At 42.8% G+C, this 60,948-nt stretch overlaps 1 protein-coding gene and 3 pseudogenes across 1 annotated transcript; all 4 read left to right on the top strand.

Annotated features, from left to right (window-relative positions):
• The first annotated feature begins 234 nt into the window (after positions 1-234).
• LOC143404395 (rho GTPase-activating protein 29-like) lies at positions 235-23,685 on the top strand. The gene is made up of 8 exons (XM_076862559.1): positions 235-547; positions 12,484-12,623; positions 13,353-13,541; positions 13,813-13,950; positions 17,013-17,245; positions 19,978-20,293; positions 20,420-20,528; positions 22,835-23,685. Exons 1-8 carry the CDS (start codon positions 235-237, stop codon positions 23,683-23,685), a joined length of 2,289 nt encoding a protein of 762 aa, XP_076718674.1.
• Positions 23,686-24,562: 877 nt separating this feature from the next.
• On the top strand, positions 24,563-26,670 carry LOC143403930 (endoplasmic reticulum chaperone BiP pseudogene; annotated as a pseudogene).
• Positions 26,671-38,629: 11,959 nt separating this feature from the next.
• Positions 38,630-39,236, top strand: LOC143404394 (COMM domain-containing protein 2 pseudogene; annotated as a pseudogene).
• An 11,989-nt stretch (positions 39,237-51,225) lies between these two features.
• Positions 51,226-60,948, top strand: part of LOC143404392 (endoplasmic reticulum chaperone BiP-like) — a 20,884-nt pseudogene continuing 11,161 nt past the window's right edge.

Below are 60,948 nucleotides of genomic sequence, written 5' to 3'. Positions count from 1 at the left end.
CTAAGATTGCACAGCCAATTGGGTTGGAAAGAAGCAGGACAAGAGTCCTTGCCATTGTGCTGAGCATACTCCTTTGCAAAATGCTTGAGCCTCAGTGGGTGTGGGGCGCCATCAGCCTTCCCCCTCTTCACATGCAGGAAGGCGGCCTTGCCCAGCTTCAGGCGCTGCCATGCAGACAGTGCCTCCATCCTCTTCTTCTGGGTCTCTATGGCCCTGTGCTTCTCCTCCAGCGTCATGTGCAGCTGCACCAGCTCAGATGCCAGGAGGCTGGCAGGATCCCAGCTGTGCCTACCTGGGCTCTGCTCTTACTTCTTCCACAGCGTCAGAGGGGCTGGGCAGATTTCCGATGCATCTGCTGTGGTCTTCTGGGAGCTGCTGGTACTGGACTTGCTTTCACAGCTGTTGAGCCTCTGGAGCTTCCTCTCAGCAAAACTGAGAGGAAATTCAGAGCTGACAGCCCATGATCCACAACAACCCTCATCTGCCACTGGCCCTGGTTCCACCCCCATGAGCACTGCGCAGTGGCTGGTCTTTGGGGGACTTGGCAGTGCATGGCGGGGAGGGGCTTCTGTGGCCAGGGTGGTCTTGGAGGTGGCTTGATAGGGCAACCAAGGGCAATGCATGGGGGATGGAGGCAGCTAGCTCTGGCCCTCTATTGCCATGCATTTGGCGGGAGTCTGAGTCCTGGACCCTGGAGGAAGCACAGGGATGAGTGTGGGATGGAGGTGGTCGCTCTGGCGCTGCACTGGGCTGGGGACTGCAGAGATGGCTGCTGACCAATTGCCATCCAGGGTCAGAGCAGCCACAGCATCACGGGGTGGTCCTGGAGGTGTGGCAGCTGGGGATGGGGCGGGACATGAATCAGAGTGCTTCACAGCTGACAGCCAGTGATCCACAACCGCCCTCATCTGCTGCTGGCCCTGGTTCCACCCCCATGAGCACTGCGCAGTGCCTGGTCTCTGGGGGACTTGGCAGTGCATGGTGGGGAGGGGCTTCTGTGGCCAGGGATTTCTTGGAGGTGGCTTGATAGGGCAACCAAGGGCAATGCATGGGGGATGGAGGCAGCTAGCTCTGGCCCTCGCTTGCCAAGCATTTGGCAGGAGTCTGAGTCCTGGATACTGGAGGAAGCACAGGGATGAGTGTGGGATGGAGGTGGTCGCTCTGGCGCTGCACTGCGCTGGGGATTGCAGAGATGGCTGCTGACCAATTGCATTCCAGGGTCAGAGCAGCCACAGAGTCCCATGGTGGTCCCAGAGGTGTGACAGCTGCGGGCGGGGCGGGGGGCGGGGCCTGAATCAGAGTGCTTCACAGCTGACAGCCTGTGATCCACAACCGCCCTCATCTGCTGCTGGCCCTGGTTCCACTCCCATGAGCGCTGCACAGTGCCTGGTCTCTGGGGGACTTGGCAGTGCATGGCGGGGAGGGGCTTCTGTGGCCAGGGTGGTCCTGGAGGTGGCTTGATAGGGCAACCAAGGGCAATGCGTGGGGGATGTAGGCAGCGAGCTCTGGCCCTCACTTGCCAAGCATTTGGCGGGAGTCTGAGTCCTGACACTGGAGGAAGCACGGGGATGAGTGTGGGATGGAGGTGGTCTCTCTGGCGTCGCGCGGTGGTCCGGGAGGTGCGGCAGCTGTGGGCGGGGCGGGGCCTGAATCAGAGTGCTTCACAGCTGACAGCCTGTGCTCCACAACCGCCCTCATCTGCTGCTGGCCCTGGTTCCACCCCCATGAGCGCTGCACAGTGCCTGGTCCATGGGGGACTTGCAGTGCATGGCGGGGAGGGGCTTCTGTGGCCAGGGTGGTCTTGGAGGTGGCTTGATAGGGCAACCAACTGCAATGCGTGGGGGATGGAGGCAGCGAGCTCTGGCCCTCTCTTGCCAAGCATTTGGCGGGAGTCTGAGTCCTGGACACTGGAGGAAGCATGGGGATGAGTGTGGGATGGAGGTGGTCGCTCTGGCATCGCGCGGTGGTCCGGGAGGTGTGGCAGCTGCGGGCGGGGCGGGGCCTGAATCAGAGTGCTTCACAGCTGACAGCCTGTGCTCCACAACCGCCCTCATCTGCCGCTGGCCCTGGTTCCACCCCCATGAGCGCTGCACAGTGCCTGGTCTCTGGGGGATTTGGCAGTGCATGGCGGGGAGGGGCTTCTGTGGCCAGGGTGGTCTTGGAGGTGGCTTGATAGGGCAACAAAGGGCAATGCGTGGGGGATGGAGGCAGCGAGCTCTGGCCCTCTCTTGCCAAGCATTTGGCGGGAGTCTGAGTCCTGGACACTGGAGGAAGCATGGGGATGAGTGTGGGATGGAGGTGGTCGCTCTGGCGTCGTGCGGTGGTCCGGGAGGTGTGGCAGTTGTGGGCGGGGCGGGGCCTGAATTAGAGTGCTTCACAGCTGACAGCCTGTGATCCACAACCGCTGTGTGGGATGGAGGTGGTCGCTCTGGCGCTGCACTGGGCTGGGGACTGCAGAGATGGCTCCTGACCAATTGCCATCCAGGGTCAGAGCAGCCACAGCTTAGCGCCCTGGTCCAGGAGGTGTGGCAGCTGCGGGTGGGGCGGGGCCTGAATCAGAGTGCTTCACAGCTGACAGCCTGTGATCCACAACTGCTGTGTGGGATGGAGGTGGTCGCTCTGGCGCTGCCCTGGGCTGGGGACTGCAGAGATGGCTGCTGACCAATTGCCATCCAGGGTCAGAGCAGCCACAGCTTAGCGCCCTGGTCCGGGAGGTGTGGCAGCTGCGGGCGGGGCGGGGCCTGAATCAGAGTGCTTCACAGCTGACAGCCTGTGATCCACAACCGCTGTGTGGGATGGAGGTGGTCGCTCTGGCGCTGCACTGGGCTGGGGACTGCAGAGATGGCTCCTGACCAATTGCCATCCAGGGTCAGAGCAGCCACAGCTTAGCGCCCTGGTCCAGGAGGTGTGGCAGCTGCGGGTGGGGCGGGGCCTGAATCTGAGTGCTTCACAGCTGACAGCCTGTGATCCACAACTGCTGTGTGGGATGGAGGTGGTCGCTCTGGCGCTGCACTGGGCTGGGGACTGCAGAGATGGCTGCTGACCAATTGCCATCCAGGGTCAGAGCAGCCACAGCTTAGCGCCCTGCTCAGGGAGGTGTGGCAGCTGCGGGCGGGGCGGGGCCTGAATCAGAGTGCTTCACAGCTGACAGGCTGTGCTCCACAACCGCCCTCATCTGCTGCTGGCCCTGGTTCCACCCCCATGAGCGCTGCACAGTGCCTGGTCTCTGGGGGACTCGGCAGTGCATGACGGGGAGGGGCTTCTGTGGCCAGGGTGGTCTTGGAGGTGGCTTGATTGGGCAACCAACTGCAATGCGTGGGGGATGGAGGCAGCGAGCTCTGGCCCTCTCTTGCCAAGCATTTGGCGGGAGTCTGAGTCCTGGACACTGGAGGAAGCATGGGGATGAGTGTGGGATGGAGGTGGTCGCTCTGGCATCTCGCGGTGGTCCGGGAGGTGTGGCAGCTGCGGGCGGGGCGGGGCCTGAATCAGAGTGCTTCACAGCTGACAGCCTGTGCTCCACAACCGCCCTCATCTGCTGCTGGCCCTGGTTCCACCCCCATGAGCGCTGCACAGTGCCTGCTCTCTGGGGGACTTGGCAGTGCATTGCGGGGTGGGGCTTCTGTGGCCAGGGTGGTCTTGGAGGTGGCTTGATAGGGCAACCAAGGGCAATGCGTGGGGGATGGATGCAGCGAGCTCTGGCCCTCTCTTGCCAAGCATTTGGCGGGAGTCTGAGTCCTGGACACTGGAGGAAGCATGGGGATGAGTGTGGGATGGAGGTGGTTGCTCTGGCATCTCCTGGTGGTCCGGGAGGTGTGGCAGCTGCGGGCGGGGCGGGGCCTGAATCAGAGTGCTTCACCCCTGACAGCCTGTGCTCCACAATGGCCCTCATCTGCTGCTGGCCCTGGTTCCACCCCCATGAGCGCTGCGCAGTGGCTGGTCTCTGGGGGATTTGGCAGTGCTTGGCGGGAGGGTCTTTTCTGGCCAGGGTGGTCTTGGAGGTGGCTTTATAGGGCAACCAACTGAAATGCATGGGGGATGGAGGCAGGGAGCTCTGGCCCTCTCTTGCCAAGCATTTGGCGGAGTCTGAGTCCTGACACTGGAGGAAGCACGGGGATGAGTGTGGGATGGAGGTGGTCTCTCTGGCTTTGCGCGGTGGTCCTGGAGGTGCGGCAGCTGTGGGCGGGCCGGGGCCTGAATCAGAGTGCTTCACAGCTGACAGCCTGTGATCCACAACCGCCATGTGGGATGGAGGTGGTCGCTCTGGCGCTGCACTGGGCAGGGGACTGCAGAGATGGCTGCTGATCAATTGCCATCCAGGGTCAGAGCAGCCACAGTGTCGCGTGGTGGTCTGGGAGGTGTGACAGCTGCGGGCGGGGCGGGGCCTGAATCAGAGTGCTTCACAGCTGACAGCCTGTGATCCACAACCGCCCTCATCTGCTGCTGGCCCTGGTTCCACTCCCATGAGCGCTGCACAGTGCCTGGTCTCTGGGGGACTTGGCAGTGCATGGGGGGGAGGGGCTTCTGTGGCCAGGGTTGTCTTGGAGGTGGCTTGATAGGGCAACCAAGGGCAATGCGTGGGGGATGGAGGCAGCGAGCTCTGGCCCTCTCTTGCCAAGCATATGGCGCGAGTCTGAGTCCTGGACACTGGAGGAAGCATGGGGATGAGTGTGGGATGGAGGTGGTCGCTCTGGCGTCCTGTGGTGGTCCGGGAGGTGTGGCAGCTGTGGGCGGGGCGGGGCCTGAATCAGAGAGCTTCACAGCTGACAGCCTGTGATCCACAACCGCTGTGTGGGAATGGAGGTGGTCGCTCTGGCGCTGCACTGGGCTGGGGACTGCAGAGTTGGCTGCTGACCAATTGCCATCCAGGGTCAGAGCAGCCACAGTGTCCAGCAGTGGTCCGGGAGGTGTGGCAGCTGCGGGTGGGGCGGGGCCTGAATCAGAGTGCTTCACAGCTGACAGCCTGTGATCCACAACCGCTGTGTGGGATGGAGGTGGTTGCTCTGGCGCTGCAGTGGGCTGGGGACTGCAGAGATGGCTGCTGACCAATTGCCATCCAGGGTCAGAGCAGCCACAGCTTAGTGCCCTGGTCCGGGAGGTGTGGCAGCTGCGGGCGGGGCGGGGCCTGAATCAGAGTGCTTCACAGCTGACAGCCTGTGATCCACAACCGCCCTCATCTGCTGCTGGCCCTGGTTTCACCCCCATGAGTGCTGCACAGTGCCTGGTCTCTGGGGGACTTGGCAGTGCATGGCGGGGAGGGGCTTCTGTGGCCAGGGTGGTCCTGGAGGTGGCTTGATAGGGCAACCAAGGGCAATGCGTGGGGGATGGAGGCAGCGAGCTCTGGCCCTCTCTTGCCATGCATTTCACGGGAGTCTGAGTCCTGGACTCTGGAGGAAGCAGGGGGATGAGTGTGGGATGGAGTTGGTCGCTCTGGCGCTGCACTGGGCTGGGGACTGCAGAGATGGCTGCTGACCAATTGCCTTTCAGGGTCAGAGCGGCCACAGTGGCTCGCGGTGGTCCTGGAGGGGAGGCAGCTGCAGGCGGGGCGGGGTCTTCCGCGAGGATGGAACGTTGAGATGGGCGCCCACGAGAGGTAGACGTCAGGAGTGGGCACTATGGGAACCGGAACACTGTGGTCCTTTGTGATCAGTTAGCAGTTGGAGCAGGATAACGACGCTGAGGCAGCTGAGGACCACAGCGATACTCACGGGTTAACTTAACTTTTCCTTCTTGCTTTTCGGGTCTTCACAATCGTCTTTCCCACTGGGATCTTTTTGTAAGTGTGGGTACATTTCCTGAAATTTCATTCTGATGAGTACCTAGGTAAAGAAACTAACAAGTGCTGTTCCCTTTTTACTTTTTCTTTACACACTTCACCTCATCTAGGCCTTTGTTGATGACTACTTTGAGCAGGGAAGGGGGCCTAAAGGTGCAGGGACTCCCTCTTTGCCTTTCTTTCTGACTGTATCTCTATCCTGTCTCTTTTCTGTCCTTCCCTTATTACTGTCCCTTCTGTTTCCATTCACCTTTTTTCAACCATGACCTCAGCACAGAAAGTTAGGGTCTAAATTGGAATTGATAAGCTGGGAGATCCCAACTGCTACAAGGAGGGTATGTCCCTGTGAGTATGTGTCCAGGATTCCCCAAGACCCTGTCGGTGATAAAAATCTGGTGTTCCAGAGGTGGCCCCCCTTCTGAGGAAACCAGTGGACCAGGACTGCCCTTTTCTTTGAGTCAGACAGGTGCTGGTTTATTTGACTTTTTCACTACTGTCCCTGTCTTACAGACCAAGGAGAGGGTTCCACACTGAGTCCTTTGGATCTTTGACATCCACTGAGTTCTTTGGATCTTTTGGGGGAAGGGAGGAGTGTTAGGTGTTTTGTGAATATTCCAAGGCTATTTCTAAACAGCAGGCAGCTTTTTGTTCTAAATCAGTTTTGTTCTTTTCCTCTTTGGGTTCACTTCACCTCCTTATTGAGTTTGGGTGTAGGGGTCTCCCTCTTCATGGAAAAGAATTCAAAATTAGATGTGGAGGTGAGTATTTAGGATGAGTAAATAAATCACAGCACATTATACATATATACATGTGTGTCTTTGAAATTTAGATCCTTTTCCCTGCAGTGAGTTCTTTAATCAGTTTGCCAGAAATGCCTACATAGAAATGCTAACCTATTGTAAGAGTTGTGAAAGTGAGGAATAGTGACACTTAAGCCTCATTAGGTTGACAATACCTATAGATCTGGTCTCATGCAGACTGAATTTGAAGAAAGCCCAATGGGCCCCGGTAGAAAAGTTTCAGCCCCCAAGTTGGCAGGATATTGAAGTTTGGCTGAGTTGAAGAATCACTATATTCAGTGAATGTAGGGTAACACCAGACCACTCCACCTCCCCAAAATAGAACAACCTCTCAATTATCATCCCCTTCACCTCCCACCTGTAAAAGCCCTTGACCTAGGAATGTGGGCATTTACAACTGCTCTTTGTCCCAGGGAGTTAGTACTACCATTGAACAAAGATGATTCCCAGAAGGGATTCTGGAAGGATTTTGATTCCTATGTATTTTAATTTATTCAGATTCTGAAAATTAATCAGAATCTCACTTTATGCTAGACAGACTCCCTGTAGAACCTTTCCATTTAATGAGTGGCAGAATACAATAACCAAAAACTAGAGCCAAAGGAATGATTATTTTCAATGGAGGGAATGAAGTGGTATTTTTGTGTGAGCTTGAAAGTAAAGGGTAATTTTAATAAGCACAGAAGGGGGGGGGTCTTCCTGCACAGAATTGCTGGTCATCTCTAATGTCTACCAGGATCTCACTGCTTTGACAGTGCAGCCATTTGCTCAGAGACACTGAGAAATCTGAAAGAGAGCTCTGTAGGTTGCCAGTATGTGCAGGTTCTCAAATCAAGCCAGAACCACTTGATCTGAGACAACAAGTCACAGACAATAGCTCTGCTTTGAAGATTTGAAGAGTAGTTGGTTTGCTGTTTCTTTTAAATTTCCCATTCATTTTCATCATGGTGATGAGACGCACACACAAAAATAATTCATATGTGTAAAGAATACAGGGGATTGATAAAGGTTGGGAGCATATTTTATTAATTGTCTTTATGATTACATGATAAGGAATTGAGCCACCTTGTTCATAGAGCAGATTTTCGGCAATAATGCCTCCCTTGATAAGAGTTTTATTTTTCTTGAAGAAAGTTTCAGGGTGTATTGCTGAGAAAGTTTTCAAATGTCACAGTCTTCCTTTTTATTTTATTTGTTGTGGTGTTGCATATTGAACCAGGGCTTCAGGCACACTAGGCAAGCACTCTACCACTGAACTACACTCTAGCCCCACAGTCTTCCTTTGAAAGGAAGAGGTCGGAGCTAATTAACATGTTTCTAGAAGTGTTAGGGAAGGGCAAGTTCAGTTTCAACTTCAGGGTGTATGCAGACAGAACCTTCCATAATTTTACTTATAATATATATTTTCTAATATTCATTGAGTACCACCATGATGTCACATTTGTGCTTAGCATGTTAGAATGAATGGCTGGCTTCCACAGGACATTCAGGGGACTTTAGGATTGGTTGAGCCTTGCTGGAGAGAAATGGGAAGGAGAGTGATGGAGCTTATGGGGATGATCTTGAGATAGCCCAGAGTAGATCTGAAGGTAGACTAAAAAAACAAAAACAAGTTTTCATAATGGGAAATTTCAAGCAGGCATCAAAGTAGGCCAAACAGTATACTCTGTGAATACAACCTCAGTTTCAAAAATTATCAACACCTGAACAGTTATTTATCTCTACTACCATTATATTTAATAATCCTTAAAAGCAATTATACACAATACATCAACATGGCTGTGTTCCCAAAACATCCTTTATTTATAAAAATAGACAGCTGCCCTTCATAACCCTGAATTCAAAGACGGATAGTGTTAGGTTGTATGTTTAGGTGTGTGGTTTCTGTTCATTTTAGAGTTGACTGAAATAAGGTTTGATGTTCATCCCTCGCATTATGGATATCTGTTATTTCAGCACCATTTATTGAAAGACCACGGAATTACTTTGGCATCTCTGACAGAAATCGGTTGACTGGGATCCAAGGTGGCAGAGTAGAGGAGATCCTGCTTCAAGCTGCTCTGTGCCTGAATCAGAGAAAGCTATCAGGTGGCTTCTCCTGCTCGGGGTCTTGCCTTGAGGGAACACAACATCTCAGTTCATGTGACAGGACCCCATCCAGCGGATTTTCACAGAATCCACCAGAGCTGCGAACACCAAGCAGAACTCAGAGCCTCTGTGTTCAGGTGAGACTCCAGGCTTCAGTCCCAAAGCCCACAGTTTGAGCACAGGCGCGACTCTCAAGTGGGGGAGCAGAGACACCAACTAAGCACCTCGGTGGAGTGGCAGAACTCCAGGGGATGCTCTGCTCCCACGCAGGTCCCCAGACCACGTTCTAGGCACAGCACAAGGACATCCCAGCTCCCCCCACCTCACCAGACACCCCGACTGGGAAAAGGACTGACTTGACCTTTCTCACCATCTTTGGTGGGTGTGGTTACCAGCTGGATCTGTGACTGAACAGGTACCTGGGTTCCAAATCCACTCCCCCAGCTGTAATAACTCGGTATAGAAACTATCAGCACAAAATCAGCTCTCAGTTGAACAGGAGTGCAGTGCCACCGGGACACTGCCCACTTGGTGCAATCCTAAGTTGGAGGGTGTGAGGTCCCCCAGATGAGACCTGATAAGCAAGAGAGGGGAGGGGGCTAAAACCTAGGAGCAACTCAGAGAGACCAAGATTAGGGAAGCCCAGACAAGAGAGGGAGAGCTTTAGTCTTCTCACACTGGTTACCTACACCACACTGAGGGCAGAGAACCAAGCTTGGAATAGACAACTCTACCTACTAAAAGAGAAGAAAAGGGAACTCTGAGAGTATTTTGTTGTTTGTTTGTTTTGTTTTTTGTTTTCTTCTCTTCCATATTATCCTCTTTCTTTCTCCTCTACCCCTCCTCCTCTGGTCCTCACAACCCCAACATATAACCAAGAACTTTGCATGAAATAGAACTGAGTCACCAGAATAATATAATATAAAGGAATTGCATAAGCCACCCCTCTTTTTTTTTTACTTCTCTCTCTCTCTCTTTTCTCTTTTTTACTTCCTTTTTATTTTTCTTCCTCCCTCTCTTTCTCTTTCAACCTCCTAATTTTTACTATTTTTACTTCTTGTAATTTTCTAAACACATATACATGTTTGTTTTTATGCATTCTACTGTCCTCCCACATACTTGTCTCCCCTAAATTACCTCCTGTCTATTCCCCTGCTACTAACTCTCTTGATTAGAGTTCTCCTCCAAATTTCTAAGTTTTATTAATCCATTGCCCTCACATCTTTTGCCCTTAACATAAAGTCAGATACCTGACCTCTAGTTCTCTGTCCACCACCAGAAGAAAGTGTACATCTTCTATGAAACTACTGATTATATTTTAAATTATAATTGAATCTAGAATAACTAGACATTGAGACTAACTATGAATGTCTTAATAGCAGTAATTTACACATAGGTGATGTACTGTTTATTTTGGGAATGTCAACATTGTCTCTCCCCACAAAGAAGGGATCTTGGAATATACAAGAGCACTACAAATCTATAGGGTAAAAAGAATAACACACCAGTCCCACAGAGCAGGAACGAAATACCAGCAACATGAAAAGACAAGGGAAGAAAATACCACAAACAATTGAAGACAATGCATCATTAGAAGAATAATTAGAAACAGCAGAAAAAGTGACAGAAAAAGATTTCAGGATTTACATTATTCAGATGTTTTGGAATCTCAAAAAAGACATTAGACAACAAATACAGATAGTGAAAGATCACTTTGACAATGAGCTACATAAACAAATCCAAGAAACAAAAGATGACCTCTACAGGGAGATTGAGGACTGAGGAGATATATATATAATTACTTGAAATGAAAGAAATATGAACCAAATTAAAAACACAAATGAGAGCATCACCAGCAGAAATACAACTTAGAAGATAGGACATCACGAAGACAAAGTATATTATCTTGAAAAGAATGTAGACAGCACAGCAAAAATGATAAGAAACCATGAGCAGAAAACCCAAGAAATATGGCATAGCATAAAAAGTCCAAATTTAAGAGTCATTGGGATAGAGGAAGGCACAGAGTTCAAAACCAAAGGAATGTGCAAGCTATTCAATGAAATAATATCAGAAATACTTCCAGACATGAAGGATGAAATGGAAATCCAAATCCAAGAAGCCTGCAGGACACTGAATGTGCAAAATCACAACAGACCCATACCAAGACACATTATAATGAAAATTCTCAATATACAGAAATAGGAGAGAATTTTAAGAGCCACAAGAGAAGTGAATCAGATTACACATAGAAGTAAACCAATTAGGTTAACAGCAGATTTTTCAACATATTCCCTGAGAACTAGAAGATCCTGGAACAACATATTTCAAACTGGAAAGATAATGGGTTCCAACCAAAAATCTTGTATCAGGGAGAGAAATGAATTACAGTAGATGGGGTTCGGAAGAGAAGATGGGAGCTAAACTGTGGAGCCAACCTAGATGTCCTTCAGTGGATGAATGGACAAAAAAATGTGGCATTTATACACAATGTAATACTACTCAGCATGATAAAAGAACAAAATCATGGCATTTGCAGGTAAATGGATGGTGTTGGAGAAGATAATGCTAAATGAAGTCAGCCAATTCCTAAAAAACAATGCCAAATATTTTCTCTGCTATAAGTGGGGTGACTTATAGTTGAGTTGGGAGGAACAGCATGGGAGGATGAGATTAATTCTAGGGAGGGGTGGGAGGGAAAGAGAGGAGGAAGGGGATTAGCAAGGATGGTGGAATGTGTTGGACATCATTTTACAAAGTACATATATGAAGATTTGAAATGGGTGTCAACATACCTTATATACAAACAGAGATATGAAAAATTGTGGCATATATGTGTATTAAGAATTGTAATGCAAAAAATAGAACATATATACTGGCATAAACTGAAGTGAACATACTTTATATCCAGAGATAAAAGAAATTGTGCTCTGTATGTGTAATAAGAATTGAAATGCAATCCAGTGTTGTCATGTATTTAAAAAAATTAAATGAATTTTTAAAAAAGAAATAGCTTCACTAAATACAAGAGAGTCTACTTTGGATTCTATTTTATTCTGTTGATTTGCATGTCTCTTCCTAGGCCAAAAGCACACTGGCTTGAATCCTGTAGCTCTACAGTGAGTTGTAAAGTCAAGCAGTCTAGATTCTCTAAAATTTCTTTGGCTCTCCAATATCTTTAACATTTTCATATAAACTTTAGAATCAACTTGTTAATTTCTGTATAAAAACATGCAGGGTTCTTCCAAAATCCTATGTACTCAGCAATAAAAGAGAATAAAATCATGGCATTTTCAGATAAATGCATGGTGTGGGAGAAGATAATGCTCTGTGAATCTAAGCAAGCCCAAAGAAACAAATGCCAAATGTTCTCTCTGATATAAGGAGGCTGACTCATAGTGGGGTAGGGAGGGGGAACAAGGGAGGACTCTGAAACAGAGGGATGCGAGGGGAAGGGAGAGAACATGGGGTTAGAAATGATGGTGGAATGAGAAGGTCATCATTATGCCAAATACATGTATGAAGACACGAATTGGTATGAATATACTTTGTATATGACCAGAGATGTGAACTATTGTGCTCTACATGTGTAATATGAATTGTAATACATTCCACTGTCATAAGTAAATAAAAAAAGAAAAAAAATGTGTGTTTTATAAGAGATCAATAAATGAGATGCTTTTTTATGTTAGAAATTCAAAATAATAGCTTTTTGTAATATATAAGTAATCTCAAAGTCTAAAAATTATTCCATGTACAATATCATGTGGTATATGTTTTTGTCATTTTACCCTTCTTACATACTAACATTTCTGTTGTAAGGACCCAGCTCCCTTGGAAGATTTCAGCAATCATTAATGGCAAAAGCAGCTGCCACCCATAAGTTCAAAAAATGGAGATATCCAGCAAGATGTAGATACTGTGAACACATTGTCATATTTCAAGGTCTTAAATGCCAAGAGGTAAGATCTTTTTGGAATCACAATTTTTTCTTTTGCTATATACTTTTTTGTTATGATTTTACTTATTTAGAGATGTGTGTGTCCACACACAAACACACATTTAAATATATATAAATTTGTTGTTTGTACTCCTGGGAACTAAATTTAGGGTCTTGCACATGCCATATTTTTAGAGAGAGAAAAGAGAAAGAGAGAGGAAGAGAGAGACACACACACACAGAGAGAGAGAGAGAGAGAGAGAGAGAGAGAGGAGAGAGAGAGAGAGATTTTTAATATTTATTTTTCAGTTTTCGGTGGACACAATATCTTTTTTTAAATTTTATTTTTATGTAGTGCTGAGGATCCAACCCAGCACCCTGCGCACACCAGGGGAGCGCATTACCGCTTGAGCCACATCCCCAGCCCATACACTCTTTCTTAAAATTGTGCTTTGAAATGGGCTCTTGCAAGATTGGTCTGGCCTTTAACTTGTGAAATTCCTGTTTCAACCCCTCAAGTAGCTGGAATCATGGGCATATGCCATCACACCTAGCTTGCCAGTACATGTTTAATAAAGTCCCACAGTTTATTTTTGTAGTTTTCTTATTTGTTTTCCTGTTAAATGTAATTCACAAACCACAAATAGTACTTTTTCACTTATTTTTGTCGTTATTAGTCGGCCTGTATTTTGCTTAGTTGTGAATAATTTTAAGGTGAGTCAATCAGTTTTCAAATATCATTTTCTTATAGTGTCTTCTTATCTGCCATAAAAAATGCATGGCAAACTTAACCATCGTTTGCGGACATCGTAAACTTCGGGGGAAAATACACCTATTTGGAGCAGAATTGTCCTGTGTTGCCAAAAAGGAGCCAGATGGCATTCCTTTCATAATCAAAATGTGTGCTTCAGAAATCGATAGGACTGCCTTGAGTTTACAAGTATGTTGTTTACTCTTAAAACTCTAAAAACATAAATGCCTTTGTGATTTGATTTAATGAAAAAGAGATTTTAAGAAAATCAGCACTCTCCATTTGTAATAACTAAATTTATTCACATTTATTTGGAAAATGTTAATTTATTTGACTTCAACTTGTATTTTTTAAATACTAATAAAAATTGAAGTAGATACATCAACTCTGTCTAGATGTCTGCATTTAGCCCATTGTACTAAAGTGAAATATTGCATTCTGTTTTCCTTTTCTCTTCAAGGGCATCTATAGAGTCAGTGGCAACAAGGCAAAAATCGCAATCCTGTGTCGAGCTCTGGAAAGTGGAAGGCATTTAGTAGATCTGTCCGAATTTTCTTCACACGATATATGTGAAGTGTTAAAATTTTACCTACAAAAGGTTAAAGTTTTATTCTAAACCTACCATCAAATGCAAAGAGCAAAAATATTTTATATTGAATATTTTTCATTAGTATAGACTATGTCATCACCCCCCTCATTATTCTAAGATTTTATAATGATGTACTTTGATGTGGATATATTTCCATCCAGTATTCTGGCCACTCCATGAGCTCCGTCAGTTGTGAGCACTTTAGTTCTTGGAACTTTTCTTGATTTTTATTGCCATTCTCCCACCCTTGTACTTGAAGCTCTTCTTTGGAGATGTGTGTGTGTACCATACACAAACACACATATAAATATTTATAAATTTGTTATTTGTACTCGTGGGGATTAAAAATTCAGGGTCTTGCACTTGCTTGGCAAGCATACTTGTTCTCCAGTTCCCTTACCTTTTCTTTATTGTTCTTTTTTTCTTCAAAAACTTTCTAAGACATTTCCTTGTCTTTTTCTTCTTGAATAAGTAAATTACTCCATTTGTGAGATCATGTTTTAATATTCAAGAAGTCTGATTTTCTATTCTTTTGATCACATTTTTTAAATGATTATATGATGCTCTTTTATTGTGGATGTTCATAGATTTTTCTCATTAAGGGTTCTTTTCTCTATTTGGCCTCTAACCTCTGTAGAAATACAATGTGACCCTCATATATAACATTAAATTTTCTATAGCAACATAAAAATTAAAAATAAAGTGAAGTGATTTTTAACATTTCATTTAACATTTTGAATATCTAGTTTTTCAAATTATGAGGTATTTTGTTTATTTATGTATTTGTATTGCAGCTCTTTTTCTTTGAAATCTGGTATCTATTTTTCATTTAGAACACATCTCAATTTAGATCAGTTGCATTTCCAGTACTCTTTCACCATATCTGACTAGTTGCCAGCATATTGACAGCATCATTTTAGAACTTCATTTTGTTCTTTTTCCATCCATTTTGATTTTTGTCTTTCATGGTGGCTAGTTACATGAGTTTGGACTTGAAATCACTTTGGAAGCACTTGAACACATCAAGGCTTTTTAAAAACTTTGAACTTTACTATAAAGTGGTCTAGGTGGACTGTTTGGTATATGCCTAACTACATGTCTCTAGTTCCCTGTTCTGGCACTGGTGTGATCCTCCTGGGAAGGCATTTTTTTCTAATTGTAGATGAACACAATACTTTTAATTAATTTATTTATTTTTATGTGGTGCTGAGGATCCAACCTAGTGCCTCACACATGCCAGATGAGTGCCCTACCATGAGGCACAACCCCAGTCCCCCAGGAAAGAGTTTTTTCCTTGCCTAGAGATGCAGTACCAATACTGTGGAAGCCAGGGTTACTAAGACTGTAGGATCTGTGCTTTCAGTGTGCATATAGCCAACATATCCCCGTTTGAAAACAGTTACCTCTGTGGTCCTTATGTTTGGCATTGCCTCGATTCAGAGAGCCTCTGTATCCCATTGCCCAGAGAAAAATTTTCCAGTTTTAGAAAGGAGATTGCCCTAGTACATGGAGTGGAGACAGGATTCTATAGAGAGCTAAGCTTTCTCCGCTGGCCCACCTGCAACCTAAGCCAAGATCAGAGGACCTGGTAGTGATTGTCCACATCCCTTTAGGATTCTGAAAATCATGTTGAGTGACAAAGAGTCAGTTCTCTTGGAAATGCTGCATCAGGACTTATTCATCTGCTCTTCTACTTGTGAATTGTTGCTTTTTGTTTTCTCTATTTTCCTAGTCCTTATGAGCCTACTGTATTTTAGTGGAATTGCAGGAGGGAAAGAAATTAAGTATAAATTGCTGGGTCTACAATGTTAGCCCAGGAAAGCATTGATAACCCTTTAATCACATTCTACAGATTCCTCAACTGAGAAATGGAGGTTGATACCTTTGAATGACTGGAAGTCTCATAATGTGTCATCCTTAACCTTGTTTAGTCAGTCAGGGAAAGGAGATGAATTGGGTCCAATACAATAAACTTGCATTCTGTTGAGGAATTTTATATGTCTAAGACTTTCATTTGGCAAAGTGTGCTCAATTCTTGCAATAGTGTTAGAGAGTAGCCTTTATCTGACTCATTGACCTAAAGCTCCAAGAGGTGATGTGACTTGCTTCAGATCCCAGAGTGGTTGAAGATAGAAACTGATCACAGGGCAACACCTTAACTTCCCACAGATATTATAGGACATCAGGTAGCCAACGATTCACTGAATTTTTTATTGTAGGTCAGTAGAAACATTGAAATTCATTTTGGCAGTGGATATTTGTTGTAAGAACTTCTTTTGACCTATTCATGGCAAATCAGCCTGTTTGAAAGTTTCATGAGATGTTGACAGTCTGTTTTTGTAGGTCATATTATCTTGTGCTGATCTTCATTCTTGCCTAAGTAAAATCTGTGCCCTTTAGCACTTTGATATTTTTACCCCTTACTCATAAAATCCATGGGTTTCTGATTCATTTTATAGATTCTGTTCACTATTCTATGTTTGTTCCAGTGAAACAGCTGAAGATTATATATTTGGGGGGCAGATGTGAATAGAAGAGTTTTAAAATCCCATAATGAAGCTTAAAGCTTAAACTTCATTTAAAGTTTAGAATTTCACTCATTTTCCATTAATTTGTTATTAACATAAATATAATTTATAGTCAAGATTTTGATTTGCTTTCTAAGTCACTTCTCTACCAAACATATATATTCTATTTTATGGGCAGGGATGAAGCTCAGTACTAGAGTGCTTGCATAGCATGCTTGAGGTCCTAGGTTCAATCCCCAATACTGAAAATGATATCAATAAATACAGATTGACTTTAGAAAATTTTGTTAATCTAAAGGGGACATGCTAAATTATTTGAGTAATTCTCACTTATAGTTGACTTTAACAAAAAAAACAGGCAGAAGATTTTTTCAAAATATTTATTTTTTGGTTGTAGCGGGATGCAATACCTTTATTTTATTTATTATTTTTTATGTAGTGCTGAGGATCAAACCCAGGCCCCTGCATGTGCTAGGCTAACACTCTACCTCTGAGCCACAACCTCAGCCCAAAGGTATTTTTAATATAATTTTGTTTCTTTAGCTACCAGAGCCATTGGTTTTATTCCAATGGTACCAGGAATTTATGCAGCTTGCAAATGTCATCCAACAAATTAACCAAGAACAGAACACCAAAAGGGACAACTCTGAAGACAACACATCTCCAAATATGTGTACAGATATCAACCAAATTTTTCTCAAAACCAAGGACCTTGTAAGAAAATTGCCACCGTTCAATTTTAACACTCTACATTACCTTATCATCCATCTTAAGAGGTAAGAATTTTTATACCATCTTAGCCATTTTTAATTCAACAGGGCAATAGTATTCAGTACATTTATATTGTTATGATTTTCAAAATGATTTTAGGATGTTTTTATTATGTGTTGGGAGAGGGAGACATTGAATACATGTTCATGCAGCAAACATGGTTCCCTCAGATGCTTCCTGTGTGCCAGGCTCTGGCTGGGGAAACTAGGGTGGAAATATAGAGTTTCTGCTATTTGTGGGTTTATCCTCTTGGGGTACAGGTCTGTATATAACCACAGTTCACCATCATTCTTTTTCTAGTAGCTGTGCACAGCTTGTAGGCATGCAGAGGAAGTTTTGGGGGTAGGAATAGAGCAGAAGAGGCAAAAGGCCTTGTGTCTGATTTTTAAGAACTGAGTGGTGATTTGGTATTGAATGTGCAGAAGAGCATATGAGGCAGAGAGAAATGACATGGAGACACAAGAAAGCATTTTGCATTTAGAATATTTGATTTTATTAGGCTACAATATAGCAAGCAGTAGCAGGAACTGTGCTACCCTTCCTAGAGACTTGATAAAAAATCTTACCTACCTGGCAGATTAGTTGACCAAGGTGTTTCTATGCCCACTAAAGAACTTGGAATCAGGAATTTCACATATTCAGATTTGCCTGTTAGACCTTTCTGACAGTAATTAAGATCTCCTTTTTAAATTTTTTTTAAATTTATTTTTTGTGGCTGGAATTGTGGCTCAGCAGTAGAGATTGTGCAAGGCCCTGGGTTCGAACCTCAGTCCCACATACAAATAAATAAATAAAATAAAAATTTAAAAAAATTTATTAGTTCAAATCAGTTATACATGACAGCAGAATGCTTTTCAATCCATTGTACACAAATGGAGCACAAATTTTCATTTCTCTGTACATGATGTAGAGTCATACCACATGTGCCGTCATACATGTACTTAGGGTAATGATGTTTGTCTCATTCCACCATCTTTCCTACCCCATACCCCTCCTCTTCCTTCCCTCTCCTGAGCCCAATCAATGTTCCTCCATCCCCAGGAACCCTATTATGTATCAACATTTATTTATCAGAGAGAATTTTGGCCTTTGATTTTGGGGGATTGGCTTACTTCATGATATTCACCAACTCCATCCATTTACCTATAAATGCCATTATTTTATTCCCTTGTAATGCTGAGTAATAGTCCATTGTGTATATATACCACAGTTTTTTTAACTATTCATATCTTGAAGGGCTTCAAATTATTCCATGAAATATAAAAGGAGGAAACCCTTCCAAACTCATTCTGTGAAGCTAGTATCATCCTGATACCCAAACCAGCCAGAGACACATCAAGGAAAGAAAATTTCAGACCCATATCTACACGATGAACATAGATGCAAAAATTCTCAATAAAATTCTGGCAAATCACATACAAAAACATATGAAAAAAAAACAATGCACCATGATCAAGTTGTGTATTCCAGGGATGCAAGGTTGGTTCAACATACAGAAATCAATGAATGTAATTCATCACATCAATAAACCTAAAGAGAAGAAACCTATGATTATATCAATTGATGCAGAGAAAGCATTTGACAAAATACAGTACCTTTTCATGTTCAAACTATTAGAAAAACTAGGGGTAGTAGGAATATACCTCAACATAGTAAAAGCTCTCTATTTTAAATCTAAGGCTAACATCATTCTAAATGAAGAAAAATTGGAAGCATTCCATTTAAAAATTGTTCAACATAATCCTTGCCACTCTAGCCAGAGCAATTAGGTGAAAGAAATTCAAGGGAATACAAATAGGAAAAGAAGTACTTAAATTACCATTTTTGCCAACGACATATTTTATACTTGGAGGATCCAAAAAACTCCACCAGAAAACTTCTAAAATAATAAATGAATTTGGCAAAGTAGCAGGATATAAAATTAATACCCATAAATCAAATGCATTTCTATACATCAGTGGTGAATCCTCTGAAAGACAAATAGCAAAGCTAACCCATTCACTAGATATATATATATATATCACAGCTACTTTACCCATAGATGAATCTAGTATCATCCTGATAGCTAAACCAGGCAGAGACAGATTTCTTTGGATAGTCATAGAAATATCAAGCTGAGAGTGCTTGAAGTAAAACCAGAACATTGATAGTGGCAATAGAACAGAGAGGTGTTCAGGAGAGAGAACCATCCAGGCTAGGAAACTAGCTGTGGGCAGCTGGGAGTGTGGCTAGTGATAGAACACTTGCCTAGCACATGTGAGACACTGGGTTTGATACTCAGCACTGCATAAAAATAAATAAATTAAATAAAGGTATTGTGTCCATCTCTAGGTAAAAATTATTTTTTAAAAAAAGAAAAATAACTGGGCAGTGAGAGAGAAATTGACAGTGCTGTTTCAGTTTCCAGTTCTTATACTGGAACGGGGAGTATATCCCACATACAATGATGGAGCAATTTTTTGAGGTGTTTTTCTTCCTTCTGCTACTGAGTTCAGTAGTTCCTTCTACTTACATGCATTTTATCCTAATATAGTACTCTGAAACTCAGTTTGGTGTGTGGTAAGTATCATAATGAAACAAAGGATTCTTTCCCTGGACCCACCAAACTTGACCCTTGACAAACGTTTTGTAGTCTTCTATAGCCCGAGTTTTCTCCAACCTTCTCAAGTCATAGTAAACTAACATTAAAGACATCTATTAGGCAAATCTCATACACTTTATGTGTTCTTCTTTTCAGGGTTGCAGACCATTCTGAAGAAAACCTGATGAACTCAAAAAACTTGGGGGTGGTATTTGGACCCTGTGTCATGAGGCCCAGGCCTACAACCACTCCTGGTACCATCTCCTCCTCTCTTGTTGCATATGCCAATCAGGCCCTGTTGGTCGAATTCCTCATTACCAATGCAGAGATGATCTTTGATGGGTCCCTAGACCCACAAAATGTTTCATCTAGTACTGACGTTGTTGCACCTCGGGTGGATAAAAGCCCTCCTTGCAAACCCGTAATATCAACAGAACATTCCACAAAGTCACAATATTTTTCTATGAAGCAAGTGAGTTTTGACCATTACAGAATTGCATTAAATTTGTGATGTTTATGTTAACAAGTTAATAGTCTTTGAACTGTTTGTTTTGAGATGTGTTTTGCTTTTAGTTTAAAACTTTTCTTGTTTCAATAGGATATTCACACTGCAGATATTGAAATTAAAAATTATGAATTGGCTACATCATTTGAGGAATCAGAACGCAAGCAAAATGCATTGGAAAAATGGGATGCATGTCTCATTGGTGAGTGGTCATGTAACATATATCCTTGCATATTTCAAACCTTGCCAAGAAGTCGTGATTAAAAACCAAGGTGAGGGCTGGGCTTGTAGCTCAGTGGTAAAACGCTTGCCTCGGCATGTGTGCGGCCATGAGTTGGATCCTCAGTACCATATAAAACAAATAAATAAAGACAAAAATATTGTGTCCATCTACAATACTCATCCTTTAAAAAAAAACAAGGGGTATTAAGTTGAGGTAAGTTCAAACTTCAAGGTTTTATTAGTTAACTTTTCTAGCCATTGAGAAAGTTTAGTGAATGTCATTTAAATGAATATCATGCTTTGTTTCTCTCTTGTAAAAAGATATCTTGAAATTCATAAATTATTTTTGTTCTCTTTCTGAGATTTGTTTTCACCTTCACTTCTTTGTCATCAATTAAAGTCAAAACAGAAAAAAGCTGGACTCCTGAAAATCAAAAAAAAAAAAAAAAAATAGACTCCTAAAGTTTTTTGATGTCCCTTTACCTGTGGCCTAACTTTAGCACATTAAGCACACATGTCTTCCATTTTCTTGGCTCCAGTCTTTTTGTTCACTGTTTTTAATCATTTTATTTCAGTGTATCATTTCTGGTAAGGGGGTTGAAAACCTTCCATTCCTTACTGCTCTAGTAGAGCTTAATCTGAATTTTTCAATATATAGTCATAAATGTTAAATTTGATATATAAAATTAATGAAATATCAATAAGTGTAGCCTGAGAAAGTCTGAAAACAAAGAGTCCATTTCCTCTCTGCAAAGAAAAACACTGGACTCACTGATTCCATTTATCTGATTTGATCTTATCAGCACTTCTGTGCTATGAACCTTGACCTCATTTAAGCCATAGTTAACAGTCTCAGGAAGGTAAATAATGCCAAGGGTCATGTCCTTAAATTATTGTTGATTCAGGATTTGAACCTCATCCTGTCTCATTCCTAAATGTAACCTTGTTTTGCTGTCCAATGAAATTGGATTCCCAGGTAGGTATAGTAATAACAATAAATAATTTTAAAATATTTGAAATTTTCATTACATACCAGGTAATTCTGAACCTTTTATTTAGAAGATCATTAATAACACATGCCAACATATCTCCACATAGGAGTTTGTCTTGACAGAAGAAGGCAGGTAGGGCTAGTGCATTAGGCTTGCCCAGGGCAGAACTGCAGCAGGAGCTGAGACAGCACCCAGGCAGCTAGAAGTGGTGCTAGAAGTTCTGCAGGACTGTAAATATGTTTTGGTGGTTGCCATCCAACCACAATGGCTCAGCTCCCTTCTATCAATGTGGAGAAGGGCCCAGGACAGCAAATCACATGAGCACTGCCTGAGAACCAGGGAAGAGAGGCCAGCAGCCTCAGGTGAGGAAGGAGGTCAGATGAGATGATGACCTGCGATCATCATCAAGTGATGCTGCTGTGCACCTGTCTTCAAACCACTGCCCAAGGATGTGGGAGAAGGACCAGGTGGCAGGGATGAGGACTGTGGGCTATGAACAGGGCTATTGGAAAGCCATCAGACCAGTGGCAAGGCACACAATTGTCTGATGTTTCTCAGCAGGGAGAAGAGGATCATGGCCAGAGGGCTGCACCTTTCTAGTAACAGGAGCTTCTAAGGCACATGCAGCAAAGACAGAGTGGGAGATGCTAGGGTTTTAGGTGAGAAAACAGGGACCTTGGGACCAGACTAGAGGAGAAAGAGAAGAAGGTAAGTCTGGAGTCTACAGAACCAGTAGCACAATGGCAATTCTGACAGCTCTTCAACCTTCCTTTGTGCAGAGGATGTTGCCATGTATTAGTGGATCAGCTGGGAGAGCATCCAAGTCCTCTCTGGTGTGTTGCCCTCAGTATGGACAGAATGTAGCTGGAGAGCAGATTAAGTGACAGGCAAAGTCCTTGGGATTCAGGACATGGAGTTTGTTGGTGTACAGAATAGTGTTACTGTTCTAGAGTTACCATTGTCTGCCTGTTGAAATCAGGAAAGTCTTAACACAGAAAATATTCATTCATGGGTAGTATATTAAAACAAGTAACTACAGGAAGTGTTTTTTTTTTAATTTTATGTGCTTTGTGACTATTTATACTATTAAGATAAATTTTAAAAAGTAATGCTTTAATTAAAAATGTGCCTTTAATATTGTATGGATTTTTAATTCCTCTGCATAGATGACTGAGAAAATAGTGTTGGAAAAATATGTAAGTCTCTGTTGTTTGAGAGAATGCCCATTCATAATAACCACACTTCCTTATTAACCAAGCTTCATGAAGTTAAAAAAAAATCTCTTCTTTTTCAGATCACAAAGAACTTGAATCATCATCACAAAAGATGGACAATATATGTAAAACCACGAAACCACTTAGTCTGAAATCTGATGTGACAACAAATGATATTCAGAGGCCTATGCCAAGCACCAAGATCAGATGTTGCTGTTTGCCTGTAGATAGATTCCATCTTGCAAGCTCTCCTAATGAGAAAAACAGGAGAAATGTGGGAAATGTCAATTCAGACAAGTTTTGCCAGAATCTTACCTTTGAAGGACTTAATATAAAAGATACCTCTACTACTGTTGGCTCCCAAATTAATGGTTTTGATCAGCAGATTTCAGAAAAAACTCAGGAACAAAAATGTGAACTAAAGAACTTAACTGGCATGAGTGCAGTGATTGTGCCAAGTGTACTCCAGGAAAAAGTGACAATGAGCATCAATGATAGTGGTGACCATTCCAATGGTGCCACACAGCCCAACACGCCAGCCAGTTCAGCAAGAGAGGCACCAGTGAGACTGTCTTCTCATTCTCACCGTCTTGCTCCTGCAAGAGCACCCAGAATAGTGCAGCCCCATCTCGGGACAACATTTTACAAACCACCTATCCTGACCAGCAAAGTCAGGGGGACTGAGGAGAGACCAGCTTCACCTTTAGCAACAGTGCCTCCTAGCACAGCTCTTACTCCCCTGAGTCATGTGGAGAAATCTGTTCCAGAGGCAGACAGCACATCAGCTTATGCTTTGAAACCAGCTGCTGAGCCTAAAGAGAACTGTGAGGAGGTTGGCCTGCCTGATATGAATCCAATGTGCCAGGGACTCAGGCTAAAACAAATGGAAGAGGTACAAGACCTTGAATTTGAAATGCCACAGTTTGTGTAGGTGGTCAAAATTCAGTTTTTTTTTTCTTGTTTCGTTTTTATGTATTGTGTTTATTTTATGAAAGAATGTTGTAACAGAACCACTTTTGTATAGGATTTTCAAAGTGTATATTTTGCCTCTTGGCCTTGTATTGTGTTTGCTAGTCATATAGAATGATAGAGTTTTAGTCATATAGAATGATAGTGCCTCACTGGTATTGTCTTTAAATTCTGTGTTTTTGAAGTTTTGCATAAAATAAGTACTATAATTTAAAACTTAAAATAATATTCTCTATAAAATGATTCATGTAAATGCATCTTTAATGTATAATATTGTTCTCAACAAATAGGGGCAGTAGGGAAAAATGAGCTTTATTTTGGAGCAAACCTGGTGCTGACTCATAAAATGCTTCTGAATGCAAGTGCCTGAAAAATCTTGATTGGGTATGAATATATTTTTTCCCACATAATGTTCTAGTACATCTTTGACCACTTGTGTTGTTATAGCATGTGTGGAATCATTGGCAATTCACTTAACTTTTTAAATATTTACATAGTGGCCTAAAAGCTTGCGAATCTGTGTGTACTAGAATTCTACTTGTCAGTTTTTACATATAGTAATTAATACAATTGTAGAAAGAAAATGCACTTCAATACTAAAAAGTTTGAGACATTGGCAGAGACAACACAGACGAACAGAGTTGAGGCATCTTGAGTTTAAGAGACCTGTAACCTCACTGCTGTCAGCTGCAGCCTATTGCTGGATTGCTGGCGACTTCTGGCTGTCTGCTGATGAGAGCAAGTGGCCAACAGCTAGGGCAAGATAAAGCTCTCTCTGGTGGCCGCGGTTCTGCTGCTGCTCTGCGCAGCATGGCTGAGCAGGATGACAAGAAAAGGACATGGGTACCATGGTCGTCATCGACCTGGGGACCACTTACTCCTGCTTCAGGGCGTTCAAGAATGGCCAGTGGAGATCATCTCCAATGATCAGGGAAAGTGCATCAGGCCGTATTATGTGGCCTTCACCCCTGAAGAAGAACATCTGATCCTCGATACAGTCAAGAATCAGCTCATCTCCAAACCTGAGAACACGGTCTTCGAAACCCAGCGGCTCATTGGCAGCACAGGGAATGACCCTTCTGTGTAGCAAGACATCAAGTTCTTGCCTTTCAAAGTGTTTGAAGAGAAACATAAACATAAACCATACATTCAGGTTGACATTGGAGGTGGGCAAACTAAGACATTTGCTCCAGAAGAAATCTCTGCTATGATTCTCACTAAAATGAAAGAGACTGCTGAGGCTTATTTGGGAAAGAAGGTCACCTATGCAGTTGTTACTCTATCAGCCTTTTTTAATGATGCCACTGGCAAGCAACCAAAGATGCTGGAACTATTGATGGCATGAATGTTATGAGGATCATCAATGAGCCTAGAGCAGCTGCTATTGCTTATGGTCTGGATAAGAGGGAGGGAGAGAACATCATTTTGGTGTTTGATCTGGGTGGTGGAACCTTCTATGTGTCTCTTCTCCCCATTGACATTTTGATGTCTTCGAAGTCATGGCCACCAATAGAGATACTCATCCAGGTGGAGAAGACTTTGACCAGCATGTTATGGAACATTTAGTCAGGCTGTACAAAAAGAAGACTGGCAAAGATGTTAGGAAAGAAAACAGAGCTGTGCAGAAACTCCAGCATGAAGTAGAAAAGGCCAACTGGACCCTGTCTGCTCAACATTAAGCAAGAATTAAAATCAAGTCCTTCTATGAAGAAGACTTTTCTGAAACCCCGACTCAGGAAAAATTTGAAGAGAAAACATGGACCTGTTCTGGTCTACCATGAAGCCTGTTCAGAAAGTACTGGAGGATTCTGCCTTGAAGAAGTCTGATATTGATGAGATTGTTCTTGTTGGTGGCTCTACTCAAATTGCAAAGATTCAACAACTTGTTAAAGAGTTCATCAATGGCAAAGATCCATCCTGTGGCATAAACCCAGATGAGGCTGTTGCATATGGTGACACTGTCCAGGCTGGTGTACTCTCTGATGATCAAGATACAGGTGACCTAGTACTGCTTGAAGTATGTCCCCTGACACTTGGTATTGAAACTGTGGGAGGTGTCATGAGCAAACTGATACCAAGGAACACTGTGGTACCCACCAAGAAGTCTCAGATCTTTTCCACAGCTTCTGATAATCAACCTACTGTTGCAATCAAGGTCTATGAAGGTAAAGGACCCCTGAAAAAAAGACAACCACCTTCTGGGTACATTTGATCTCACTGGAATTCCTCCTGTGGGGTCCCCCAGATTGAAGTCACTTTTGAGATAGATGTGAATGTTATTTTTGGGGGCGACAGCTGAAGACAAAGGTAAAGAGAACAAAAATAAGATTACAATTACCAATGACCAAAATTGCCTGACACCTGAGGAAATTGAAAAGATGGTTAATGATGTTGAGAAGTTTGCTGAGGAAGACAAAAGATGCAAGGAGTGCCTTGATACTAGGAATGACTTGGAAAGCTACGCCTACTCTCTAAAGTATCAGATTGGAGATAAAGAAAAGTTGGGAGGCAAACTTTCCTCTGAAAATAAGGAGACCATGGAAAAAGCTGTAGAGGAAAAGATTGAATGGCTGGAAAGCCACCAAGAAGCTGACATTGAAGACTTCAAAACTAAAAAGGATCTAGAAGAAATTGTTCAGCCAATTATCAGCAAATTCTATGGAAGTGTAGGCCCTCCCCCAACTGGTGAAGAGGCTACAGCAGAAAGAGACGAGTTGAAGACACTGATCTGCTAGTGCTGTAATATTGTAAATACTGGTCTCAGAACTTTCCTTAGGAGAAAACCAAGAGAACTTAAGTCTCAAATGTAATTGGAATCTTCACCTCAGAGTGGAGTTGAAAATGCTATAGCCCAAGTGGCTGTTTACTGCTTTCCATTAGCAGTTGCTCACATGTTTTGGGGAAGAGAGAGAGGAGGAATTGGCTATCTTAAAAAACTGGATATAAAAATGTGGGTCAGGATGTGTGTTCACCTCAGAAATGTTCTATTTAACGATTGGGTCATGCACATCTGGTGTAGGAACTTTTTTCTACCATAAGTGACACCAATAAATGTTATTTAAAAAAAAAAATACTAAAAGTTTGGAACTGTCATAAAATAAAAATTTGTACAGATAAAGCTAAGAGATAAATCACTATCAGAAGCATTAAAACCATCTAAAGCCAAATAACTAAACTATATAATTTAAATTATAATATATTTATATATTATATATTATGTATTATTTATTATATACTACATATAATAGATTTATATATATCTATATGATATAAGTTGTTTATATATAATTATAATATAATCCATGTTTTATATATCATATTAATATTAATTATACTAATATAATAATTGTATTATTATCTTATTAATAATAGAAATTATATTATTATATAATTACATTACAATGATATGCAATATAATATAAATTAATATAAATCTAAATATATTATATGATATATAATAAATATGTTATAGATAATAAAATAATATTTATATATTTAATTTATATTTTATTTTATTATATGTGTATATAATATACACATATTTCATATATTATGTATAATTCATATTAAATACATATGAATCATAAACATTTTGATATGTAATATATAATTTATATAATATACATACTTATATATTTATATATCAATATATATAATTTATATATAAATATATAAGTATGTATATTAAATAAATTATATATAATATATTATGAATATATATTTATATATTAATATACATAAAATTTATATATATATATTTTATATATTTTTATTATATGTATATATGATAAAATAAATGTATTATACATAATATAAATTAGAAGGTTATATAAATATATTGTATTTAATTTATATTATATATGTATTATATAACATGCAATATATTTATATGATATTATAATTTAAATTATATAGATAAATTATGTCTTATTTGACTTTAGATGATTTTAATACATTTGATAGTTTTTAACCCCTTAACTTTATCTGTATAAATTTTTATTTTATGACATTTTTAACCTTTTTTGTATTTTTTATAATGGTCTTAAAAAATGCGTGCTTCAGATATTTTTAATTTCAATGCATTTTCTCCTGACATTATGAGGGTTTGGTTAAAACCATTCCTTTGGATGTATGCCTGCAATCCCAGTAGCTTGGGAGGCTGAGACAGGTGGGATCTCAAGTAGAAAGTCAGCCTTAACAATGGCAAAAACTCTTAGCAATCCTGTCTTTAAATAAAGTTCATAAAAAGAGTGGGGATGCGGCTCAATGATTGAGTGTCCCTTACTTCAATTTTCAGTACCCACCCCCCAAAATCCTTTTGTATGAAATCTTTTGACTTATAAATCACTTTACATACTTTTTCTACCTGGACTATCAACTAGTGAAAATGCATATGTCATTAGAATTGAGCAATAATTTATTTAAGTTCATTTTGAGAGTATAGTAAGTCACATTGTTTGCAATTTCAGAGATGTAGATGACTGAATGTGTTTCACTTATAAAATACCCAGTTTTTATAAACTAGTCCATTCCTGTTATTTTCTGGGTTTCATCATCTTGCCTAAAATATGATGTAAAAGGGACAAAAATAAAATAGCATTCTTGGTATGTGTGAACTATATTGTGAGTCAATGTTTTTGTATGATCATATTATACTTGATAAAAATTATATGTATAGGTTTATACACACATTATTATATGTAAATTATTTCAAGTACAATAAGTTATTGTGGCTTCTCTGAAATTTTTGCCTCTTGGAGTATGATACTTTAAGATTATTAACTATTGACTCAGTGGTCAACACATGGGCTCACCACTTGACTATAATATGAAATGTGTTTTAGGGCATGTAATCTTATTATAGTTCTCCATAACATTAAGGACTAAGGAAAAATGAACAAATGGACTTTTTAATGCTAAAGCCAGTTTTTAGCCTTCTTTATACAAAGTACAAGAATCATATTGGTTTGAAAACTTAAAAATAAAATCAGAGTTAACATTTATTGAGCTTTGTGTATTTAGAGTTTACCAAGTTGAAATTTCACAGCAACTTCTAATGGGTAAGTAAGCATTTTATAATTCCTGTGTTACAGATGAGGAAACTGAGGCTTAGCTAAGTGACATGCTTTTAGTTTTCAGAGATGCAGCAAGCAGAATTGAATCTCAAATACAGGGTTGTGAAATTTTGATTAGTGCTTCTTTTTTTTTTTGGGTACCAGAGAGCCACATCCACAACCCTATTTTGTTTTTTATTTAGAGTAGGGTCTCACTGAATTTCTTAGCACCTTGCTTTTGCTTTTGCTGAGGCTGGCTTTGAACTTGCAATTCTCCTGCCTCAGCCTCCCAGTGGGATTACAGGCATGAGCCACTGTGCCTGGCTGCTTAGTACTCTTAATGAATGTGATTACTAAATAATAGCAGGAAACACTGAACAATAGAAAATGCATCTTTTGATGTTTTTATTGTAAAATACACTTACAATTTGCCATTTAGACCATTTTGAAGTGTACAGTTAAGTAACACTATGTATATTCACATTGTCCAAGGTGGCGTGTATTGCTGCGTCATCAGTTGACAGAAAGCAGAAGGGGGGAAAGGGATGTGAATGATGTGTGAAGCCTCTTATATAAGGGCATTCATTCTGTTAAAAAATATAGAGCTCCATGACCTAATCACACGTTTTGACTTATAAATCACATTACATACTTTTTCTACCTGTACTATCAACCAGTGAAAATGTATATGTCATTAGAATTGAGACATAATTTATTTAAGTTGATTTTGAGAGCATAGTAAGTCTCATTTTCCCTTTTGCTGCTGTCACAATAGTGATTGTCACAACATATACATTTGGGAAGAACATATTCAGACCATAGCAACCATGTTTAATACACTGTAAAGACAAATCCTTCTGGGGAAAGAATGTTGGTTTAAATCATGTGGAAAGTCCTTTCTAACTCTGAACCTAAGACTGTAGGGTAAATAGACCTTGATTCTAGTGGGCTGTTTCCAAATATGTGTCCATACATGCCAGTGCCCTGTGCTGATGCAGTTTGCATCCTGAGGTTTCAGCTACCAGCCAGGGATCACTGCACTGTGGCCCTGGTTCCCATCTCCATCTTGCTACTAACATGAACTGATGTCACTATTGGATTGTAGGATTTAAGGACTGTTGTGTAGTTTAAAGCTTTAGGTTGTTGATATTTAATTACAATAATTAAACAAACATTGAATGACAATTTACTATACACCATCACCATGCTAGATAACAGAGACAAGACAATCTTTAAAAACACTTTCTGGGCTGGAATAAAGCTCAGTTAAGTGCTTGCCTAACATGTGCAAGGCTCTGTGTTCAATTTCCAGTACTAAAAACAAACAAAAAACCTTTCTGTATTTGTGGAACTTACAACTAAATACTATCAGGAATTGGCAGCTAACTCTCAGTGGATTCTATTTTCACATTTGAAAAAGTCAGATTTGTTTAAGTACCATGTTTTCAAGAAAAAAAAATAGCAGAATGTCCTGTAAATAAAGTCTGAGAATAGGACTAAACTTTTAAATTGAAGCTAAAATATGTAACTTGTACTATTTCAAAAACATTATTTCCCATTTGTAAAATTCTTATCTTCCCCTTGGAACTGCAGAGTGAACCCTGGGGAGCTTAACCGCTGAGTCACATTCAGAGATCTTATTTTTTGAGACAGTATCTCACTAATTTATTGAGACTGGCTTTGAGCTAATGATCCTCCTGCCTCACACTCCCAAGCCACTGGAATTAAAAGCATGGATGGACCTCCCATTTCTAAAATTGTAATTATTATATTTGTACACCCAGTTTTCTTTCAGGAGACTTTAATTGAAAACTCTCCTGAAGGCTGGGATGTGTTTCAGTGGTAAAGCACTTTCCTTGCATGCTGAGGCCCTGGGATTGAGCTCCAGTGCTAGAGAGAAGGAAGGAAAGAAGGAAAGAAGGAAGGAAGGAAGGAAGGAAGGAAGGAAAAAAGGAAGGAAGGAATGGGGGAAGGAGAGAAAGGAGAAAAGGGAAAAGTGAGGGAGAGAGGGAGGAAAAAGGAATGGAAGGAAGGAAGGAACAAAGAAAGGAAGGCAGGCAAGGAAAAAGATCAGGAAAAGAAAATTATAATGAACACCAATTAAAAGGTCTTCTGCTAACCTACATATTAGTCATTCAATACAGGAACCAAAGCCCTTGTATGACTATTTAAATTAATTAAAATTCTACAAAATCAAATTTCACTATCTCAGTCCCACCACTTATTTCAAGAACTCAGTAACCACATGGGCTCATGGGCTGGTGGCTATTATACGTGACAGTGCAGTGCAGATACTGTACATTTCTGTCATGGCAGAAAGTTCTATTGGACAACACTGATAAAGAGGAAGCATCACATCAAGATACTGGTATTGTGGATGTGTTAAAGAATATTCAATAAAATTAGACACCATACATGTTAAAAAAAAAAACACTTAGCAAATTGTGACCTACAAGAAGAAATCCTGAAACTAAAAAAAAAAGGACCTTCTTAACAAACCAGTCAAATTGGCAGCATCTCATTCATGATGTTGGCAAAATAACATCATTTGGAAAATAGCCTCTTTGCTGTGTATATACAAAAAAGCATCGTAATGACTTTAAAAGTCCCAAATCTTGTAAACAAATCTGGGTTGATTATCAATTGAATGTTACAAATAGAAAACCAACCAGGAAAACTAGTTCATCTAATGCATAATAGCACAGCACTAAAATAACAGACTGGAAATTCTTCCATGAAACAAAGCCACTGAGGGGTGTGTTAACATAGTGAAAGTTCTTTCTTGACTAACTGCTCAACAGGGGTCAAACTAGACTTTTGAAATTCATAAGGAATTTTCTAACTCTTTTTTGACTGTGGTCTGCCTTTAGTGAATATACATATGTGAATATACTTTTTTAAAACTATATTTCACTCAATTTTTTTCTAGTATATTTTTGTTGTAAGAGTTCATACACACTGATTTAAAAAACTACTTCTTGCTACTGCAGCTCTAGATACTAGTAGAGCTAAATTCCAATTGACATATGAAAATAGGGTCCTATATGATATCTTTGATCTTAAATCTGGTATCAGTAATCATAAAGTCTAAAAACCACTGCACTGAAGTTTAGTAATTCCTATTTATTACATGCTAGGCATTATACAAAGTGCTTAATTCCATTTATTTTATTTACTTCTGAAATAACTGTGTGTTAGGAAGTAGGTAGTATTAATCCTATAGCCTAACAGGCTGATCTTAGTTTAATAATGTGCTCCAAATTGTGCTCCCAATGAGTCCTTCAGTCAGAATTTGAACCCAGCTAGCTTCCATTAATTTTACTATCCCAAGATCTAGAGCTCCTAATGAGGAATATTAAGAAAAGATAAGTTAAAATTTTTAATTTTGACTGCTTATTACATACCAAGTAATTCTAAGCCTCTTCCTTAGTAGATGATTAAGACCACATGCCAACATATCTCCACATAGGAGTCAGTCTTCACAGAGGAAGGCAGGTAGGGCTAGTGCAATGGACTTGTCCAGGGAAGAACTGGAGCAGGAGCTGAGCCAGCACCCAGGCACCTGGCTGCAGAGCCTGCACTCTTCATGGTGCTAGAAGTTCTGCAGGACTGTAAATATGTTCTGGTGTTTACCATCCAACCACAATGGCTCAGCTCCCTTCTATCAATGTGGAGAAGGGCCCAGGACAGCAAATCACATGAGCAGTGCCTGGGAACCAGGAAAGAGAGGCCAGCAGCCTCAGGTGAAGAAGGAGGTCAGATGAGATGATGACCTGCAAATGATCCTGGTGTGCACCTGTCTGCAAACCACTGCCCAAGGATGTGGGAGAAGGAGCAGGTGGCAGGGATGAGGACCATGGGCTATGAACAGGGCCATTGGAAAGCCATCAGACCACTGGCAAGGCACACAGTTCCACTATCTAAGGATATATAGTACACAATAAGAAATGTTGATCTTAACCAGGTGATGGTGAAGTGTACTGAGAATTTATTAGGTGAGTTACTGTTCTAAGCACTTTTCATCTCAACAAACTCAAAGGAACTCCTAGTTGATCTACATAAGAGTCGGCCCTTTCTCATTCTATGATTGCAAGAAGAGTTTGTGGTGCTATTTAGTCCAGGGCCAGTGCAGATGGTGTGAACAGTTTGGTCACGTGGGAAAATCCTCAGGGAGTTTAAATTAAAGACACAGACACCATTTTACCTTTAAACCAGCTCTGGGATGGCTTCTTGAACCCTCAGCCTCAAGCCCCCCAGGGAGGCAGTGAGGTTTAACTGAAGAGGAGAGACAGAGTGAGAGAGAGAGAGAGAGAGAGAGAGAGAGAGAGAGAGAGAGAGAGAGAGAACACTAGGGATAGGGCTTTTATTGGGGAACAAAAAATTCTGGGGAAAATTTTATCCAATGAAGGTCAAGCGGGGGGCAATGTGGCAAGGTCAGGTGCGATGATTGGGTCTTTGAGGCAGTGGTGAGACATGCCTCCACATCACACGGAAAAGCTCTCAAACCCAAAAAGGGTGGGGAGAGCTCTGCCACATTAAAAGTGTCTGAGCACCTCACACCTAGCCAGGGAGTAAACTCAGTCAGTTCAAGGATGGACTCCCACAGTGCTGCACTTTGAAGGGAAGGGAAACAAAAATATATAATGACTCCTCTCTAGGGAGCAGAGTGGCTCAGCAGCTCAGCAGCTTGGGGGTCACCCAGTTCCAGGAATGGGGGTGGGTCCAGAAAACTCACCCAGTTCCAGAACTGCAGGGTTCTGGGAGATCACTCCATTGTAGGGTCTAGGATTCCTATCCAGTTCCAGGACTGCAGAATCTTGGCAGGCCTGCCGCCCCCAGCAGCACAGGCATCCAAACTAAAGGTTACTCCAGTGAATTTCCTAGGATACCAAATAAAACACCCAGGACAGCTCCTCTGCCTCAAGCTCTCCAAATGGGAGAGCAAGGAATCTCACGAGGGGCTGGTGAGAGTGAGCATGTCCAAGGGTGGACTTTTACCAGGGAGACCCTCATTCTTTAGAAAATTTCATCCAAATAAGGTCAAGAGGGGCAGGGTTACAAGGACAAGTAAGGTAATTTGACCCCTGGGTTATAGGAAGGCATGCCTAAGCATGAAGACACATTCTGCTACTTCCAGGATCAGGGCAGCCATGTAGGGCCACTTTGAATGTGGCCAGATCACTGCAAGTGACTGACAGAGCTGCAACCAATCAGGGAAGGAAAATGCAACAGCCCCCCACAGAGGCCTATCCAGTTCTAGGAGTGGAAGGTCTAGGAAGATCACACAGTTCCAGCATTGCAGGGTCCTCGGTCTTACCCAGGGTTGTAGGGTTTTCTGACCTGTAGGTGAGGATGCAGCTCAGCCAGTGCTGTTTTCTGAACCCACGACACTACATTCATCTCAGTCCTTGCAAGTCTGGCTGCTCTGCTAGGTACCAAGAAGTGATGTGAAACTTCAGTCAGACGTAGGTTATGACTGCTGTGGGCACTCAGATGCCTCTTCCAGGAGGCAGCCTACAGTCCCAGTCCAGGCCCTGAGGGGCAGGATGCACCAGGGTCTGGGAGCACTGATGTGTGGCTTCACTGCAGGCTGGCCCCATGGGGTAGGCTATGACAGGGGCTGAGCTCAGGAGTGGCAGGCCACCAAGTGTGGGTGGTTTAGCAGTGCTAAGTCTCAGGGAAGGTGGGGTGCCATGGCTGTTTGTCACCTGAGCAAGACACAATCCAGCAGTATTTCCAGTCCCCAGGTGTCATGGTCTAATAGCTGTGCTGGCCACAGGAGTGGGGTACACCGTCACCTCCTTCTCTTCTGGGAGCTCAGATGTGTGGACTCCAGGCAGTCCCCTCAGGAGAGCTGAGTGGCATGAGAATACAAGAGTCCTAGTAGTGAGTATGGAAGGTGTCCAAGGTTTGGGTGGGAGCTGCTGGGGTCCTCTTGCTTGATTAGTCCACACAGGGAGGAAGCTCCCTTGTTCTGAGCTGCTCCTGGCTGTTGATGGTGTGTCAGAAACTAAGTGTGTCCTATACTCTGTGTGAACCTCCCAGGATCCCATGCTCTATCTGGCTTCTGGTGATCCTTAGATGTGCTCTGGGGCTCTCTTCACTTACCCTCACCAAAATGCATTGCTTATTTTGGGAGTTGTCTTTATGGGAGGAAGGATGGTAGGACTTCTAGTCAGACTTCTTGCTAGCATCTCTCCTCCCTAGAAATGTTTATTTAAAATCAGAATAATCATACCCGGTATCACCATGTTTAATCAAATTTGTATTGGAGATCCTCATGAGTAAAATATAATGAGAATAAAAGAAAGTAGAAGAATGGAATACTAAAATATAGAAAGCTTAAACTTGCATTATTTTCAAATGATGACGATTTTTTTAATATATTGTTTATTTTTTAAATAGAAATTGTCAAGGTTCCTGAATAAAAGCTTGAGATATAAAAGCAAAATTAAAGTTTTATATTCCAGTGGCAAATGATTAGAAATCGTGATTGAACAGGATATACTATTTACAATAGTATCAGAGACTGAAAATTCCTAAATAATCAAATAATAGACTTAAGACTTCTGTAGACAAATTATAAAATTTTATTAGGGGATATGCAAAAGAACATAAATACATAAAGGCATATACTACATTTGTCAACATAAGACTTTGTCTAGGTCATTTTTAAAAGTATTTTTAAGGTATCCAGGTGCAGTGGCACACACATGTAATGACAGCAGCTCAGGAGGCAGAGACAGGAGGATCATGAGTTCAAAGCTAGCCTCAGCAAAAACAGGCACTAAGCAATTCAGTGAGACCGTGTCTCTGAAATAAAATACAAAATAGGGCTGGGGATGTGTGGCTCCATGGTAGAGTGCCCCTAAATTCAATCCCCAGTACATCCTCCCTGCCAAAAAAAAAAAGTATTTTGAAGGCTAAAACACCATGAAATCTAAAGAGGAACCTGGAGTGGTTCTGGCCTATCAATTAACTATTAAGCTATTATTATTATAAATTAAGCTATTGTCATTATAAAGTTGTTCTGATTAAAATAGTAAAATGCTGGTGCAGATGTAGAAATTACATTAAGTGCAAAACTTTACTTTGATGTAACAGCAACCTCCTATCAATTAGACATTCCATTTTGCATGAAAACACAGAGGCTCACAAAACAACACAGCATTCTAGAATCACAGAGTCTTTGAAGAATTTAAAAATGTTCAGTAAAATGAAAGGAAATTCATTGCAAAATTACACACTAGGGTAGTGAGCAAGAAGAATGCAGAGTGGAAGCAATATACAATCTAAATGTTGGAATGTTCTATTCCTCATGACATACCCACTCCCATGCACACATTAGGCTTTCTTGGTAACAGTGTAAGAGGGTAGTTGTGAGGACCAGACTGAAGGGAAGCAAGGCTTCTCAGCAGAGGGAGTTTTCTGAGAGCCATGCACTCTTGCTCTTTTGGGAGATGCAGGGGCAACGCTATTGGTCAAAGCCACAATTCTCTCTTTTTTAATTTTTAATTTGTTTTAATTAGTTATACATGACAGTAGAATGCACTTTTATACTTTGATATATCATACGTAGATGGGATACAATTTCTCTTTTTCTGAGTGTACATATTGTAGATTCACATTGGTCAAACAGTCACATATATATAAAGTAATAATGTCTGTTTCATTCTACTATCTTTCTTATCCCCATATCCCCTGCCTTCCCCTCCTTTCACTTCCCTCTACCTAAGGTAATGCTATATTTTTTTTTTGTAGAATTACAATTCTTAATACACATATATACCACAATTTTTGTATTTCTTTTTGTATATAAAGTATGTTGACACCCAATTCAAGTCTTCATACATCACATTTCACCATCCTTGCTAATCCCCTGCCCCCTCCCTTTCTCTCCCACCCCTTTACCCTGTTTCCCCCATGCTCTCCCTCCCAACCCCACCATGAGTCAACCTTATTTTATCAGAGGAAACATTCAGTATTTGTTTCTGGGGGATTGACTAACTTCACTTAGTATTATCTTCTCCAGTGCCATCCATTTACATGCAAATGCCATGGTTTGTTCTTTTTTAATACTGAGTAAAATTCCATTGTGTATATATGCCACGTTTTTTTATCCATTCATCCACTGAAGGACATCTAGGTTGGCTCACATCTATTTCATTCTACTATATTTCTTAAACCCACTTCCCTGCATTTCCCTCCTTTAGCTATTGTGAATTGTGCTGCTATAAACATTGATGTAGTTGTGTCCCTGTAGTATGCTGTTTTTAAGTCCTTTGGATATAGTCTGAGGACAGGAATAGCTGGGTCAAATGGTGGTTCCATACCTCCATACTGTTTTCTATATTGGCTGCACCAATTTCCAGTCCCACCAGCAAGGTATGAGTGTACCTTTCCCCCCACATCCTCACAAACACTTATTGTTGTTTGTCTTCATAATAGCTGCCATTCTGACTGGAGTGAGATGATAACTTAGAGTGGTTTTGATTTGCATTTCTCTGATTGCTAGAGATGATGAGCATTTTTCTTATATTTATTGAATGATTGCAAATCCTCTTCTGAGAAGTGTCTGTTCAGGTCCTTAGCCCTTTTGTTGATTGGGTTATTTGTTTTTTTGGTGTTTAGCTTTTTGAGTTCTTTATGTACCCTAGAGATTTGTGCACTATCTGATATGTGAGGTGTAAAGATTTGCTCCCAGGATGTAGGCTCTCTGTTCACCTCACAGATTGTTTCTTTTACTGAAAAGAAACTTTTTAGTTTGATTCCATCCCTTTTACTGATTCTTGGTTTTAATTCCTGTACAGTAAGAGTCTTATTAAGGAAATTGGGGCCTAATCCCACATAATAAGATTAAGGCCTATTTTTTCTTCTATTAGACACAGAGTATCTCACAACTCTCTCTACAATACTGAGTAAGTGGCAATTATTTTACATGGAAGACTTTTCATATGGTAAGAATAGATGTCATGAAAGAAAGAGAGCTGTCCATTGGTAGGGGACAGGTCTCTGCTTCATGGCTACTTAGTGTTGAGTGGGTTCTATAAGCAGTGTTCTGATACTCCTACATTAAAAAAAATTATGTCCAAAATATATTCTTCCCAAGGAAAGCTATATCACACAGATTACTATTATTACCCTTCTATACAAGTGGATGTCTTATGATTATATTTTTTCTTTTTACTCTGTAGTGGAAGGAAACATTCTCAACCGATGTAGCAAGAATCATGTATCAATACAATAAAAACACAAGTTTATCAACACATTCTTAAGAATCCCAGAAACAGAACTGTCCACATGGACAACTTGGATTCATGATGGAGATGGCATCATAGAGAAGTAGGAAAAAAGAGAATTACTTAACAAAAGGGACTGGAGAACTGACATTCCACAAATAAAATACACACTTGCATTCCTACATCATTCCATATGTATTGTCAACTCTAGATATATTAACCATGTTAATATTTTAAAAGGAAATTTTAAAGTGATTAGTGGAAAATATTGTGGGTAGCTTTTAAAACTTGATCTTATAAAATATTTCCTAAGATTGCACACATAAAAACATATGATCACATGAGAAAAGATTAATAATTTGAGCACATAAAATTAAAAACATCTGGGGCTGGGGCTGGGGCTGGAGCTCAGCGGTGGAGTGCTTGCCTACCATGTGCAAGGTGCTGGGTTTGATTCTCAGTACCATATAAAAATAAATAAATAAAATAAAAGTATCGTGTCCAACTATAACTAAAAATATTTTTTTAAAAAATTAAAGACATCTGTATGTCCAAAGATGTCTTAAACAGGAAGACCAGGGTGCTGCTGGGTGGAAAAGGGTGCCCAGCGAAGATGCTGCTGGACTTGTCAGAAGAGCATAAGGAGCACCTGGCCTTCCTGCCAAAGTGGTGGTGGAGTTTGGGTGGATCAGGGTGGAGTTCCTGAGGCAAGGACCATCCCCAGGGTCTATGAGGGTGCCGCCAGGAAGCTCAACATGAGCAGTAACACTGTCCAGCATGGTGTGGAAGGGTTGACCTACCTGCTCACTGAGAGCTCCAAGCTCATGATTTCTGAAGTGGGTTTCCAAGACTCTGTTTTTGTTCTGGGATTCTCTGAAGAACTGAACAAATTATTGCTTCAGCTTTACCTGGACAACAGAAAAGAGATCAGGACTATTCTGGGTGAATTGGCACCCAGCCTTCCCAGTTATCACAGCCTTGAGTGGCGACTAGATGTACAGCCTGCAAGCAGAAGTCTCAGGCAACAGATAAAGCCAGCAGTGACTATAAAACTACACCTCAATCAGAATGGAGACCACAACAACAAAGTTCTGCAGACAGCCTCAGCCACCCTACTTCATCTAGTTCAGCAACTGTAACAATCCTTGGACGAGATGAAAACCAACCACTGTAGGAGAGTAGTTCACAACTTCAAGTGGTACCAAGTGTTAAGGTCCTAATGCCTTTGACTCATTTGTGAATGGATGACATTCAGGAATTACTTTTCAGAATTAACTTTTATTAATTGGTGTTGATAAATGCATCTAGATTCCATGAAATTCCTTTTCCTATTCCAGGATATTGAGGTCATGATCAGAAGCTAAAGTCAAGTTCCTTTTCTGATGCTAAATGTGGTCAGCTTCTTGACAGATTGAAATGTAATTTTGTATTTTAAATGTGTAAATAGGATTGAATCAACTAGAAATAAATCTATACTGTTCATATCTTCTGTATATATGAGCAATACCCTGTTTTTGGTACATTTTTGTCTGCTTAACTAGTATTTTCCTCTTTATTGATCAATTTTGAGAATAAAATTTACAGCTAATTTCTTTCCTATTCAGAGTATTTCTAAATAGTACAATATTTCTGACTTTTAAAAGCATCTCATGATGTTACTAGCTACAGAATAATGTAAAGTGAGTATGAGTTTTTTTTAAATTATATGCCCATATTGTTATAGGAAGTTCATGAATTTTTCTGTGAATGTAAAGGTCAGTAGTTTTTTACCATATTGCTGAAGTTTGACTTATGATTCATTGACTTAAGTAGTACTCAATTTTGTGTGATTGTTAATAATATTTTCACAAGGATTAATTTTTCCTATATACCAAAAGCAACTAAGAGACACACTGTCATTTACATTTATAAATAATGGATACAAGAATAATGTAATCAATGCTTGATTATCTGGGGTAGAAAGATGTCTTAAACTAAAAATGTTTTGAAATTTAAGAATATATTTTCAATATAACTGATAGAGGTTTCAATATAACTAACACACTTGAAAATTGAAAATATGTAAAGATAACCTACAAATTGGTAAGAAAAATATAATTAATCTAGTTAAAAATGACCAAAATATATGACCAGAAATTTTACAAAGGAAGACAAATGACTATCAAACACAGAAAAGGAATATAACATTATCAATGACAATAAATATAGACCTCATAATGAAATAGCTTCTGAAGGTTTTATTGCCAACAGCTAAGAGACCATGAGAAAGTGCCTGGACACCTCCAAGGAGACTAGACCAAGGGCATCTCACATGTGACCGACACTTGTGGCAACTGATGCTGCTTCTAGGAAGAGAGCTGGGTGTGATCCCTGGGCTCACCTCTCATATGCCCTGTGACCAGCAGCCACATTCCATGCACATATACCAGGTACAGTCCCACACAAGGGAGGCCTGTGCCTAAAGCTCGTAGCAATGAGGTTCAGAGCAGCAAAAACCTGGAGATCTCTCAAAAGTGCATAAGCAGGAGAGTGATCAATGCAACCAGGTACATCCACAGGCTGACTCCAGTCAAAACCAGTGAGCACAGTGGGTGAGTTTAAGGACCACCACTCTTTGATGCCTATTTTTATGTGTCCAGCTGGCAAGGTTATGGTCCCCAGTTGTTTGGTTAAGCATCAGTCTAGATGTGGAAAAATACTTCTTAGCTGTGATTGACATTGACTTTGAGTAACATAGGCCACCCTTTATAGTGTAGGTGGGCCTCATCTAATCAGTTGACGGCCTTAAGTGCAAGAACTGAGGTTCCTGAAGCAGAAAGGATTCTTCTCAAGGTAGCAAAATAGAAGACTCATCTGAGTTGTCAACCTGCTAACTTATGGAATTGACTCGAGATTGCAACATCTACTTTTTCCTAAATTTCCGGCCTGCTGACAAGTGCCATGGATTTCTGATTGTCTGTTCCCATAATATGAAACAACACATCAAAACTAATCTCTCTCCCATTCTCTCTCTCCTTATCTCTTCCCAGACTACACAGAATGTAGATACATTCAACAGAATATTTTTGTTAAATTAAAGGATCACTTATATGCTATACATTTATATGCATTTGTACACACAAACAAACACATACACATACACATATAATGTTAGGAATACTAGCAGCTTCCATAAAACTTCAAAGAATGTGAGAGAATAAGGACTCCTAAAGGTGGAAGGAGGCAGGGGAAAGTGTATACTTTCATGAAAGTTGTTACACTTGAATTTTCAAGGTAGGTTTATGGGAAATAACTAAAAACTTAATAAAAGCAGGCCAGTATGGACAATGTAAGTGTGTTATCAATGTGAGTTATGGGCAATTGAATCTTTGCCATCTGAGATCTTTTGAAACATGAGAAAATTAGTAATCAATGTTTCAATGATGTGCATGGATTTCTGGTGGCAGTGGATGGGGGTGGAAGAGGAAAACAAAGGCCACATGCTGAGGAGAGGCACATTCCCACACCTGTGCTCATTTTTCAGTCATCTGACCAGCAAACAGAACTGTGGAATCTTGGCTGTCCCTGGAGTCACCTGGGAAGTTCTTAGTGCCTGGATCTCACCCCCAGACATCCACATTTATTGGCCTTAGAATGAGTTTAGGAAAGGACATATCTGAAGGCTCACCAAGGGGTTCTCAGTGCAGGTCTGAGACTCCCTGCGGGACAGGATGCTCTCAGGCTGCAGGTGTCTGAGCTCTGATTTAAAGTTAGTTTCAAGCAGGTGAAGAGCACAACCAGATCTGCTTTGTACAAAGAGTACAGGGCAGAGGGTAGAGGACAGATGAGCAAGAGGACAGACTGGCAGTCGCAAGGCAGTTTGATGCCCTTCTTGGTGGCTTTGGAGAAAGGTGAGGCATTTGGAAGCAAATGTGCTGACTGTGATGTGTGGAGACCAAGAGGGGAAGCTGCTCAGTGGTGTCTGGTGGGACCCAGGATTTCAAGCTGGTGATTAGGTAGGTTGTGATAAGTAGTGATGGTGAGCAGACTGGAACCCCTGGTCCTTTGATGTGCCAGCTTTGCAGAGCCTGGGAACCCTTTGCTGCAGAAAAATCTTTGTTAATCATTGGATGGCTTGAGAGAAGGTTAAAATCAATGAGTGATTATGGGCATGGTGACATATTCCTGTAATCCCATCAGCTCAGGAGGTTGAGGCAGAAGGATCCTGAGTTCAAAGCCAACCTCAGCAAAAGTGAGATGCTAAGCAACTCAGTGAGACCCTGTCTCTAAATAAAATACAAAAAAGGACAGGAATGTGGCTCAGTGGTTGAGTGACCCTGATTTCAATCCCTGGTACCCTTACTCCAATTTTTTTTTTTTTTTACAATAAAAGCAATGGGTGATCTGTGCCTTTCCTCCCAGAGGACTGTTCAGGAAACTTTGCTTCTCATTCTCTGGTTCCTTGTGCCATGTCTGTTGGTGGCACAGCTTTTCTAGAGAGCAGGATTGATGGTTACTATGGAACCCACAGACTTCTCATGAGTTGTTCCATGGGGCCAGTTGCACTCACCTCTGTCTTCAAGTTTCCAAAATGCTGGTATAGTCCCATGAACATCTTCTTGGTTTTATTTCATCTGTTTTTAAACAAAAAGTGAGGATCTATTGAATTTCACCTAAAGTAATTAGCAAATAACATTTTTCCCCTTAGTTCACAGTGTCACAGCAAACCATCTAAAAGGTATTCATGAGCAGAGTAATGTTAATATTAATAAACCTAATGATGATTTAAAAGCAAATTGAAAATTTAATCTTTCATTAATTCATGACATAGTTATAGAAAGCCTAGTTATTATGACTTCAATAAAAGTTCTTTTGGAGATTATCACACTTTATTTGGAAAGAAACAGAAGGGCAAAAGTTTCTAAATCTAACTTGCAGTTCAAATCTTCCAATTCCTCCTCCTTTTCTGGAGGCAGGGTGAGGTTAAAGACTTCCTTTCACTCTTTTCTGCTTTCTTGTTATGGACTTCCCATCTCCTCCTGGCTGATGATTTATTTGAGTTTCTTAGGATGGAGGAGGCATAATCCAGGGGGTGGGAAACAACCTTCAAGAGCTGCAGCTTGACTAGACAGCACTGGACAGGTACCCAGGTGAAGAGCTGCAAGTGCTGGGTCAGGGGGCCCCCCGTAGCCCCAGACACAAATGTTTGCAAATTAAGCTCAGAAATACACCAGGAGTTTTTAAGGGAGTAAAAGCATCTCTGGTTTGTGAGATCACATGAGGAGAAGATGGTTGCCTGGGCCACTGCTCTGTCAGGTCACTGGCTCTGGAATAGAGCTCAGAACAGAAAAGGTCAGAGCCCAGTCAGAGGTTGCCCTGCCTCTCGCCTCCCTGTAACTGTGCTTTGGCAGCCTGCACCTTCTGATGGACTCAGCGCCAGTATCTGCAGCTGCTCAGTCTGCCAGAAGAGCTGTGTGAAGACAGGCCTGTCGGGAGGTGTCAGGAGTAGTAGGGATGAGAGCCTGGGCCTGGCTCCAGCACAGGAGTGAGTCTGAGCCGCACCAGGTTGTAGAGACGGCTGCATGGCAGCCTGGCAAAACTCCTCTGTCCTGACCTCTGAAGGTAAGGAGGAGCCCACATTGCTTTTGGGACCATGCTACATACCACTTTTAAATATGTTTATAAGGAACTGGCTTCAGAGTTATCACCAGGCACTGCTCACGGAGTTCGGTGAGAGGCCAGCACATGTTTCCAGAAGGTAAGACAGAGATACCCAATGAGGTCCGACCCCTCACACAGCATCCTCCTCACCCTCTCTCCTGTATAATAAAAGGTGTGAAGGTCATTACACCTCTCAGCACTGGGCTGGGGACACATGGGTGACTGGGTACCCTGCTTCAATTCTGGCTGATGGCGTGACTTTAACAGTGCATGTCTGGAATGTTAGAGCGGCATTTATGATCATTAGAAATAATCAAGTCCAGACCAAGGAAAAAGGTCTAAGAGAATGTTCAATAATTTATAGCTAAATGACTTTGGGACCTCAAGGTAGAATATCCAGGTGGTTCTTAAAGGACTCATAAATACTCAATTTAAAGGGGAAATATTAACATGGAGGTTTATGATCAGAGCATTGAAATTACATTGATCATCTCTACTCTGGCTCTAAAAATAAAAACGGAAGAATATTCCAGCTACCTAAGCAAGAAGGCTGCAAGCCATGTCTTGCAATGTAAAGTAACATCTGCCATTGGCACAGCTCAGGGACCTTGCTCCAGGAGACCTTCCTGGAAACGCCCCCAAGGACTCTCAATCGACCCAGCCTCTAGCCCCAACTCTGCCTGTCAGTGGTGAGTGTGTGCATCATTTGCTGTTATATTCTGTTTCTTTGAGGCAGAGAGGACACATATCAGAGTGAGAGAGGTTGATGGAGACAACTTCTCAGGAAGAGATCTGCCCATGAGCTGGAATGGGACCTTCCAAAGTTCTGGTTGTCCTGGGGCTGGCATGGAGAATGCAAAACAAGAGGTGATCTGAGGATCTTTGGTGAGGGTTTATAGTACAGAGGGGTGGACCACAATGAGAAGCGGAGAAGTGTGAGGCCTTCCTAGGGAAGCAGAGTGCCCAGGCCTCTCCTTAGATACCTGCAGCTCCTGATAGGGTTAAGGAATACCAAGCTGGTTCTGACACCTCCTAGAATGGAAATGACAGAAAAACTCACAATTCCTGCCCTACCTACCTTAGGATCTGTTGGAAAAATGCAGTAAGATCAGTTTTTACTGGAAAGAGATGAATTCTAGATAGGGCAGAGGGGTGGGAGGGAAAGGGAAGGGGCAAGGGATTAACAAGGATGGGGAATGTGATGGACATCATTACCCAAAGTACATGTATGAAGACATGAATTGGTGTCAACATGCTTTATATACAACCAGAGATATGAAAAATTATGCTGTATATGTATAATAAGAATTGTAATGCATTCCACTGTCATTTATTTTTTAAAAAGTCAATAAAAATAAATTTAAAAAAATGAGAAGCTAAAAAGGAGATTAATAATAATAAAATAAAATAAAATAAATAATTATAATAATTTCCCTGAAAAAAAAAAAGATCATCCTGGAAACTAAAAAGTGCAGTCCAAATGCAAGCTCCACAAAACACACATGAACGTTGATTAATTACTTCCTGAATGGACAAAGCCAACAAATGGGTGGTGGTGCAGAGGGGAGAAAAATCACTTCCCAGTAACTAAAAAGAATGAATCACTGCCTCTCCTAAGACATTCACTGGCCATATTGGGTGGATTGGTACATTAGTTAAGAATATATCCTGGGGCTCTCACTTGACTTCACACTCAGCTTTCTTACTCTCTGTGCCTCAGTTTCCTCATCTACAAAATAAGGCGATTGTGATATTTCCTATTGAAGATTTTCTGTCATGATCCTAGGATGTAAAATGCTCCATAAAAGAAACACTGAAAGGAAAAACAGGGCTAGAAAAAGAACCTAGAGGTGGAGTTATTGTTTTAGACAGGGCTTCCAAGGTCAGGAGACTGAACAATGCCTCAGGGAAAGATCTACACAGGGACCTCAAGAATTGAGCCCCAAGGCAAACTGACTTAGGAGGTTAGGAAAATAGCAAAGAAGTTGCCTTTTACCTAAGATTGCACAGCCAATTGGGTTGGAAAGAAGCAGGACAAGAGTCCTTGCCATTGTGCTGAGCATACTCCTTTGCAAAATGCTTGAGCCTCAGTGGGTGTGGGGCGCCATCAGCCTTCCCCCTCTTCACATGCAGGAAGGCGGCCTTGCCCAGCTTCAGGCGCTGCCATGCAGACAGTGCCTCCATCCTCTTCTTCTGGGTCTCTATGGCCCTGTGCTTCTCCTCCAGCGTCATGTGCAGCTGCACCAGCTCAGATGCCATGAGGCTGGCAGGATCCCAGCTGTGCCTACCTGGACTCTGCTCTTTCTTCTTCCACAGCATCAGAGGGGCTGGGCAGCTTTCCAATGCATCTGCTGTGGTCTTCTGGGAGCTGCTGGTACTGGACTTGCTTTCACAGCTGTTGCACCTCTGGAGCTTCCTCTCAGCAAAACTGAGAGGAAATTCAGAGCTGACAGCCCATGATCCACAACAACCCTCATCTGCCACTGGCCCTGGTTCCACCCCCATGAGCACTGCGCAGTGGCTGGTCTTTGGGGGACTTGGCAGTGCATGGCGGGGAGGGGCTTCTGTGGCCAGGGTGGTCTTGGAGGTGGCTTGATAGGGCAACCAAGGGCAATGCATGGGGGATGGAGGCAGCTAGCTCTGGCCCTCTATTGCCATGCATTTGGCGGGAGTCTGAGTCCTGGACCCTGGAGGAAGCACAGGGATGAGTGTGGGATGGAGGTGGTCGCTCTGGCGCTGCACTGGGCTGGGGACTGCAGAGATGGCTGCTGACCAATTGCCATCCAGGGTCAGAGCAGCCACAGCATCACGGGGTGGTCCTGGAGGTGTGGCAGCTGGGGATGGGGCGGGACATGAATCAGAGTGCTTCACAGCTGACAGCCAGTGATCCACAACCGCCCTCATCTGCTGCTGGCCCTGGTTCCACCCCCATGAGCACTGCGCAGTGCCTGGTCTCTGGGGGACTTGGCAGTGCATGGTGGGGAGGGGCTTCTGTGGCCAGGGATTTCTTGGAGGTGGCTTGATAGGGCAACCAAGGGCAATGCATGGGGGATGGAGGCAGCTAGCTCTGGCCCTCGCTTGCCAAGCATTTGGCAGGAGTCTGACTCCTGGATACTGGAGGAAGCACAGGGATGAGTGTGGGATGGAGGTGGTCGCTCTGGCGCTGCACTGCGCTGGGGATTGCAGAGATGGCTGCTGACCAATTGCATTCCAGGGTCAGAGCAGCCACAGAGTCCCATGGTGGTCCCAGAGGTGTGACAGCTGCGGGCGGGGCGGGGGGCGGGGCCTGAATCAGAGTGCTTCACAGCTGACAGCCTGTGATCCACAACCGCCCTCATCTGCTGCTGGCCCTGGTTCCACTCCCATGAGCGCTGCACAGTGCCTGGTCTCTGGGGGACTTGGCAGTGCATGGCGGGGAGGGGCTTCTGTGGCCAGGGTGGTCCTGGAGGTGGCTTGATAGGGCAACCAAGGGCAATGCGTGGGGGATGTAGGCAGCGAGCTCTGGCCCTCTCTTGCCATGCATTTGGCGGGAGTCTGAGTCCTGACACTGGAGGAAGCACGGGGATGAGTGTGGGATGGAGGTGGTCTCTCTGGCGTCGCGCGGTGGTCCGGGAGGTGCGGCAGCTGTGGGCGGGGCGGGGCCTGAATCAGAGTGCTTCACAGCTGACAGCCTGTGCTCCACAACCGCCCTCATCTGCTGCTGGCCCTGGTTCCACCCCCATGAGCGCTGCACAGTGCCTGGTCCATGGGGGACTTGCAGTGCATGGCGGGGAGGGGCTTCTGTGGCCAGGGTGGTCTTGGAGGTGGCTTGATAGGGCAACCAACTGCAATGCGTGGGGGATGGAGGCAGCGAGCTCTGGCCCTCTCTTGCCAAGCATTTGGCGGGAGTCTGAGTCCTGGACACTGGAGGAAGCATGGGGATGAGTGTGGGATGGAGGTGGTCGCTCTGGCATCGCGCGGTGGTCCGGGAGGTGTGGCAGCTGCGGGCGGGGCGGGGCCTGAATCAGAGTGCTTCACAGCTGACAGCCTGTGCTCCACAACCGCCCTCATCTGCCGCTGGCCCTGGTTCCACCCCCATGAGCGCTGCACAGTGCCTGGTCTCTGGGGGATTTGGCAGTGCATGGCGGGGAGGGGCTTCTGTGGCCAGGGTGGTCTTGGAGGTGGCTTGATAGGGCAACAAAGGGCAATGCGTGGGGGATGGAGGCAGCGAGCTCTGGCCCTCTCTTGCCAAGCATTTGGCGGGAGTCTGAGTCCTGGACACTGGAGGAAGCATGGGGATGAGTGTGGGATGGAGGTGGTCGCTCTGGCGTCGTGCGGTGGTCCGGGAGGTGTGGCAGTTGTGGGCGGGGCGGGGCCTGAATTAGAGTGCTTCACAGCTGACAGCCTGTGATCCACAACCGCTGTGTGGGATGGAGGTGGTCGCTCTGGCGCTGCACTGGGCTGGGGACTGCAGAGATGGCTCCTGACCAATTGCCATCCAGGGTCAGAGCAGCCACAGCTTAGCGCCCTGGTCCAGGAGGTGTGGCAGCTGCGGGTGGGGCGGGGCCTGAATCAGAGTGCTTCACAGCTGACAGCCTGTGATCCACAACTGCTGTGTGGGATGGAGGTGGTCGCTCTGGCGCTGCCCTGGGCTGGGGACTGCAGAGATGGCTGCTGACCAATTGCCATCCAGGGTCAGAGCAGCCACAGCTTAGCGCCCTGGTCCGGGAGGTGTGGCAGCTGCGGGCGGGGCGGGGCCTGAATCAGAGTGCTTCACAGCTGACAGCCTGTGATCCACAACCGCTGTGTGGGATGGAGGTGGTCGCTCTGGCGCTGCACTGGGCTGGGGACTGCAGAGATGGCTCCTGACCAATTGCCATCCAGGGTCAGAGCAGCCACAGCTTAGCGCCCTGGTCCAGGAGGTGTGGCAGCTGCGGGTGGGGCGGGGCCTGAATCTGAGTGCTTCACAGCTGACAGCCTGTGATCCACAACTGCTGTGTGGGATGGAGGTGGTCGCTCTGGCGCTGCACTGGGCTGGGGACTGCAGAGATGGCTGCTGACCAATTGCCATCCAGGGTCAGAGCAGCCACAGCTTAGCGCCCTGCTCAGGGAGGTGTGGCAGCTGCGGGCGGGGCGGGGCCTGAATCAGAGTGCTTCACAGCTGACAGGCTGTGCTCCACAACCGCCCTCATCTGCTGCTGGCCCTGGTTCCACCCCCATGAGCGCTGCACAGTGCCTGGTCTCTGGGGGACTCGGCAGTGCATGACGGGGAGGGGCTTCTGTGGCCAGGGTGGTCTTGGAGGTGGCTTGATTGGGCAACCAACTGCAATGCGTGGGGGATGGAGGCAGCGAGCTCTGGCCCTCTCTTGCCAAGCATTTGGCGGGAGTCTGAGTCCTGGACACTGGAGGAAGCATGGGGATGAGTGTGGGATGGAGGTGGTCGCTCTGGCATCTCGCGGTGGTCCGGGAGGTGTGGCAGCTGCGGGCGGGGCGGGGCCTGAATCAGAGTGCTTCACAGCTGACAGCCTGTGCTCCACAACCGCCCTCATCTGCTGCTGGCCCTGGTTCCACCCCCATGAGCGCTGCACAGTGCCTGCTCTCTGGGGGACTTGGCAGTGCATTGCGGGGTGGGGCTTCTGTGGCCAGGGTGGTCTTGGAGGTGGCTTGATAGGGCAACCAAGGGCAATGCGTGGGGGATGGATGCAGCGAGCTCTGGCCCTCTCTTGCCAAGCATTTGGCGGGAGTCTGAGTCCTGGACACTGGAGGAAGCATGGGGATGAGTGTGGGATGGAGTTGGTTGCTCTGGCATCTCCTGGTGGTCCGGGAGGTGTGGCAGCTGCGGGCGGGGCGGGGCCTGAATCAGAGTGCTTCACCCCTGACAGCCTGTGCTCCACAATGGCCCTCATCTGCTGCTGGCCCTGGTTCCACCCCCATGAGCGCTGCGCAGTGGCTGGTCTCTGGGGGATTTGGCAGTGCTTGGCGGGAGGGTCTTTTCTGGCCAGGGTGGTCTTGGAGGTGGCTTTATAGGGCAACCAACTGAAATGCATGGGGGATGGAGGCAGGGAGCTCTGGCCCTCTCTTGCCAAGCATTTGGCGGAGTCTGAGTCCTGACACTGGAGGAAGCACGGGGATGAGTGTGGGATGGAGGTGGTCTCTCTGGCTTTGCGCGGTGGTCCTGGAGGTGCGGCAGCTGTGGGCGGGCCGGGGCCTGAATCAGAGTGCTTCACAGCTGACAGCCTGTGATCCACAACCGCCATGTGGGATGGAGGTGGTCGCTCTGGCGCTGCACTGGGCAGGGGACTGCAGAGATGGCTGCTGATCAATTGCCATCCAGGGTCAGAGCAGCCACAGTGTCGCGTGGTGGTCTGGGAGGTGTGACAGCTGCGGGCGGGGCGGGGCCTGAATCAGAGTGCTTCACAGCTGACAGCCTGTGATCCACAACCGCCCTCATCTGCTGCTGGCCCTGGTTCCACTCCCATGAGCGCTGCACAGTGCCTGGTCTCTGGGGGACTTGGCAGTGCATGGGGGGGAGGGGCTTCTGTGGCCAGGGTTGTCTTGGAGGTGGCTTGATAGGGCAACCAAGGGCAATGCGTGGGGGATGGAGGCAGCGAGCTCTGGCCCTCTCTTGCCAAGCATATGGCGCGAGTCTGAGTCCTGGACACTGGAGGAAGCATGGGGATGAGTGTGGGATGGAGGTGGTCGCTCTGGCGTCCTGTGGTGGTCCGGGAGGTGTGGCAGCTGTGGGCGGGGCGGGGCCTGAATCAGAGAGCTTCACAGCTGACAGCCTGTGATCCACAACCGCTGTGTGGGAATGGAGGTGGTCGCTCTGGCGCTGCACTGGGCTGGGGACTGCAGAGTTGGCTGCTGACCAATTGCCATCCAGGGTCAGAGCAGCCACAGTGTCCAGCAGTGGTCCGGGAGGTGTGGCAGCTGCGGGTGGGGCGGGGCCTGAATCAGAGTGCTTCACAGCTGACAGCCTGTGATCCACAACCGCTGTGTGGGATGGAGGTGGTTGCTCTGGCGCTGCAGTGGGCTGGGGACTGCAGAGATGGCTGCTGACCAATTGCCATCCAGGGTCAGAGCTGCCACAGCTTAGTGCCCTGGTCCGGGAGGTGTGGCAGCTGCGGGCGGGGCGGGGCCTGAATCAGAGTGCTTCACAGCTGACAGCCTGTGATCCACAACCGCCCTCATCTGCTGCTGGCCCTGGTTTCACCCCCATGAGTGCTGCACAGTGCCTGGTCTCTGGGGGACTTGGCAGTGCATGGCGGGGAGGGGCTTCTGTGGCCAGGGTGGTCCTGGAGGTGGCTTGATAGGGCAACCAAGGGCAATGCGTGGGGGATGGAGGCAGCGAGCTCTGGCCCTCTCTTGCCATGCATTTCACGGGAGTCTGAGTCCTGGACTCTGGAGGAAGCAGGGGGATGAGTGTGGGATGGAGTTGGTCGCTCTGGCGCTGCACTGGGCTGGGGACTGCAGAGATGGCTGCTGACCAATTGCCTTTCAGGGTCAGAGCGGCCACAGTGGCTCGTGGTGGTCCTGGAGGGGAGGCAGCTGCAGGCGGGGCGGGGTCTTCCGCGAGGATGGAACGTTGAGATGGGCGCCCACGAGAGGTAGACGTCAGGAGTGGGCACTATGGGAACCGGAACACTGTGGTCCTTTGTGATCAGTTAGCAGTTGGAGCAGGATAACGACGCTGAGGCAGCTGAGGACCACAGCGATACTCACGGGTTAACTTAACTTTTCCTTCTTGCTTTTCGGGTCTTCACAATCGTCTTTCCCACTGGGATCTTTTTGTAAGTGTGGGTACATTTCCTGAAATTTCATTCTGATGAGTACCTAGGTAAAGAAACTAACAAGTGCTGTTCCCTTTTTACTTTTTCTTTACACACTTCACCTCATCTAGGCCTTTGTTGGTGACTACTTTGAGCAGGGAAGGGGGCCTAAAGGTGCAGGGACTCCCTCTTTGCCTTTCTTTCTGACTGTATCTCTATCCTGTCTCTTTTCTGTCCTTCCCTTATTACTGTCCCTTCTGTTTCCATTCACCTTTTTTCAACCATGACCTCAGCACAGAAAGTTAGGGTCTAAATTGGAATTGATAAGCTGGGAGATCCCAACTGCTACAAGGAGGGTATGTCCCTGTGAGTATGTGTCCAGGATTCCCCAAGACCCTGTCGGTGATAAAAATCTGGTGTTCCAGAGGTGGCCCCCCTTCTGAGGAAACCAGTGGACCAGGACTGTCCTTTTCTTTGAGTCAGACAGGTGCTGGTTTATTTGACTTTTTCACTACTGTCCCTGTCTTACAGACCAAGGAGAGGGTTCCACACTGAGTCCTTTGGATCTTTGACATCCACTGAGTTCTTTGGATCTTTTGGGGGAAGGGAGGAGTGTTAGGTGTTTTGTGAATATTCCAAGGCTATTTCTAAACAGCAGGCAGCTTTTTGTTCTAAATCAGTTTTGTTCTTTTCCTCTTTGGGTTCACTTCACCTCCTTATTGAGTTTGGGTGTAGGGGTCTCCCTCTTCATGGAAAAGAATTCAAAATTAGATGTGGAGGTGAGTATTTAGGATGAGTAAATAAATCACAGCACATTATACATATATACATGTGTGTCTTTGAAATTTAGATCCTTTTCCCTGCAGTGAGTTCTTTAATCAGTTTGCCAGAAATGCCTACATAGAAATGCTAACCTATTGTAAGAGTTGTGAAAGTGAGGAATAGTGACACTTAAGCCTCATTAGGTTGACAATACCTATAGATCTGGTCTCATGCAGACTGAATTTGAAGAAAGCCCAATGGGCCCCGGTAGAAAAGTTTCAGCCCCCAAGTTGGCAGGATATTGAAGTTTGGCTGAGTTGAAGAATCACTATATTCAGTGAATGTAGGGTAACACCAGACCACTCCACCTCCCCAAAATAGAACAACCTCTCAATTATCATCCCCTTCACCTCCCACCTGTAAAAGCCCTTGACCTAGGAATGTGGGCATTTACAACTGCTCTTTGTCCCAGGGAGTTAGTACTACCATTGAACAAAGATGATTCCCAGAAGGGATTCTGGAAGGATTTTGATTCCTATGTATTTTAATTTATTCAGATTCTGAAAATTAATCAGAATCTCACTTTATGCTAGACAGACTCCCTGTAGAACCTTTCCATTTAATGAGTGGCAGAATACAATAACCAAAAACTAGAGCCAAAGGAATGATTATTTTCAATGGAGGGAATGAAGTGGTATTTTTGTGTGAGCTTGAAAGTAAAGGGTAATTTTAATAAGCACAGAAGGGGGGGGTCTTCCTGCACAGAATTGCTGGTCATCTCTAATGTCTACCAGGATCTCACTGCTTTGACAGTGCAGCCATTTGCTCAGAGACACTGAGAAATCTGAAAGAGAGCTCTGTAGGTTGCCAGTATGTGCAGGTTCTCAAATCAAGCCAGAACCACTTGATCTGAGACAACAAGTCACAGACAATAGCTCTGCTTTGAAGATTTGAAGAGTAGTTGGTTTGCTGTTTCTTTTAAATTTCCCATTCATTTTCATCATGGTGATGAGACGCACACACAAAAATAATTCATATGTGTAAAGAATACAGGGGATTGATAAAGGTTGGGAGCATATTTTATTAATTGTCTTTATGATTACATGATAAGGAATTGAGCCACCTTGTTCATAGAGCAGATTTTCGGCAATAATGCCTCCCTTGATAAGAGTTTTATTTTTCTTGAAGAAAGTTTCAGGGTGTATTGCTGAGAAAGTTTTCAAATGTCACAGTCTTCCTTTTTATTTTATTTGTTGTGGTGTTGCATATTGAACCAGGGCTTCAGGCACACTAGGCAAGCACTCTACCACTGAACTACACTCTAGCCCCACAGTCTTCCTTTGAAAGGAAGAGGTCGGAGCTAATTAACATGTTTCTAGAAGTGTTAGGGAAGGGCAAGTTCAGTTTCAACTTCAGGGTGTATGCAGACAGAACCTTCCATAATTTTACTTATAATATATATTTTCTAATATTCATTGAGTACCACCATGATGTCACATTTGTGCTTAGCATGTTAGAATGAATGGCTGGCTTCCACAGGACATTCAGGGGACTTTAGGATTGGTTGAGCCTTGCTGGAGAGAAATGGGAAGGAGAGTGATGGAGCTTATGGGGATGATCTTGAGATAGCCCAGAGTAGATCTGAAGGTAGACTAAAAAAACAAAAACAAGTTTTCATAATGGGAAATTTCAAGCAGGCATCAAAGTAGGCCAAACAGTATACTCTGTGAATACAACCTCAGTTTCAAAAATTATCAACACCTGAACAGTTATTTATCTCTACTACCATTATATTTAATAATCCTTAAAAGCAATTATACACAATACATCAACATGGCTGTGTTCCCAAAACATCCTTTATTTATAAAAATAGACAGCTGCCCTTCATAACCCTGAATTCAAAGACGGATAGTGTTAGGTTGTATGTTTAGGTGTGTGGTTTCTGTTCATTTTAGAGTTGACTGAAATAAGGTTTGATGTTCATCCCTCGCATTATGGATATCTGTTATTTCAGCACCATTTATTGAAAGACCACGGAATTACTTTGGCATCTCTGACAGAAATCGGTTGACTGGGATCCAAGGTGGCAGAGTAGAGGAGATCCTGCTTCAAGCTGCTCTGTGCCTGAATCAGAGAAAGCTATCAGGTGGCTTCTCCTGCTCGGGGTCTTGCCTTGAGGGAACACAACATCTCAGTTCATGTGACAGGACCCCATCCAGCGGATTTTCACAGAATCCACCAGAGCTGCGAACACCAAGCAGAACTCAGAGCCTCTGTGTTCAGGTGAGACTCCAGGCTTCAGTCCCAAAGCCCACAGTTTGAGCACAGGCGCGACTCTCAAGTGGGGGAGCAGAGACACCAACTAAGCACCTCGGTGGAGTGGCAGAACTCCAGGGGATGCTCTGCTCCCACGCAGGTCCCCAGACCACGTTCTAGGCACAGCACAAGGACATCCCAGCTCCCCCCACCTCACCAGACACCCCGACTGGGAAAAGGACTGACTTGACCTTTCTCACCATCTTTGGTGGGTGTGGTTACCAGCTGGATCTGTGACTGAACAGGTACCTGGGTTCCAAATCCACTCCCCCAGCTGTAATAACTCGGTATAGAAACTATCAGCACAAAATCAGCTCTCAGTTGAACAGGAGTGCAGTGCCACCGGGACACTGCCCACTTGGTGCAATCCTAAGTTGGAGGGTGTGAGGTCCCCCAGATGAGACCTGATAAGCAAGAGAGGGGAGGGGGCTAAAACCTTGGAGCAACTCAGAGAGACCAAGATTAGGGAAGCCCAGACAAGAGAGGGAGAGCTTTAGTCTTCTCACACTGGTTACCTACACCACACTGAGGGCAGAGAACCAAGCTTGGAATAGACAACTCTACCTACTAAAAGAGAAGAAAAGGGAACTCTGAGAGTATTTTGTTGTTTGTTTGTTTTGTTTTTTGTTTTCTTCTCTTCCATATTATCCTCTTTCTTTCTCCTCTACCCCTCCTCCTCTGGTCCTCACAACCCCAACATATAACCAAGAACTTTGCATGAAATAGAACTGAGTCACCAGAATAATATAATATAAAGGAATTGCATAAGCCACCCCTCTTTTTTTTTTACTTCTCTCTCTCTCTCTTTTCTCTTTTTTACTTCCTTTTTATTTTTCTTCCTCCCTCTCTTTCTCTTTCAACCTCCTAATTTTTACTATTTTTACTTCTTGTAATTTTCTAAACACATATACATGTTTGTTTTTATGCATTCTACTGTCCTCCCACATACTTGTCTCCCCTAAATTACCTCCTGTCTATTCCCCTGCTACTAACTCTCTTGATTAGAGTTCTCCTCCAAATTTCTAAGTTTTATTAATCCATTGCCCTCACATCTTTTGCCCTTAACATAAAGTCAGATACCTGACCTCTAGTTCTCTGTCCACCACCAGAAGAAAGTGTACATCTTCTATGAAACTACTGATTATATTTTAAATTATAATTGAATCTAGAATAACTAGACATTGAGACTAACTATGAATGTCTTAATAGCAGTAATTTACACATAGGTGATGTACTGTTTATTTTGGGAATGTCAACATTGTCTCTCCCCACAAAGAAGGGATCTTGGAATATACAAGAGCACTACAAATCTATAGGGTAAAAAGAATAACACACCAGTCCCACAGAGCAGGAACGAAATACCAGCAACATGAAAAGACAAGGGAAGAAAATACCACAAACAATTGAAGACAATGCATCATTAGAAGAATAATTAGAAACAGCAGAAAAAGTGACAGAAAAAGATTTCAGGATTTACATTATTCAGATGTTTTGGAATCTCAAAAAAGACATTAGACAACAAATACAGATAGTGAAAGATCACTTTGACAATGAGCTACATAAACAAATCCAAGAAACAAAAGATGACCTCTACAGGGAGATTGAGGACTGAGGAGATATATATATAATTACTTGAAATGAAAGAAATATGAACCAAATTAAAAACACAAATGAGAGCATCACCAGCAGAAATACAACTTAGAAGATAGGACATCACGAAGACAAAGTATATTATCTTGAAAAGAATGTAGACAGCACAGCAAAAATGATAAGAAACCATGAGCAGAAAACCCAAGAAATATGGCATAGCATAAAAAGTCCAAATTTAAGAGTCATTGGGATAGAGGAAGGCACAGAGTTCAAAACCAAAGGAATGTGCAAGCTATTCAATGAAATAATATCAGAAATACTTCCAGACATGAAGGATGAAATGGAAATCCAAATCCAAGAAGCCTGCAGGACACTGAATGTGCAAAATCACAACAGACCCATACCAAGACACATTATAATGAAAATTCTCAATATACAGAAATAGGAGAGAATTTTAAGAGCCACAAGAGAAGTGAATCAGATTACACATAGAAGTAAACCAATTAGGTTAACAGCAGATTTTTCAACATATTCCCTGAGAACTAGAAGATCCTGGAACAACATATTTCAAACTGGAAAGATAATGGGTTCCAACCAAAAATCTTGTATCAGGGAGAGAAATGAATTACAGTAGATGGGGTTCGGAAGAGAAGATGGGAGCTAAACTGTGGAGCCAACCTAGATGTCCTTCAGTGGATGAATGGACAAAAAAATGTGGCATTTATACACAATGTAATACTACTCAGCATGATAAAAGAACAAAATCATGGCATTTGCAGGTAAATGGATGGTGTTGGAGAAGATAATGCTAAATGAAGTCAGCCAATTCCTAAAAAACAATGCCAAATATTTTCTCTGCTATAAGTGGGGTGACTTATAGTTGAGTTGGGAGGAACAGCATGGGAGGATGAGATTAATTCTAGGGAGGGGTGGGAGGGAAAGAGAGGAGGAAGGGGATTAGCAAGGATGGTGGAATGTGTTGGACATCATTTTACAAAGTACATATATGAAGATTTGAAATGGGTGTCAACATACCTTATATACAAACAGAGATATGAAAAATTGTGGCATATATGTGTATTAAGAATTGTAATGCAAAAAATAGAACATATATACTGGCATAAACTGAAGTGAACATACTTTATATCCAGAGATAAAAGAAATTGTGCTCTGTATGTGTAATAAGAATTGAAATGCAATCCAGTGTTGTCATGTATTTAAAAAAATTAAATGAATTTTTAAAAAAGAAATAGCTTCACTAAATACAAGAGAGTCTACTTTGGATTCTATTTTATTCTGTTGATTTGCATGTCTCTTCCTAGGCCAAAAGCACACTGGCTTGAATCCTGTAGCTCTACAGTGAGTTGTAAAGTCAAGCAGTCTAGATTCTCTAAAATTTCTTTGGCTCTCCAATATCTTTAACATTTTCATATAAACTTTAGAATCAACTTGTTAATTTCTGTATAAAAACATGCAGGGTTCTTCCAAAATCCTATGTACTCAGCAATAAAAGAGAATAAAATCATGGCATTTTCAGATAAATGCATGGTGTGGGAGAAGATAATGCTCTGTGAATCTAAGCAAGCCCAAAGAAACAAATGCCAAATGTTCTCTCTGATATAAGGAGGCTGACTCATAGTGGGGTAGGGAGGGGGAACAAGGGAGGACTCTGAAACAGAGGGATGCGAGGGGAAGGGAGAGAACATGGGGTTAGAAATGATGGTGGAATGAGAAGGTCATCATTATGCCAAATACATGTATGAAGACACGAATTGGTATGAATATACTTTGTATATGACCAGAGATGTGAACTATTGTGCTCTACATGTGTAATATGAATTGTAATACATTCCACTGTCATAAGTAAATAAAAAAAGAAAAAAAAATGTGTGTTTTATAAGAGATCAATAAATGAGATGCTTTTTTATGTTAGAAATTCAAAATAATAGCTTTTTGTAATATATAAGTAATCTCAAAGTCTAAAAATTATTCCATGTACAATATCATGTGGTATATGTTTTTGTCATTTTACCCTTCTTACATACTAACATTTCTGTTGTAAGGACCCAGCTCCCTTGGAAGATTTCAGCAATCATTAATGGCAAAAGCAGCTGCCACCCATAAGTTCAAAAAATGGAGATATCCAGCAAGATGTAGATACTGTGAACACATTGTCATATTTCAAGGTCTTAAATGCCAAGAGGTAAGATCTTTTTGGAATCACAATTTTTTCTTTTGCTATATACTTTTTTGTTATGATTTTACTTATTTAGAGATGTGTGTGTCCACACACAAACACACATTTAAATATATATAAATTTGTTGTTTGTACTCCTGGGAACTAAATTTAGGGTCTTGCACATGCCATATTTTTAGAGAGAGAAAAGAGAAAGAGAGAGGAAGAGAGAGACACACACACACACACACACACAGAGAGAGAGAGAGAGAGAGAGAGAGAGAGAGAGAGATTTTTAATATTTATTTTTCAGTTTTCGGTGGACACAATATCTTTTTTTAAATTTTATTTTTATGTAGTGCTGAGGATCCAACCCAGCACCCTGCGCACACCAGGGGAGCGCATTACCGCTTGAGCCACATCCCCAGCCCATACACTCTTTCTTAAAATTGTGCTTTGAAATGGGCTCTTGCAAGATTGGTCTGGCCTTTAACTTGTGAAATTCCTGTTTCAACCCCTCAAGTAGCTGGAATCATGGGCATATGCCATCACACCTAGCTTGCCAGTACATGTTTAATAAAGTCCCACAGTTTATTTTTGTAGTTTTCTTATTTGTTTTCCTGTTAAATGTAATTCACAAACCACAAATAGTACTTTTTCACTTATTTTTGTCGTTATTAGTCGGCCTGTATTTTGCTTAGTTGTGAATAATTTTAAGGTGAGTCAATCAGTTTTCAAATATCATTTTCTTATAGTGTCTTCTTATCTGCCATAAAAAATGCATGGCAAACTTAACCATCGTTTGCGGACATCGTAAACTTCGGGGGAAAATACACCTATTTGGAGCAGAATTGTCCTGTGTTGCCAAAAAGGAGCCAGATGGCATTCCTTTCATAATCAAAATGTGTGCTTCAGAAATCGATAGGACTGCCTTGAGTTTACAAGTATGTTGTTTACTCTTAAAACTCTAAAAACATAAATGCCTTTGTGATTTGATTTAATGAAAAAGAGATTTTAAGAAAATCAGCACTCTCCATTTGTAATAACTAAATTTATTCACATTTATTTGGAAAATGTTAATTTATTTGACTTCAACTTGTATTTTTTAAATACTTATAAAAATTGAAGTAGATACATCAACTCTGTCTAGATGTCTGCATTTAGCCCTTTGTACTAAAGTGAAATATTGCATTCTGTTTTCCTTTTCTCTTCAAGGGCATCTATAGAGTCAGTGGCAACAAGGCAAAAATCGCAATCCTGTGTCGAGCTCTGGAAAGTGGAAGGCATTTAGTAGATCTGTCCGAATTTTCTTCACACGATATATGTGAAGTGTTAAAATTTTACCTACAAAAGGTTAAAGTTTTATTCTAAACCTACCATCAAATGCAAAGAGCAAAAATATTTTATATTGAATATTTTTCATTAGTATAGACTATGTCATCACCCCCCTCATTATTCTAAGATTTTATAATGATGTACTTTGATGTGGATATATTTCCATCCAGTATTCTGGCCACTCCATGAGCTCCGTCAGTTGTGAGCACTTTAGTTCTTGGAACTTTTCTTGATTTTTATTGCCATTCTCCCACCCTTGTACTTGAAGCTCTTCTTTGGAGATGTGTGTGTGTACCATACACAAACACACATATAAATATTTATAAATTTGTTATTTGTACTCGTGGGGATTAAAAATTCAGGGTCTTGCACTTGCTTGGCAAGCATACTTGTTCTCCAGTTCCCTTACCTTTTCTTTATTGTTCTTTTTTTCTTCAAAAACTTTCTAAGACATTTCCTTGTCTTTTTCTTCTTGAATAAGTAAATTACTCCATTTGTGAGATCATGTTTTAATATTCAAGAAGTCTGATTTTCTATTCTTTTGATCACATTTTTTAAATGATTATATGATGCTCTTTTATTGTGGATGTTCATAGATTTTTCTCATTAAGGGTTCTTTTCTCTATTTGGCCTCTAACCTCTGTAGAAATACAATGTGACCCTCATATATAACATTAAATTTTCTATAGCAACATAAAAATTAAAAATAAAGTGAAGTGATTTTTAACATTTCATTTAACATTTTGAATATCTAGTTTTTCAAATTATGAGGTATTTTGTTTATTTATGTATTTGTATTGCAGCTCTTTTTCTTTGAAATCTGGTATCTATTTTTCATTTAGAACACATCTCAATTTAGATCAGTTGCATTTCCAGTACTCTTTCACCATATCTGACTAGTTGCCAGCATATTGACAGCATCATTTTAGAACTTCATTTTGTTCTTTTTCCATCCATTTTGATTTTTGTCTTTCATGGTGGCTAGTTACATGAGTTTGGACTTGAAATCACTTTGGAAGCACTTGAACACATCAAGGCTTTTTAAAAACTTTGAACTTTACTATAAAGTGGTCTAGGTGGACTGTTTGGTATATGCCTAACTACATGTCTCTAGTTCCCTGTTCTGGCACTGGTGTGATCCTCCTGGGAAGGCATTTTTTTCTAATTGTAGATGAACACAATACTTTTAATTAATTTATTTATTTTTATGTGGTGCTGAGGATCCAACCTAGTGCCTCACACATGCCAGATGAGTGCCCTACCATGAGGCACAACCCCAGTCCCCCAGGAAAGAGTTTTTTCCTTGCCTAGAGATGCAGTACCAATACTGTGGAAGCCAGGGTTACTAAGACTGTAGGATCTGTG

Source organism: Callospermophilus lateralis, chromosome 7 (genome assembly GCF_048772815.1).
Source record: "Callospermophilus lateralis isolate mCalLat2 chromosome 7, mCalLat2.hap1, whole genome shotgun sequence".
Classification (NCBI taxonomy): domain Eukaryota; kingdom Metazoa; phylum Chordata; class Mammalia; order Rodentia; family Sciuridae; genus Callospermophilus; species Callospermophilus lateralis.
Note: the sequence above shows the minus strand (reverse complement) of the source record. Positions and strands in the feature narration are given on the sequence as shown.

What these genes read in the sequence shown, in the direction of transcription:
- LOC143404395 (XM_076862559.1), top strand. Translation starts at nt 235, where the DNA reads ATGTGCAGCTGCACCAGCTCAGATGCCAGGAGGCTGGCAGGATCCCAG. An exon ending in GGACTGCCTTGAGTTTACAA is followed by an intron (nt 13,542 to 13,812) that starts GTATGTTGTTTA and finishes TTTCTCTTCAAG; the next exon opens with GGCATCTATAGAGTCAGTGG. An exon ending in TAAAATTTTACCTACAAAAG is followed by an intron (nt 13,951 to 17,012) that starts GTTAAAGTTTTA and finishes TTGTTTCTTTAG; the next exon opens with CTACCAGAGCCATTGGTTTT.